Genomic DNA, 68,483 nt, shown 5'->3' with positions numbered 1-68,483 from the left:
AAACATCTATCAACACCTCCAGGCCCAGGAAATTCAACCAGGACAAACCATGAAAATAAGAAATATAAGTGCAGATTGGATTAAGTTGACTGGGCTTCAAGGAGCGGATTGAGGAGTAGAGTTCAAGGGGACTGCTGGTGCTCCTAGGACTGTACTGCCCCAGTTGATGTGGTAGCAAACCTTTTATTTAATATGGTGGTGAATATATGGATCAGACTGATGGTGAGGAATATATGGAACAGGCAGTAGTGCAGTCCAGATATAGTGAGCGACTTGGTAAATAGTGCAAATGATATATCAGCCTGAGCACTATAATAGAAGGCTGGTATCCTGCGATCCTCCAGTTCCCTGCAATCTGTTTTCGTTCATCAAAGTGCTCATTTTACTTTGCATATTTATTGAAACATTCCCTTTTCTTGTAACTTTTTTAACAGTAAAAACTTAAGGTTTTAAAATCTAAAACTTTTTTTTAAAACGAGAATTGTCTGTCCATTTCTGTGAGTTTCCACAGAATTGCTGTGCCAGCAGGAAAAGAGAACCGTCATTTTCGACAGGCTCTATCACACCGTCAGGAATCTGCCATAAAGTTTCACTCACTGTCTGATAACTATGTTCATTTTGGTTGTTAGTTTCCCAATCCTGCTCATCTGCTGATTTTGTGTCATTTATAATGTCTGCAGCAGAGAGCTTGTCACCAATTGTGAATGCTTTAGTTGTGCAAGCTTGTTAAATTCTTCCTCCATTACCTTTTAGAGTTGCAAAATGTTTATCTCTCACTTTCTTCAGGATCTCTGTACCGCACTTACAAAAGCAGCTCACAGTGAGGCGCCTCAGACCACTTCTCAAACTGCTACACTCGTATGGACTTTAGACAACAGGTGGTGTGGCAGAGCTGATGACACCCGGCTCTACCTCACCACCACCTCTCTTGACCCCTCCACTGTCTCTCATTTGTCACACTGCTTGTCTGACATTCAGTACTGGATGAGCAAAAATTTCCTCCAACTAAATATTGGGAAGAAAGAAGCCATTGTCTTTGGTCCCCGCACAAACTCCATTCCCTAGCCACTGACTCCATCTCGCTCCCTGGCCACTGTCTGAGGCTGAAAAATACCGTTCGCAACCTTGGCGTCCTGTTTGACCCCGAGATGAGCTTCTGACCACATATCCGCTCCATCACCAAGACCACTTACTTCCAACTCCGTAGCAGCGCCCGTCTCCGCCCCTGCCTCAGCTAAACCCTCATCCGTGCCTTTGTTACCTGCTGGACTCGACTATTCCAATGCTCTCCTGACCGGCCTCCCATCTTCCACCCGCCATAAACTTGAGCTCATCCAAAACTCTGCTGCTCATATCCTAACTCGCACCAAGTCCCGTTCTCCCATCACCCCTGTGCTCGCTGACCTATATTGGCTCCCGTTCCAGAAATGCCTTGATTTTAAAATTCTCATTCTTGTTTTCAAATCCCTCTATGCTCTCACCCCTCCCTATCTCTGTAACCTCCTCCAGCCCTATAAACCTCAGATCTCTGTGCTCCTCCAAATGTTGTCTCTTGCGCATCCCCGATTTTAATCGCTCAGCCGTTGGCGGCCGTGCCTTCAGTTTCACAGGCCCTAAGCTCTGGAATTTCCTTCCTAAACTTCTCTGCTTCTCTACCTCTCTCCTTTTTTAATATGCTCCTTAAAACCTAAACTTTGATCAAGCTTTTGGTCACCTGTCCTAATATCTCCTTATATGACTCGGTGTCAACTTTTGTTTGATTACGCTCCTGTGAAGCGCCTTGGGATGTTTTACTACATTAAAGGTTCTATATAAATGCAAGATGTTGCTGTTTTCTATTCCCTCTTTTTACAAAATGCAGTGCAGCTACAGTGTCCTCTGAATTAATGCGTCACGGAGTGAGTGAAGACCATGTTTAAAAGGCTGTCTGATGCCCCATGTCCAGTGTTATGACAATTGTCTTTGCTGTCAGGAAACCATTTGACTGTTTCATTCATTGAGTCTAAACAAACTGCCCATGACTAAAGCAATCTGACTGGCTACAAAAATGTAATTCAAAACTTGGCAATCTATAAATTCACATTATCATCCAGGCATTCCTATTGCTTTGATGGTCAACAGGAAAGTTCTTCAGATTATGAAAGCACCAAGGGTTTGCTGACTTACCGGTGACCATGGTATTGGACTTGTCTTGGAGTTAGACATCACTGTAGTCCTTTGTCACCAGCTATGGGAATGTCCAAATCATGCTGATTTCATGATAATGGTAGATGTTCTGTGGGTTAAATTCTTGCAGCAGATATGTCATCACATCCCTCTATCAAGCACCTGCCAGTCTCCCAACAGTTTCTCCTTATTTATCCTGAGAGTTGCCACCATTTTTTAAGGGTGTTCAAAGTGCAGAGCAAAATCTCTGACTTGCGATGTAAGTCACTATGGAGAGTCAGTGAGTAAGCACTGTGCTGCTTTGAAGCCTCATTATAATCCCACTTTGAAGTTTGCAATTACCTTTTAATACTACGAGTGCCATTCTCCATTGGAACCACAGCGGGCAGCCCTGGGGATCTGATCAGTACTGATGTGTATCAGCAAACACATGAAGGAACTGGATAGATAGTTGATAGAGAAAAGTATTGCGGGGTCTGAGCGTTGGAATACTTTGTGATATTTTCTTATCTTTGGGACTTACCTGAAGGTTTCCTGCACATTCCTAAGCTTTCCAATAACAGCCCCCATTGGTTTAATACAGTTGTAAAGGTTGTTTTGGTTGCTGGTTACTAAGCTCTGGAATTCCCTCTCTACCTCTCTCTCCTTTTAAGACGCTCCTTAAAACCTACCTCTTTGACCAAGCTATTGAGCTAGACATTGCTCCCAAAATAACCGAGGAGCTCACCAGTGCGCTCCGTTTTTAATGGCGAGTTGAAGAAGCAAGTTCCCCCATTTCCACATGCGCACTAAAACGCGGAAATTGTGAACTTGCTCCTGTTGGTTCACCAGCAGTTTGACAGCTGCGAATTAAAGGGCCATCGCGTGCTGCAATCATAGAAATCGAAAAATCGCAAACTTGTTCATCTGCTCAGCTGGAAAGTAACTAATTACACCACCAAACAGGTACGCTTGAAAATACCAGGTCTAAACTAAATTTTAAAAGCCTGGTTAGTCTTAATGACTGCCAAACAACTAAATTAAATTTTAAAAATGTGGAGTCCCATATTACTCATTTAATAGTTTTTGGTCATTTAAAAAAAAAATTTAAATTTTTTATTTTTATTTTTCCCTTCTGTCTCTTAATTTAATTCAATTGTTTCTTTGGCATTTTATATTGTAAATAAAAATTAATTTTTTTTAAATGACATCCAGAATACTGATATTGAACGAAATCTGCTTGCCGGCTTGAGCAATGCAGCCTGACTTCTCTTCCTGACAGATTTTGTGGGCGTGTCTTCTATTCTCAGACTGTTCCATGTGCGTCAACTCACAGAGTTGGGTTGAGAGTGCACAATTTTTTTAAAGTTCAAAATCAAGCAATTCAACGCCACAGAGCCAGCAGTAAGTATTTTTGTTTATTTAATTCCCAGGCGCTGCGGTGAGCGTTGCCTCGCTGCTCTGCACTATTTCTGGCCCAATAACTCCTCGTGGCTCGGTGTCAAATGTTGCTAAGGCTCCTGTGAAGCGCCTTGGGACGTTAACTTTTTCCTGTGCTGACAAGGCGCCTATGTGTAAGGGGTGTTTGTGGTTGCAAAGACCACCTGCAGGGTACCAGCTGATACGCTTTGCAATAGCCATCCTCTCTGCATTCATTCTGAGGATGAGCTGATTGCTCTCAATGTCACCGTGTTGCTAAATATGGCACAATGGTCTGTGAAATACATAATGCCTCAGCAGTGAACAGTGTGACATAGAAAGTGGCTGGAGGAACAAACAGCCAGCTGGAAGGAAAACATAAAGGCAAGAGAGAACAAAATGCTTGGGCTCTGATGGAGGAGGCCAGATTGGCCTTTTCTTGCCTTGAATTTTCTGCTCTAAACATGAAGCAAAGTTGAAGAAAAACAAGGAGGTCAAAAAGGGAAAAGAAAGTGTCAGTGAGTGGCTCGCTGGAAGAACAACTTGCATTTATATAGCCCCTGTCTTGATCTCAAGACATCCCTAATTGGCTGTAAAGTGCTTAAGTACTTTTGTAACAGTTGTAATGTAGGAGATGTGGCAGCTAATTTGTGCAGAGCAAGGTCCCACAAACAGCAATGAGATAATGACCAGGAAATGTGTTTGTGATGTTGGTAAATATTGGCCAGGACGCTGGGGAGAACCCCCATGCTCTTTTTTGAAATAGTGCCACGGGATGTTTTATGTCCACCTGAGAGGGCAACCGGGGCCTTGGTTTAACGTCTTATCCAAAAGATGGCACCTCTGACAGTGCAGCACTCCCTCAGCACTACACTGGAATGTCAACCTAGATTTTGTGCTCAAGTTTACATTTAGAGTAACACACTGCAGACTGGGAGCAACTGGATGCTGGGTTTCAGTCCTGAAAGGGTGGGGGGTGGAAGAGGACAGATTACTGGAGTTTCTCCACCAGTAACCTGTAGAAAGCTGTGTTATTTAAACTAAATTCACAGCTGTATTTTAAATAATGGGCCAGATTTTGCTTTAGCAGGGTATCTAACAATGACTGCCATTAGTTAGACTTGCCCCTGCATCCTTCAACTCAAAAAAAAGGTTCCCCACAAAGTTGCTGAAAGTGCGAGCTGATAATGTCGCAGCGAGGGAAACAGGACATCTGGGACTTGAGTGAACAGGGCAACCAACCATCTGTCTCCTTAACAATAAGAGTGAAGGATTGAGAAATTAACACTGGAAGGACTGAGAAAGGGGTGAATTCAATGTCAAATCAGGTACAGAAAGAAAAATAAAGAGAGGGAAAGACAGATTGGATTAAGAGAAAGAAAAAAAGAGACAAAGGAAAAGTAAGAAAAAGAAAGTCAAATTTTAAACTTTACATTATTAAAAAAACTCCTAAAACAATTCGCAATCTGTAGGAATGCGACAGTACACTTATAATTAAGTTTCAGTGCCAGAGAGGTTGATTGGCAGTAATTAACACATCACATCATTAAAAGGGTACTAATGCTTATAATTACTAGCTCTAAATATCTGCGTTGGGTTTAGTTCATACCTACCTCACAAATACAGCAACTTCACGACATTCAATGCAATGATGAGGCAGACAGCGAAATTCTGTTTTTGTGAAGCTAACAGAGGCGCAGCGCAACTCGGACGGCAACTTTTGGATATTGGCATCTAACCGCGCATCTGCTCCTCGCCTGAAGTTACTGCACCATCTACCCATAAATAACAGCGAGCGCTGTTAGCCTCTGTTATTTTGACTGCAAAATCTAGCCCATTTGGTTTCCCCAAGCTATTGTTTGGGAAATGCTTTTAAGAACTCTTGCCTCTCTTTCTCACCACCCTGTGTACGTATACACACACACACACACACACACACACACACAGGCAATCTGCCCCTAGTAAACCCTAATCACCATGTTTCTGTCATTCCCCCATTGCTTCTGCACCCTGGTACCCTTCTTCCACTCCCATCAAATCCTGGTACATCACGGCTGCTCCTAGGAAGATAGGAACAGGAGTTCAGCCCCTCGAGCCTGCTCCACCATTCCAATTAGATCATGGCTGATCTGTACCTCAACTCCATTTACCCACCTTAGCTCCATATCCCTTGATACCCTTACCTCTTAAGTACCTCCCACTGCACTCAAATTTTCTTCCACACCCAATACCCCCCACTCTCCATCCACAGGAGCACATCCCCCAAAGCTAGCACCCCATCCTTTCATCTCCCCCCTACATGCAATTCCTAAAACCTCTTCCCTGTCTTCATCTAATTTTATTGGGCTTTTTAAAAAAAATGATAACTATTCAAACTTAATTCAACCAACTATTAATTTACAGCCTCTGTGCACATGCACACATAATCATAGGACTCAAACCCCCAAATGTCAGCAACACTCGTGAAATTATATAATGTTAGTTTTTGGGATAGCTTACCTAATGAGAGAATAGGTCGAAGTAACTTAGATCTCTTCAAAGTCGACTTGGATAAGTGCCTTGAAGAAAAGCACATCAAACCTGCAATGACAACAGGAGGGAGGATTAGATGGACCTATGGTCTTTTTTGGCCTTGAGATTTTCTACCCTTTTACTATTCCTTTTTCTCAAGCAACTATCTCATTCTCTTTTTAAAGAATTTATGAACGCAGCTTCAACAATACATTGTGATAAAGAATTCCACACTCTAACTATTCTGTGGGCTGAGATTTTGTTTTCCAACCTCCCACTTAATTCTTTTTCTTAAATTTGTTCCCTCCTATTACCATCTCATCCACCAATGGAAACAATCTATCACTATTTAACTTATCATAACTCTTCATAACCTTGAAAACTCCCATCAGGTCACCCCTTAACCTTCTCAGCTCGAGTTTAAAATAAACACAACTTCTCAAGTCTCATCATAACTACAACTCCCTCATCCCCGGTACCATCCTGGTGAATCTATGTTGCAAATTCCTTGTTGCTTTTATATCCTTCCTACTCACTAATAAAATTGCCATTTGACTTATTCAATTACCAAGTGGGTGATTTTTAACCTCCAAGAACGGGTGTGTTTGAGGCGGGTGGGAGTTGAAAATAGTTGGCTTTGTCGGGTCACAACCGCAAAATTTTCAGACTCTGCATTCCCAGTGGGAAGCTTGTACTCTTACACACTCACATTAAACCCGGGAGTGAAGCCCGGTTGCAGTTGTGACTCAAAAAAACAACTATTTACAACTCCCACATGCCCCGAACCCACCCGTTCTTGGGGGTTAAAATCACCCCCCATGACTCAGTGACTCTGATAATATATTGTACGTGACACTGCATTAAACAGCGTAACCTTTGACTTGCCATCAGCAATGCCTTGAGAGACTTTCTAGTCTTGCACTTAAAATGTACTTCCATGATGATTTTCTGCCACTCTTTGGTTCAAATTGAAACAGCAGCAAATCAGAACTCAAAAAGCAGGGAATGTACAAATCAAAAGCTAGTGGAAAATTGCCCAGGTATGTCCTGTCCACAAAAAGCAGGACAAATCCAATCCGGCCAATTACCGCCCTATCAGTCTACTCTCAATCATCATCAAAGTGATGGAAGGTGTCGTCGACAGTGCTATCAAGCGGCACTTACTCACCAATAACCTGCTCACCGATGCTCAGTTTGGGTTCCGCCAGGACCACTCGGCTCCAGACCTCATTACAGCCTTGGTCCAAACATGGACAAAAGAACTGAATTCCAGAGGTGAGGTGAGAGTGACTGCCCTTGACTTCAAGGCAGCATTTGACTGAGTGTGGCACCAAGGAGCCCTAGTAAAATTGAAGTCAATGGGAATCAGGGGGAAAATTCTCCAGTGGCAGGAGTCATACCAAGCACAGAGGAAGATGGTAGTGGTTGTTGGAGGCCAACCATCTCAGCCCCAGGACATTGCTGCAGGAGTTCCTCAGGGCAGTGTCCTAGGCCCAACCATCTTCAGCTGCTTCATCAGTGACCTTCCCTCCATCATAAGGTCAGAAGTGAGGATGTTTTCTGATGATTGCACAGTGTTCCGTTCCATTCGCAACCCCTCAGATAATGAAGCAGTCCGTGCCCGGAAGCAATTGGCAAGACCTGGACAACATCCAGGCTTGGGCTCATAAGTGGCAAGTAACATTCGCGCAGGCAAGTGCTAGGCAATGACCATTTCCTACAAGAGAGCGTCTAACCACCTCCCCTTGACATTCAACGGCATTACCATTGCCAAATCCCCCACCATTGACATCCTGAGGATCACCATTGACCAGAAACTAAACTGGACCAGCCACATAAATACTGTGGCTACAAGAGCAGGTCAGAGGCTGGGTATTCTGTGGCGAGTGACTCACCTCTTGATTCCCCAAAACCTTTCCACCAGCTACAAGGCACAAGTCAGGAGTGAGATGGAATACTCTTCACTTGCCTGGATGAATACAGCTCCAACAACACTTAAGAAGCTCGACACCGTCCAGGCCAAAGCAGCCCGCTTGATTGGCACCCCATCCACCACCTTAAACATTCACTCCCTCCACCACCAGCGCACCGTGGCTGCAGTGTGTACCATCTACAAGATGCACTGCAGCAGCTTGCCAAGGCTTCTTTGATTGCACCTCCCAAACCTGCGACCTCTACCACCTAGAAGGCCAAGGGCAGCAGGCGCATGGGAACATGACCACCTGCATGTTCCCCTCCAAGTCACACACCATCTTGACTTGGAAGTATATCGATGTTCCTTCATCGTCGCTGGGTCAAAATGCTGGAACTCCCTACCTAATAGCACTGCAGGAGAACCTTCACCACAAGGACTGCAGCAGTTCAAGAAGGCGGCTCACCACCACTTTCTCAAGGGCAATTAGGGATGGACAATGAATGCTGGCCTTGCCAGCGACGCCCACATCCCATGAATGAATAAAAAAAAGCAGATAGGGAACTACAAATGAGGAACTACTAAAGACTTATGAAAGCAATCAATCCAGAAACCCCAGTCAGAAGAGCATGCCAATTAAAGAAAGTAGAATGTAAACTGATGATGTACACAAAACACTATTTGGAATTTTCTTCGTCTGACAGCAAGATTTTTAACATCATTAAAAACCTAAGCCTACTGTAGCAATTTGGGTGATACAGACAGAATTTTGTCAATTGATAATATTTCTATTATATCAAATGCACCACTTTTTGACATGGTTAAAGCCAGCAATCTGAGATTCATCTTAGCAATGATGATCTGAAGTATTAATTCTCATCCTTGTTTTCAAATCCCTCCATGGCCTCATCCTTCCCTATCTCTGTAAACTGCTCTAGCCCTTCAACCGTCCGAGATCTCTGCGCTCCTCCAATTCTGGCCTCTTGCTCATCACCGATTTCCTTCGCTCCACCGTTGGTGGCCATACCTTCAGACATCTAGGCCCAAGCTCTGGAATTCTTTCCCTATACACCTCCGCCTCGCTCTCTCTCCTCCTTTAAGATGCTCCTTAAAACCTACCTCTTTGACCAAGCTTTTGGTCATTTGTCCTAATAGCTCCTTATGTGACTCAGTGCCAAATTTTGTTTGATAAAGATCCTGTGAAGCGCCTTGGGATGTTTTTCTACATTAAAGGTGCTATATAAATGCAAGTTGTTATTAAGAGAAGCGATCATGGCTGACATCTTGGCAATGGTCCTGCTCACTTATGCATATCATTGTATGTTTGAAACAATGAAAACCACAGGGATTGATCAGTTGTAAGCTTGGCCTTCGAATAGTAGGTTTGTATTCAGCATGCCTGGCTTGACAAGCCATATAGGTCCCAGGACCTCCTACAAAAAGGGGACAGCATTTCATTCAAGGTAGTAACTTTAATAGAGATTAATGTATCTCCCTCTCTCTCTCTCTCATCATCCACACATAAGGGCAAGGGACAGATATGGAATTTTTTGGCCTTCAATGCAACAGATCCCAGTACTTCCCTACCACATGCTCCCAGACCATAAAACATCCCCTCATAATGTTGCCATAACTGGGACTTCTGATGAGTGCTGAACCTCAGGAATCACCCAGTAAACCAAACTCCAAATTCCACCCCAGTTTCCCCCTCTGCAGTGTTTCAATACACCAGAACTACTCTCCAATACCACCAAAACTCAAGATCCCCAACCCTGTAACTAGTACAACTGTGCAACGAATCCTTAAGTTTGCTGCTGAAATTTGAAATTCCTGTTATTGAAATTAGACTAATGGGTCAGTAGTTTCTGGGATTTGACACCTTTTTGTAAATGGTTGTGTCTTGTAGTCACCATGAAAAAAATCACAGCATCTGGAGTCAACATTGGGCCAGATATCCTCCTGCTATTACTGCAGTGCTAGTCTGCAATTCAAAGGCAAAATATGCATTTTAATTTGTGACTTGCCACAGTGATTGAAATATAATGGTAAGAAATACTTGCAGTTACATAGGTCCTTATCATTATCTTAAAGTGCTTCACACAATTTGCTTTTGGAGTGCAATGAATATTATTATGTAGACAATAATATTCACTTAAAATGATCTTCTGGCCAAGTTAAAAGCCAAGTCAAAACTCTTGTATCGAAAGCAAAGTGTGTTTGTATATAGAATCTCCCTTGAACCTGCACACACAGCCAGGATTGTGCTCCATTCAGACTGTGGGTTCATTGGGGCAGTTTATTTAAGGACTTGGATTCCCGAGCGGATTAATTAACAAGGCTGAGTCAGGAAACTCACAGCGGTTAATTAAATATCCATTTAAATGTGTTGTACCCGTGCACTTAAGATTTCACACAGGAAGGAACTCAAGAATGATTAGACTGAGGGGAAATAATCTGAATACATGAAGCCATTTCATTCAGCATTAATATCATGAATTGGCATTGGTTTCCTTAGAGACCAACATGTTAAGACACAGGGTGCATCATAATCTAAATATAGAAAAATTCCATCTCCATCACTGGAAGTGCTGGCCAGGAGATTGGTTGGAGTAGTGGGTGACGACTCATTCAGTATGACCTCCGTGGCTGAAGGGCGTTCAGCAATTGAATTGCAAAAATATCAGATGAATTTTTGTGGCATCTTATAATGTCAGTTTATGAGCACCCAAGGTTACATTGGCCATGAACACAATGCCGAGTGCCGCATTAAGATGATAGGGTTAGGATTACTTTTTCTTTGTTTTGTTCTTGTTTCGAAACTGGTACTAGGTGATACTGAAAACACTGCAGAGCTGTTTCCTGTACTATTCTGGGACCTTCCCTTGTATCTAGCTCAGACTGATCTAACCCTAACCCCTTTCTTCACTCTGAGACTTTTCAATAAGAGTTCTGGTGTTTTTAGTCCATTGCCTAGTGGGCATCAGTCAACACCACAGAAAATGGCATGAAATTCTTCATAGTTCGCTCTAGTGGTCTTGCTCAAGGGAAGCAATATGATGGGAATTGACGATTTATACACTCAGAACCACCAGTGAGTGTCACAAAACCATCAAGGAAGTGGGATAGATCACTAGGACTGTATACGATTTGGAGGATCTCATGATATTACCAAGGATTTTAAAAAATAAAATGTTTTAAATCTTCCTTCCTTTTCTGAAGATGCTGCCTCATGAAGGGTACAGCTCCATCGCCACCTTGCTATTCTAATACTTCAGCCAAGCAGCAATTCCTATCCTCATCTACACGGGGCTTTTCAAGAGAAATCAATGGACTCCGATCAGGAGCTGCAATCCTTGGCTGATTTTTTCTCTTCCTTAGCCAAGGACCACTGTGGCCAAATATACCATCCACCCCAGCCACGATCAAATCTGGGATCTGCCATTCTGACTGGATCAGTATCACATTACGTAGCTCAATTACACAATGAGCCATTTAGCCACCCAAATATTAGGGCAGATTTTCCCCTGTGGGCACCCATTGGATTCCCAATGGGCATGGCACAGCTGAGGTGAATTTACACAAAACATTGGTGAGGCCACAGTTTGAGTATGGTGTGCAGTTTGGACACCCCATTATAGAAAGGGCATTAAAGCCATAGAGACCGTACAGCATAGATACACCAGGATGATGGCAGAGATGGAAAACTATAGTTATGAGGAGAGACTTGAGATATCGGGTCTATTTCTACTGGAGCAGAATAGGCCAAGGGGAGATTTAACGGAGGTTTTTAAAATTATGAAGAGTTTTGATAGAGTGAATAGGGAACGATTATTTCCTCTGGTCAGGGAGCCAGTGATGAGGAGTCATCAATTTAAAATTGTTACTGAGAGTGAAGAGAGAAGCTCGAAGAAATTCCTTAATGGAGAAGGTTGTTGCAATATGGAATGGTTTTGCCACAGAGAGTGGTTCAGGTGGGGATCATTGCATCTTTTAAGGGAAAATTTTTGAAGCAGTGGAAGATACAGATACAAGTACAGAGTAGAGCAGTGGGATTAGTTTAGGATTGGTCTAGAATAGTGCTGGCACAGAATCAATGGGCCAGATGGCTTCCTTCTATGCTGTAAACATCTATGGTTCTAAGCAGGAGAACACAAATTTACTGCCTCAGGCCATTTACATGGCTGCCGGGGGGAGGTGGGGCGGAGAGGGTAGGAAGTGTCTAGCCATGATGCTCCAGCCATCATGAGTGTGGGACAGGCTTGATGGACCAGCTGGTCTTTTCCTGCCTGTCAATTTTGTATGTTCACGCGTGCACAGCGCGGGTGGACTCCAGGTACAGGCCTGACCACTGGCTGGGCCTTGTGCCCGAAATTTGGACAGGAAAATGGAGCATAGCTGCAGGCCTGAGAATGCTATAGCTGTGTTCCTGGCTGTTGTTACGGGGCCGTTATGGCTGCTACTGTAGAGGCCCTAAAGCCTTTAGATTGTTTTGGGAGGGAGTGGTTGTTAAAAGAAAAATTGGACACTTTCCTGCTTATTTTTTGGCCTGGCCAGGGACCCCTGCAGACCCTCCGGTCCACACAGATCCTGGGGCAACCCCTCGTACCAGGTTGCTTCAGGTATCCTTCTGCTGAACAATTGTATCTAGAGCAACATGCGGTGGGGGTGGGAAGCTGGGAACATTGATCCCACCTCATTAAAAGGGTAATACTGAGCCTGTATCTACTACAGGTGGGGACCTAGTTATGTCAGGTGGGAAAGCCCAGGAAATCCTGGAGCAGTGTGGAGCAGAGGGGAGGGGGTGGGGCAGGGACATCATGTAACATAGATCCCTCGGGCACAGTGAAGAGAACGATTTAGCCTTTCATATCTGAGGCGCCTTTGTGACTAGTTGGTTGGAACCAGATGCCCCGCCCTTCATGATCCCAAGGAGTAATTCCGACTTTGTTGGTGTGGCTGTAGCAAAGATGGCAGCTATTTGTCCAGCACCCAACTTTAATGGGCTAAAGGGAGATTAACGGAGGATAAGTAAACAGTGACCAACTCATTCCTCAGTGAAACTGGGAGTGTAACTTCAACCTAAACTGAGGGGATTGAGTCAGCCTGCCGTTTTGCATCCCATTCTCCCTCCCTCCCACCTCCCCACCGATTTTCGATCATTGAAGTTCAATGGAAAATAAAACGGGGCCGGGTGTAAAATGGGCGGCCAATCCGACCCAATCCTCTCAGTTTCCCACCGGGCAGGTTAGGTTAAAATTGTCCTCTCTGTGACCTGGTGCTGATGTACCGGGTTCAGAATCGGGCAGCAGAATTTTAGATGAGCTCAAGTTTATGGAGGGTGGAAGATGGGAGGCCGGCCAGGAGAGCATTGGAATAGTCGAGTCTAGAGGTAACAAAGGCATGGATGAGGGTTTCAGCAGCAGATGAGCCGAGGCAGGGGCAGAGACGGACGATGTTACGGAGGTGGAAGTAGGCGGTCTTGGTGATTGAGTGGATAATACGTCTTGCAACAGGCAGCAGTTTGAGAGCAGGTTTGTCAAGGATAAACAGACCAGGGAAAGACTTTCTAAGATCTTCGTTGGTTAAGCAGCTAATTCACTTCACCATCTTTGGGTCCTCATTACTATTCCTGCTGAGACCTTGCAATTCTTGCCACCCCTGAACACTTGTGACACCACATTCAGCATCCACCCAAACCTCACATTTCACACAGTTCTTTAACTTCTTAGCACAGGAACAAAAGCATCTCCCACTGAATGTGGAGCAACTTATTCATTAGAGATTTCTTGTTAGGTGTTCGACCATTGGAAAGAGCCTGCATCTGTTGTGATCTGTAATGACTGGGGCAGCTTTGTGCATTGTGGAATCCCAGCAGCAGTCACAGCGAGTTCCCTATCTCCGCCTGGCTGTCAAGGCAGGCTGCCTAGCTAGAGAGGAGTTGGGAGGTTGTCTCATGGCTCAGTGTAGTGGGGTCCTGAGCCATATGCACCAGGTAGGTAACAGGTTGAATCCACATTGCCTGTAGGGAGAGCTCATAAAGAAAAGAAAGACTTGCATTTATATAGGGTCTTTGACAACTTCAGGATGTCTCTGATGGCCAATTAAGTACTTTTTGAAGTGTAGTCACTGTTATAATGTAGGAAACGTGGCAGCCAATCTGCACACAGCCAGGTCCCACAAATTGCAGTGTGATAATGATCAGATAATCTGTTTTAGTGATGTTGGTTGAGGGATAAATATCGGCCAGGACACCAGAGAGAGCTCCCCTGCTTTTCTTCAAAATAGTGCAATAGGATCTTTTACATCAACCTGAGAAGTCAGACAGGGCCACTGTTAAATGTCTCATCTGAAAGACGGCACACCTCCGACAGTGCAGCACTCCACTGGAGTGTCAGCCTAGATTTTATGCTCAAGTCTCTGGAGTGGGACTTGAACCCACCACTGTCTGATTCAGAGACAAGAGCGCTACCCACTGTGCCAGAGCTGACACCTTAGCTCAACCGGGTCAGCAAGGGAGTACTGCAATTGGCCTCAGCACTGTCAGCTAGCGAGGGAATCCCAGGCCAGGGCTGCTGCTCTTGATCATTATCCAGTAACGACCTGAAAGTGTAAATGTGTGGATGGCTAGTATGGACAGATATGAGACTATACTGCGATGCCCCCCACAGTCAAGTAGCTTTTAATGACATTCTCTGTAGAAGCTCACACATTAAGAATGGCCACTTTGGCCATACATCAAAGAGAGACGATGGCTCCTGTGGAACCGTAGCCCAGTGTGAGTCAACTCCTTAAAGTAAGGAGGGAAACAAGGGGAAGGAGGCAGAATAAATGACCAGAAGCAGATCTGATCTGTGGCACAGTGACATCCCGAACTATGCCATTTCACCTCTTGTCTTTACAAACTAGATCTATAACCCAACACTGCTGCTCCTTATAAAATCCAGCAACTCTGGATAAAATTATAACAAATCACATCAGTGAGACAGTGAGTAAAAATCCTGCTGAGAATATCTTTCTCATTTCCTCCTAGTTTCAATCACCTTTTTTTAAATGACATTTAAAAAATTTGGTCAGTCCTTACAAGGCAAGAAATTAATTGTACTCGTGGTGATAGGAATTTCAAGGCACGGTTAACTGCTGCTTGTGTAATCAGTTGGAGTCGCTTGGTTTGCCAAGGCAACGACACCTAGCTGGGGACAGATTGGTTGATAGTGGACAAACATCTTCAGAACCCTGCCTTCCAGCCTTCTGCATTTCAGTTGCACCTGCGTGAGTTTCACAGGTTCGCAGAAGGAGCTGTGATAGTAAAGGGAACAGAGCCGGGAGTAGCAGTCCTGGTCCCATCTCTGGTTCCCGAGTGCAGTGCTCCACACCCTTCACCTCCTTCACACCCAGTCAACAGGAAATGGGATCAGCCTCCTCCTCTGCCCATGTACCAAAAGTTATCTACCTGCAGAAAGACAACAATCCACACAAGGTACTGTCTCTTTTTCCGTAGTATTCTGTCATTTTCTCCCCCTTCTGAAAGTGGTGATTGGTGTTGAGATGTGATTCGTATTGAGATATTGTGGCCTGATGCATATTGAGGCCTGATGCATATTGAGGCACAAATTATACTGAGGCACATATTTGTTAGACATGTTGGAGCATTAAGAGTTAATAATCAAATTGAACTGTATAACTATAAGTGGTCATGGAGCAACAGGCTTTCTAGGGATAACAGGAGAACAGTGGGGTACCTATGTGCGTGGGGGGATGAGTTCTGTTCCGCTCCAGATGTCTGATTATCAACTACAAGGAATGCCTGTGCAAGGAGATACTGACTGAAACAGCATCGACCATGAGTGATTAATGTATAACTTCAGTGATTACTGTAATAAATACAGGCAGAGGGATCAATTAATCATTGTAGAGAATGGATGTCTGTTACAATTTAGTTAAATAAGTTGTCTTTGGGAAGGTCCGAGAACAGGAAAATCATCAAGTCTTATCTGTGAAGTGTACTTCTGTAGTGAACAACTAAAATATAAGGAGGGGTTTCCAGGGTTAGTTGGAGAGCTGATGCGAGAGAAACCCGGAGTTACCCTTTGTACTGTATGGCCTGGTCACCTATGCTGTACAAATAAAATCTGTTCCATATACTCAACTGTGTCGTGAACATCTTTCTCGGAGTGTGTTGCTGTGAACCATAGAAGGAGGGAGGTTGACTAATGGTTGACTCGACAATATTGAGGCGTGATTCATGTTGAGACCTGATTCGTATTGAGACCCAATTCATATACGGACCCGATTCATATGTGACCAGATTCATATTGAAACCGATTCATATTGAGACGTGATTCATATTGAGACGTGATTCAGATTGAGACCCGATTCGTATTGAGGCGTGATTCAGATTGAGACCAGATTCATATTGAGGCGTGATTCATACTGAGACCAGATTCACATTGAGACCCGATTCATATTGAGGCCAGATTGATAGTGAGACCCGATTCATATTGAGACCAGATTCATATTGAGACGTGATTCAGATTGACACCCGATTCATAATGAGGTGTGATTCATATTGAGACCCGATCTCATATTTACACCCAATTCATATTGAGGCGTGATTCATATTGAGACCAGATTTATATGGAGACAAGTTTTCATATTAAGGTGCGATCCATATTGAGACCAGATTCATACTGAGGCGTGATTCATATTGTAACGTGATTCATATTGAGACCTAATTCATATTGAGGTGTGATTCATATTGAGACGTGATTCATATTGAGTCCAGATTCCTACTGAGACTCGATTCATATTGAAGCGTGATTCATATTGAGACCCAGTTCATACTGAGGCCAGATTCATATTGAGACCAGATTTCATTTTGAGGCGCGATTCATATTATGACTAGATTCATATTGAGGCGTGATTCAAATTGAGACCCAATTCACATTGAGACCAGATTCATCTTGAGACCGGATTCATATTGAGACCCAATTTCATATTGAGACTAGTTTTCATATTAAGGCGTGATTCATATTGAGTCCAGATTCACATTGAGGCCTGGTTCATATTGAGACCAGTTTCATATTGAGACCAGTTTCATATTGAGGTATGATTCATATTGAGACCTGATTTATATTGAAGCGTGATTCATATTGAGGCATGATTCATATTGAGACCTGATTCATATTGAGGTATGATTCATATTGAGACCTGATTCATATTGAGGTATGATTCATATTGAGGCGAAATTCATATTGTGACCACATTCAAATTGAGGTAAGATTCATATTGAGACATGATTTATATTGAGGCGTGATTCATATTGAGGCCAGATTCATATTGTGACCAGATTCATATTGAGGCATGATTTGTATTGGGACATGATTCATATTGAGGGGTAATTCATTGGGACATGATTCATATTGAGGGGTAATTCATTGGGACATGATTCATATTGAGACCAGGATTCATATTGAGGCATGATTCATATTGAGACCAAATTCATATTGAGACCTGATTCATATTGAGACCAGTTTTCATATTAGAATCATAGAAGTTTACAACATGGAAGGGTTGTGAATCTTTGGAATTCTTTACCCCAAAAAGCTGTGGAGGCTGAGTCATTGAATACATTCAAGGCTGAGTTAGACAAATTTTTGATCAGGAAGGGAGTCAAAGGATATGGGGAAAAGGCGGGAATGTGAAGTTGAGGTAAAAATCAGATCAGGCATGATCTCATTAAATGGCGGAGCAGGCTCGAAGGGCCAAATAGCCTACTCCTGCTCCTATCTCTTAAGGTCTTATGGTCTCTTACCCAATTTAGTCTCTTACTTTCCACCAAAATGTACCTCGCTATTATCTATATTGAAATTAATTTGCCATTTACAAGTTTGTTAAAGTCTCCTTGTATTTTGTTGCGGTCTTCCACAGTATTAACTTCTCAATTTGGTGTCATCTGCAAATTTTGATATTGTACTTCTGATTCACGTGTCCTGATTCCTGATATTGAGACCTGAATTCTGATTCAGGTCTCAATATGAATCATACCTCAATATGAATCATGCCTCAATATGAATCACGCTTCAATATAAATCAGGTCTCAATATGAATCATACCTCAATATGAAACTGGTCTCAATATGAATCAGGCCTCAGTATGAATCATACCTCAATATGAAACTGGTCTCAATATGAATCAGGCCTCAATATGAATCAGGCCTCAATGTGAATCGCGCCTTAATATGAAAACTAGTCTCAACATGGCCCTTCGGCCCAACATGTCCATGTCGCCAGTTTATACCACTAAGCTAGTCCCAATTGCCTGCACTTGGCCCATATCCCTCTATACCCATCTTACCTATTGAGGTGTGATTCATATTGAGACACTATTGATTTTGAGGCCAGATTCATATTGAGACCCGATTTCATATTGAGGCCAGATTCATATTGAGGCCAGATTCATATTGAGACCCAATTCATATTTAGACCCGATTCATATTGAGGCGTGATTTATATTGAGACCCAATTCCTATTGCGACCCGATTCAAATTGAGACCCGATTCATATTGAGACCTGATTCACATTGAGACCTGATTCATATTGAAGTGTGATTCCATGGACACAGGTTGTCCTCTGGTTGCCTGCCCAAGAGAACATTCTTCACACCCAACCCTAGACAGTGGGCGTTTGCAGGCTCTCTAACTTTGGAGGGCAACACAACTGAAGTTAATTAAGTAAGCACAGCTGAGAAATCAAAGCTGGGACCTTCTGATCCTAATGACGCAGGACTACAGGTGCTGATTTTACCTGCTGTGCTACTAGAAGGAACTCAACATAACATTGTTCTGGTGTCAATTCACTCAAAATCTTGAGAGCAGCATCGTTAACAATCTGCATGTGGCCCAGTGGTGAATCAAAGACAACTTTAAGATATTTAAGATAGAAAGTTGGGAGATAATTGATAAACTAGTCAAACTTAGAGAGGATAAAACTATTGGTCCAGATGGGTTGCATCCACGCATACTAAAAGAAGCAAGGTAAGAGATAGCAGAGGCACTGGTACATTTATATATATATATATAAATTCAATAGAAAAGGGAATCGTGCTAAAGGACTGGAGGACAGTTACTTTTATTCCTATATTTAAAAGGTGAGGTAGAACAAGTCCAGGGAACTATAGACCAGTTAGCTTAACGTTGGTGATAGGAAAGATAAAGGAATCTTTACACAAAGATGTAATAGAAAAACATCTCGAAGTCGAAAATATAATAGAGTAGTCAGCACAGATTTCAAAAGGGAAGGTCATGCTTGACCAATATTGAATTCTTTGAAAAAGTAACAGAAAAAGTAGACAAGGGTAATGTAGTAGATTTAATATATTTGGATTTTCAAAAGGCCTTCAATAAGATACCGTATAGTAGACTCATGACTAAGGTCAGAGCATGTGGAGTCAGGGGACAAGTAGCAGAATGGATAGCAAACTGGCTATAAAACAGAAAAATGAGATTAGGGGTTAACGGTAGTTACGCAGACTGGCGAAATGTAGGAGGTGATGTTCCACAGGGATAGGTGCTGGGACCACTGCTGTTCACTATTTGCATAAATAGAAAAGAGAAGACTGAGGGGTGACCTGATAGAGGTCTTTAAGATTATGAAAGGGTTTGATAGGGTAGATGTAGAAAAGATGTTTCCACTTGCAGGGAAAACCAGAACCAGGGGCCATAAATATAAGATGGTTACTAATAAATCCAATAGGGAATTCAGGAGAAACTTCTTTATCCAGAGAGTGGTTAGAATGTGGAACTTGCTTCCATGAGGAGTAGTTGAGGTGAATAGCATAGATAGATGCATTTAAGGGGAAGCTAGATAAGTACATGAGGGAGAAAGGAATAGAAGGATATGTTGATTGGGTTGGATGAATTAGGGAGGGAGGAGGCTCGTGTGGAGCATAAACACTGGCCGAATGGCCTGTTTCTGTGCTGTAAAGTCTCTGTAATTCTATGTAATAAATGATTTGGACTCGTGAATCGGAAGTCCAATATCAAAATTTGCAGATGACACCAAATTGAGCAGTTAATACTGTGGAAGACTGCAACAAAATACAAGGAGACTTTAACAAACTTGTAAATGGCAAATGAATTTCAATATAGATAATAGCGAGGTACATTTTGGTGGAAAGTAAGAGACCAAATTGGGTAAAAGACCATAAGACCATAAGAGATAGGAGCAGGAGTAGGCTATTTGGCCCTTCGAGCCTGCTCCGCCATTTAATGAGATCATGCCTGATCTGATTTTTACCTCAACTCCACATTCCCGCCTTTTCCCCATATCCTTTGACTCCCTTCCTGATCAAAAATTTGTCTAACTCAGCCTTGAATGTATTCAATGACTCAGCCTCCACAGCTTTTTGGGGTAAAGAATTCCAAAGATTCACGACCCTCTCGGAGAAGAAATTCCTCCTCATTTCCATTTTAAACAGGCAATCCCTTATTCTGAGACTATGCCCCCTAGTTTTAGATTCCCCCATGAGGGGTAACATCCTCTCAGCATCTACCCTATCGAGTCCCCTCAGAATCTTACATGTTTCAATAAAATCTCCTCTCATTCGTCTAAACTCCAATGAGTATGGACCCAACCTGTTCAATCTTTCCTCATAAGACAACCCTTCCATTCCCGGGATCAACCTAGTGAACCTTCTCTGAACTGCCTCCAATTTCCTCCCTTAAATAAGGGCACCAGAACTGTACGCAGTACTCCAGGTGTGGTCTCACCAGCACCCTGTACAATTGTAGCATGACTTCCCTGCTTTTATACTCCATCCCCTTAGAAATAAAGGCCAATATTCCATTTGCCTCTGGATTACTTGCTGCACCTGTATGTTGACTTTTTGTGATTCATGTACGAGGCCACCCAGATCCCTCTGTACCGCAGCATTTTGTAGTATTTCTCCATTCAAATAATATTTTGCTTTTTTATTTTTCCTTCCAAAGTGGATGACTTCAAATTTTCCCACATTATATTCCATCTGCCAAATTTTTGCCCATTTGTTTAACCTGTCAATCTCGCTTTGCAGACGCTTTGTGTCCTCATCGCAACTTGCTTTTCCAACTAGGTAGAGAAGCAAAAGTGCAAAAGAGATTTACAAGGATGATACCAGTACTGAGAAATTATAAGTATCAGGAAAGACTGATCAGGCTGGGGCTCTTGCTGAGAGGTGTCCTGATAGAGGTCTTTAAAATTATTAAGGGGTTCGATAGGGTAGATGTAGAGAAGATGTTTCCACTTGTGGAGAAGTCCAAAACCAGGGATCATAAACATAAGATAGTCACCAATAAATCCAACAAGGAATTCAAGAGAAACTCAGAGAGTGGAACTTGCTACCATATGGAGTAGTTGAGGCGAATTGCTTTAATGCATTTAAGGGGAAGCTAGATAAGTACATGAGGGAGAAAGGAATAGAAGGATATGTTGATAGGGTGAGATGAAGTAGGGAGGGAGGAGGCGCGTGTGCAGCATAAACACCAGCATAGACCAGTTGGGCCGAACGGCCTGGTTCTAATCTGTAAAAACTATGTGAGGAGTTAAAAGCTTTACCACACCAGGGAACACGCTAATATACAAATTAAAGCTCTGAGATGGGCCCAGGCATGTTAAAATTAATGGCCATCTTTTTGTGGTGTGAGGGAGGGGGCTTGTCAGCATTCAGTCTCTCTCTCTCACATTAGCTCAGTAATACCGTGTGTATTTAAGTTGCCAGTCTGTCAGCTGTAGGGAGCAGCATTGCACCATGATGGGTTTATTGTAACTGAGACTATGGGCATGATTTTATCTCGGAGCCGGGTATCCCGCGCGTTCTTGGATATTCGCGTGGGGAACCCAGAAGCAAGTTGAGCGCATCACAATCTGTGATCGCAACTCGATTGAGTATTTGTGCTTCTGGGTTTCCCACTTTCTAGGCAGCCAGATTGACAGGCTGGCTGGCTGTCGGAAGGGAAAGGAGCCGCAGATCAGAGAGTGGGGCAGGGAGAGAGAGAGAGAGATCGTGGGCCCTGGAATTGGAGTTGGGGGGATGTGGATGACATCAGGGGGCCCAGCCAGCATCGGGATTGGTGGGGGGTCCAGCATCAGGATTGGGAGGTCCAACATTGTTGGGGGGGTGGGGTCCAGCATGGGAGGATGGGTACAGCATCGGGGGGAGGGGGGGTTTGGCCAATCACGGTCATTTTGTTGGGCCTGAAAGAAGCACTCCTCCAGCTCCGGACACTCACCTCATGGATCTGGCCCCTCCCGCCTGCTTTCACCTGACGTGAATCGGAAGTGATGGGAAACTTCATTTTACTTTTGTAATACACAAAATATTAAGTACCTCAACTAGTTCAATGAGGTACATTGCCCCTTTAAGTATCAGCCCGCTGGCTTTAAGTGGGGTGGGACTTCCTGGTGCCTGTTGTGCAAGCACATCTAAACCTGCCTGGGTCAAACCCTGAAGTGGACGCATTGGAGCCGGGATGTGGTCCCGCACCAAAATGCTGTTATTTTAACCTCCCGCCAGCCCCCAACCCACCCGTTCTTGGGGGTTAAAATCACCCCCTGTGTCCTGGGCAGCAGACCCATAACTTACAATAGATAAAATGAAGTGCAACAGTTTTATATCCTGAAGTCTTGCTATGCTGATGGGTCTGCTTAAGAATCACAATGGGTAAGGAGCAGCTTGAAGATAATGGTTTGTTATCATGCTCCCTCGATGGTTAAATGTACTTCGTCTTCACCGCATAGGTGGTAATCTGACGGAGCAGATCGTTCGCCCGCCTACCTGTTATAAAACCGGTCCGTTGTTCGTTCCAAATTACCACCTCTGCGGTGAAGATGAAAATTTAACCTGCTGTCCAGTATGGTACTGAGTAATATCAACCACAGAAGTCCCAGGTGCGATACCTAGTCTGCGTTGAGTTAGCTGATCTCAATCAAGGCAGTAGTGGAGGTTCCTACAATTGGCCTCAGTGTCCCTGGACTAGGGAGGGATGAGAAATCATCCAGGGCTCCAGTTCCTGACTGCTATCCAGTGACTCCTATTGCGAAGTGTGTGTGTGTGTGTGTGTAAACATCAGCTGAGGAAAGGATCAAAAGGATCAATGATACAATGCCACAGACGAATAGTCAGTTGACACACACTGTGTAGGCTCCCAAGATCACAAGATACCTATAGATGGAGAAGGCCCTTTGTCCCATCTTAATACATCAATTCAGAACAACCTACATCTAGTTTTTTCTTAGATGATTCCATGGTTTTCACCTCTACCATTCTGCCCGGTGTCCACTCCAAGTGTTAATCATTCTCAGCGTGAAGAAGTTTGAACCCATGTTCCCTTGTCCTACTCCCACAGTTTAATTTAAAGTAATATTCCATTTTTTGTACCTTTACTACCTTATACACTTCTACGAGATGATCTCTCAGACGCCTCCTTTCCAGGTTGAAAAGCCCAGGCCTCTCCAGTCTTTTCTCATAACTCAGATTCCTGATACTACGGATCAGCCTCGTGGTTCTTCTCAGTACTGCCTCTAGTGCTTCAATATCTCCCTTGTTTCTCACTAACCAGACCTGGATGCAGTACTCAAGGTGCTGAATGACCAGAGCATTGTACAGTTTGATCGCGACTTCCTCTGGCTTATATTCTACTATTTTGGCTTATGTAGTTCAACATTAAATTGACCTTTTTGATTGCAGCTCTGTACTTGCACATGTTGAGCATCACGTCACTCAGAGCACTGTGCACAATTCTGGACTCAATATTTGCAAAAAGGATATAGAGGCACTGGAGAAGGTGCAAAAATGATTTACAATGATGATGATACCAGAACAGAGAGGTTATAACTATCAGGAAAGACTGAACAGGCTGAGGCTCTTTTCTCTAGAAAAGAGAAGACAGAGGGGCGACCTGATAGAGGTCTTTAAAATTATGAAGGATTTGACAGGGTAGACGTAGAGAAGATGTTTCCACTTGTAGGGAGTCCAAAACTAGGGACCATAAATATAAGATAGTCACTAATAAATCCAATAGGGAATTCAGGAGAAACTTCTTTACCCAGAGAGTGGTTAGAATGTGGAACTCGCTACCACAAGGAATAGTTGAGATGACTATGGTAGATGCATTTAGGGGGCAGCTGGATAAGTACATGAGGGAGAAAGGAACAGAAGGATATGCTGATAGGGTGAGATGAAGTAGGGAGGGAGGAGGCTCGTGTGGAGCATAAACACCGGCATAGACCAGTTGGGCCGGATGGCCTGTTTCTGCGGTGTAAAATTCTATGTATTTTTATGTAATTAAGATTCCCAGGTCACTTTCAACTTCATTCTTAGTTATTTCAACACCATTCATGAGGTCACTGAGGATGGGGAAGGAGAAGCATGAACAGGACTGTGAAATGCAGAGGGTGGGGGAAGAATGCCCTTTAATCACTGTGTCTAACATCTAAACAAATTTAAAACAACCAGATTTAGCAAAAGAGACCAATACACAATCACAATAGCTTGCAATGTCTCTGCAAAAAATGAGGGAAAGTCGCTGCAATATTTGCTGGAATCTTCTGCTGGAAAATGATAAAACTTCAGCTTAACTCGTTGTTGGGGGGGGGGGAGTAATATAATTACCATAGCAACAGGAAGGAAAAGGTGGCCCTCTTGCTCTCACTTCCACTAAACCTGAAAGATCTCCCTCTGTGTTTCTTTTTTCTGCTCCCTACTGGCCGGTTTAGAGCAGAATAAGTGAAGGACCTGAAGCAAAATCATTTGTGTGTCGTGATTTCGGGTCTGACGTTTTTTCCTTCTTTCTCCTGAAGCTGCTGACTCTTACTGGGGCACAGTTCCACTGATACCTCATTCAAATAGCCTTTCTTCGCATGTGACTGGCCAGGCTGTATTACCATGAGGGCCATAAAAGCCAAGGCCAACATCCACACATGGGAACTTTCCTATCTGGTTCACTGGATGACAATGGGTAGGAGGGACCATGGCTGATCTTTCTCTTCCCTATCCCAGGGGTTGCTGAAGCCAATTGTAGCACCTGATCTACCATTGAAGCTGAAATAATCTAGCTCAGCACAGAGCTGTGGTTGGTCTGTATAGTGCATGTCCACAGATCCCTAAAGGTAGCAGGACAGGTAGATAAGGTGGTTATGAAGGCATATGGAATACTTTCCTTTATTAGCCGAGGCATAGAATATAAGAGCAGGGAGGTTATGCTAGAAATGTATAAAACACTAGTTAGGGCACAGCTTGAGTACTGTATACAGTTCTGGTCACCACATTACAGGAAAGAGGTGACTGCACTAGAGAAGGTACAGAGGAGATTTACAAGGATGTTGCCAGGACTGGAGAATTTTAGCAATGAGGAAAGATTGGATAGGCTGGGGTTGTTCTCTTTGGAACAGAGGAGGCTGAAGGGTGATTTAATTGGGGTGTACAAAATTATGAGGGGCCGAGATAGAATGGATAGGGAGGACCTATTTCCCTTAGCAGAGAGGTCAATAACCAGGGGGCATAGATTTAAAGTGATTGGTAGAAGGATTAGAGGGGAGCTGAGGAAAACTCTTTTCACATAGAGGGTGGTGGGCGTCTGGAACTCACTGCCTGAAAGGGTGGTAGAGGCAGAAACCCTCAACTCATTTAAAAAGTACCTGGATATGCACCTGAAGTGCCGTAACCTACAAGGCTACGGACCAAGTACTAGAAAGTGGGATTAGGCTGGGTGGCTTATTTTCAGCCGGCGCGGACACGATGGGCTGAATGGCCTCCTTCTGTGCTGTAAATTTTCTATGATTCTATGATTCTATGAGTTCAGTAGCACACTGGGCCAAGAATTTACCAGCAGAGACAGTGAAAGGCATTGCCCACATTCGTTACACTTATAAATTCATCTCAGCAGGAGCCGGTTGGGACCCGGTGGAGTCCAGCCCACATTTAATTGCGCTGAGTTTCCAACGGGGGCCTTTCAGAACGTTGCCAAGGGACAGAAAAAACTTTTCATGCCCCATTCCCTGTCATTTATTCTGTGGCCCTAACCAAAGTGTAACACTCTCTCTTGTTTGCAGGTGATGTTCAGCAGACACTGCAGACCCAGTGACATTAAAGAGCTGCTGTGCACAACTGTTGGGCTCACCAGGTCAGTCAGAGAAATCAACTATTACATCCAGTCTGGTGAGAGGCACTGGGGTTGGAACTGCTGTGCTATATCAGTGATGATATTTATTAACTCGTTTGAATAAAATTGCTTTATGATGGAGGCATCACCTGAATTATTTTAAACTGGTTGATGCCATCACTTAAATAGGAAACAGAGGAACAGGTTAATGTGCTCAGCTGTGGCTCAGTTGGTAGCATTCTTGCCCCTGAGTCAGGAGGACGTGGGTTCAGAGTCCCACTCCAGAGACTTGAATACAAAATCTAGCTGACACTCCAGTGTAGTACTGAGGGAGTGCTGCATTGTTTGAAGTGCTGCCTTTGGATGCAATGTCTCGTCTGCCCTCTCAGGTGGACGTAAAAGATCTTGCAGTGCTATTTTGAAGAAGAGCAGGGGAGTTATCCCCGGTGTCCTGGCCAATATTTATCCCTCAACCAACATCACTAAAAACAGATTGTCTGGTCATTATCACATTGCTGTTTGTGGGAGCTTACTGTGCACAAATTGGCAGCCACGTTTCCCACATTGCAACAGTGACTACACTTCAAAAAATACTTCATTGGCTGTAAAGCGCTTTGGGACGTCCTGAGGTTGTGAAAAGCGCTATAAAAATGCAAGACTTTCTTTTATTACCAAAATTACACAGCTCTTTTTTATTCATTCATGGGATGCAAGGCCAGCATTTATTGCCCATCCCTCATTGCCCTTGAGAAGGGGGTGGTGAGCCGCCTTCTTGAACCACTGCAGTCGTGTGGTGAAGGTTCTCCCACAGTGCTGTTAGGAAGGGAATTCCAGGATTTTGACCCAGCGACGATGAAGGAACGGCGATATATTTCCAAGTCAGGATGGTGTGTGACTTGGAGGGGAATGTGCAGGTGGTGTTGTTCCCATGCGCTTGCTACCCTTGTCCTTCTAGGTGGTAGAGGTCGTGGGTTTGGGAGGTGTTGTCGAAGAAGTCCTTGGTGAGTTGCTGCAGTGCATCTTATAGATGGTACACACAGCAACCACGGTGCGCTGGTGGTGGAGAGAGTGAATGTTTAAGGTGGTGGATGGGGTGCCAATCAAGCAGGCTGCTTTGTCCTGGATGGTGTTGAGCTTCTTGAGTGTTGTTGGAGCTGTACTCATCCAGGCAAGTGGAGAGTATTTCATCACACTCCTGACTTGTGCCTTGTAGATGGTGGAAATGTTTTGGGGAATCAGGAGGTGAGTCACTTGCCGCAGAATATGCAGCCTCTGACCTGCTCTTGTATTCATGTGGCTGGTCCAGTTTAGTTTCTGATCAATGGTGGCCCCCAAGATATTGATGGTGGGAGATTCGGTGAGGGGAGGTGGTTAGACTCTCTCTTGTTGGAGATGGTGATTGCCTGGCACTTGTCTGGTGCGAATGTTACTTGCCATTTATCAGCCCAAGCCTGGATGTTGTCCAGGTCTTGACAATTTCATGTGGGCACGGACAGCTTCATTATCTGAGGGGTTGCGAATGGAACTGAACACTGTGCAATCATCAGCGAACATCCCACTTATGACCTTATGCTGGAGGGAAGGTCATTGATGAATCAGCTGAAGATGGTTGGGCCTAGGACACTGCCCTGCGGAACTCCTGCAGTGATATCCTGGGGCTGAGATGATTGGCCTCCAACAACCACTACCATCTTCCTTTGTGCTAGGTATGTCTCCAGCCACTGAAGAGTTTTCCCCCTGATTCCCATTGACTTCAATTTTACAAGAGCTCCTTGACGCCACATTCGGTCAAATGCTGCCTTGATGTCAAGGGCAGTCACTCTCACCTCACCTCTGGAATTCAGCTCTTTTGTGCATGTTTGGACCAAGGCTGTAATGAGGTCTGGAGCCGAGTGGTCCTGGCGGAACCCAAACTGAGCATCGGTGAGCAGGTTATTGGTTAGTAAGTGTTGCTTGATGGCAGTGTCGACGACACCTTCCATCACTTTGCTGATGATTGAGAGTAGACTGATGGGGCGGTAATTGGCCGGATTGGATTTGTCCTGCTTTTTGTGGACAGGACATACCTGGGCAATTTTCCACATTGTCGGGTAGATGCCAGTGTTGTAGCTGTACTGGAACAGCTTGGCTAGAGGCGCAGCTGGTTCCGGAGCACAAGTCTTCAGTACTACAGATGGGATGTTGTCGGGGCCCATAGCCTTTGCTGTATCACGTGGAGTGAATCGAATTAGCTGAAAACTGGCTTTTGTGATGGTGGGGATCTCGAGAGGAGGCCAAGATGGATCATCCACTCGACACTTCTGGCTGAAGATGGTTGCAAATGCTTCAGCCTTGTCTTCTGCACTCACGCCCTGAGCTCCGCCATCATTGAGGATGGTGGATGTTCACGGAGCCTCCTCCTCCTGTTAGTTGTTTAATTGTCCACCACTTTTCACAATTGCATATGGCAGGACTACAGAGCTTTGCTCTGATCCGTTGGTTGTGGGATTACTTAGCTCTGGCTATGGCATGCTGCTTCCGCTGTTTAGCATGCATGTAGTCCTGTGTTGTAGCTTCACCAGGTTGGCACCTCATTTTTAGGTACGCCTGGTGCTGCTCCTGGCATGCTCTTCTACACTCCTCATTGAACCAGGGTTGATCCCCTGGCTTGTTAGTAATGGTAGAGTGAGGAATATGCTGGACAATGAGGTTATAGATTGTAGTGGAATACAATTCTGCTGCTGCTGATGGCCCACAGTGCCTCATGGATGCCCCATCTTGAGCTGCTAGATCTGTTCTGAATCTATCCCATTTAACACGGTGGTAGTGCCACACAACACGATGGATGGTGTCCTCAATTTGAAGAAGGGACTTCGTCGCCACAAGGTCTGTGCAGTGGTCACTCCTACCAATACTGTCATCGACAGATGCATCTGCAACAGGTAGATTGGTGAGGACCAGGGTCAAGTCGGTTTTTCCCTCGTGTTGGTTCTCTCATCACCTGCTGCAGGCCCAGTTTGGCAGCTAAGTCCTTCAGGACTCGGCCAGTAATGGCGCTACTGAGTCAATCTTGGTGATGGACATTGAAGTCCCCCACCCAAAGTACATTTTGTGCCCTAACTACCCTCAGTGCTTCTCAACATGGAGGAGGACTGATTCATCAGCAGGAGGTTTCCTTGCCCATGTTTGGACCTGACGCCATGAGACTTCATGGGGTCCAGAGTCAATATTGAGGACTCCCTGGGCCACTCCCTCCTGACTGTATACCACCTCTGGTGGGTCAGGGCATACCCAGGGATGGTGATGGAGGAGTCTGGGACAGTTGGCTGAAAGGTCTGATTTATGAGAGTATGGCTATGTCAGGCTCTTGCTTGACCAGTCCGTGAGACAGCTCTCCCACTTTTAGCATAAGTCCCCAGATGTTAGTGAGGAGGACTTTGCAGGGTCGACTTGGTTTGCCTTTGTCATATCCGATGTCTAGTGGTCCGTCCGGTTTTATTCTTATTATGTCTTTTGGTAGCAGGATTGTACAATTGAGTGGCTTGCTAGGCCATTTAAGAATCAACCACATTGCTGTGGGTCTGGAGTCACGTATAGGCCAGACTGGGAGGTTTCCTTCACCTAAAGGGGATTAGTGAACCAAATGGGTTTTTATGACAATTCAGTAGTTTCATGTTACCAATACTAGCTTTTTATTCCAGATTTTATTTAATTAACTGAATTTAAATACCCCAGCTGCCATGGTAGGATTTGAACTCATAACTTCAGATTATTAGTTCAAGCGTCTGGATTACTAATCCAGTAACATAACCACTATGCTGCCGTACCCTTATATTAATGCAACTTTATCATGTTCTCTATCTGTGAGACAAGCAACAATTTAAACATGTGCTAATTGATTCACTGCAGCCACAGACCCCAGTTCTTGAAACAACTGGGGTAATTCTGAAGAAAGAAAGAAAGAACTTGCATTTATATGGCGCCTTTCACTACCTCAGAATGTTCTAAAGCTCTTTACAGTTAATGAAGTACTTTTGAAGTGTAGTCACTGTTATAATGTAGGAAACATGAAGCTTTACACGGTCACAGCCGTGTGTATTGGGGAATCTTGGTTATGAAGCCTATGATTTTCTGCCCAAGCCCGGAAAATCAAGGGCAGTGTGCCGGCAATTTTTCGATGTACAAAGAGACAGGCGAGGATTCCTGCTGGCAGTGCGAACTTGGAAAATCAGTCTAACAAGTTAACCGAACACGTCTATGATCTGTTGATGGAGGTCCTGCCTCTTTTCTCTATTCTGTCTTGCTGTTTAGGAACACCTTGATTATGCTCATGGATCAAGACAATGCTATCATATCCATAGACCCAACTATGCCGACTAACTCGCCAAGGTATGATTGTTTGAGCTTTTACGTAAAGGTTTTCCCCCAAAGTGATGCTAGAGTGGCGTAAACTTTACACAGTCACAACCAATGGAGGACAATCAATATTGTGACAAGGCAGTGTTATAACTAAGCTACACGAATGACAGGTTCTCCAGCCCATTACCTCAGTTTTCAGCTTAAGCCAATCTGAAAATGCTCTAATATTGAGCGGACTCAATGTACGTCCAAAAATGTGATGCACGTTCTTCACCGAAGGGGAAATGAGGACCTGGCCTTGTGCATCGCGTGTTCCTTGACCCATGTAACCTCTCTGTAATGGAATGGTTTCAAATACATTAAGAAGCATGGAAGTCACAAAAGTAACAGTGAACGTGTTCTTAAAGAAAATAAAGCATTTTATCAAGACAGTGCTATAAGTACATCAGCACTTCCAATTGTATTCTTTGAGGAACTCACAGTTACGTTCTGGATCAGTGCACGAATCAAAGTGAGATGGTCTCAGGTCATCTCCAGACACTGCATCAAATTATTGAGCTGGATGCCGCTCTGTAGAAGTAACCATCTTTGCAGTGTCTGGGGATTTTCCTGCTTAAATCTCTTGAATAGACGTGTTACTAGAATAGAGAATAAGACGCCATAGTAACAATAACAACCATTAATGTTGTAAATCAATCTATGGCATTTCACACAGGGAGCCAGGACAGGTAAGCAAAAGCTTGGTTGAAGAGATGGGTTTTGAGATGGCTTTTTAGGGTGAGGCAGCAGCACAGAGTAGGACCAAGATGGCTGGTTTTCCTGATTGCAGCCAGCAAACCAATCTTGCAGTGGGGGTCTCAAACAAGGCGTTAGGCCACTTATTTGTGTATGCAAAGGGCCTAACCCCCGTTTCAGGTGTGGACACTGTTCGCCAATTTTTTGGCCTTTATCAAAATGGCAGACGGCGCACTTCTGGCTCGTAATGAGCATGTGCTTCCTGCTCTCCATATTGGAGGCTTAGGAGGGTGTTTAGCGGCCGAATTGCTAGGCCCATATCTTCAAAAGGACATTGAGGGGAGGTTCAAGAAAGAGTCAGAAGTATGATTTCAACATTATGAGAGATTGGAGATAGAAAGAAAGAAAAAAGAAGGAACTTGCATTCATATAGCGCATTTTACGACAGGACATTCCAAAGCACTTTTGAAGTGTCATTGCTGTTGTAATTTAGGGAAACGAAAATAGTAAGAGATTGATGGTAAATAGGAAAAAATTGTTTGCACTAGTTGGCAAATCAGTAAGAAGGGGGCATAGACTCGGGATTAACACTAGAATGGGTAAGTCAGAAGAATTTCTTCAACCAAGGGTTAATAGAACATTTTTGGTATGTTCTTCTCATGGGTTGAAGATTATGGAGATAAGTGTAGACCAAGACCATCGGATACTCTTTGGAACCTGATGTTTCTGTAATGTTAGGAACGATGGAAATTGTATCTATGGAAAGTAATTGACCTGTTCGATTCAGAAATGTGTCCGGATAGATTGATATTCTGGATTTTCACTCAGTTACCTTTGGACAAATGGGAGTCATTTTGCAGACCTGTTCCTCCAGAGATTTTCCCACTTGACTGCATTTTGGGGTTGGATTCACAAAGTTACTGAGTGAGCACAGCAAGTTGTTATAAATTATTGCCTTTTCCGATTATTTTCACAGCTGTTCAAGAGTATCAGGCCCTGCTTGTTGCAGTCTGAGCTTCAAGCACTGAATCACTGGAGCACTGTTTTGAAAAAAGGTGAAAATCCACAGAGTGAATAGGGTTTGTTTGTGGCATGAAATGCTGCTTGAGAATGCTAATTTTGCATAAAAAGTCCTGGAGGCAATGAAAATGTTTGTTTCTAAGCAGTTGTGAGTGATAACGAGTCACTTGCTGCAACAAATCACTTGCCTTAAGCATCAGCAACCACTCTGATTATGGATCAGTGTGGCCATATTTGATATGGGAAAACACCATGCATAAAAATAAACTATTTTCATATTTCCATTATGAATTCCTATGTCTACATTTATAATGAAAACTGCCTTTGTCAACTTGTCACACTGTAATTACATCCTCCCTCCAGTGGAAGCACTGCAGTACCACCACTGGCAGAAATGTATAATTACAGGGTAACAAGTTTACAAAGGCAATTTCCATTATAAATATGGACATAGGAATTTATAATGATTATATAAAAATAAGGACAGAATTTATGACTTTAAAATAGGGACTGAAGTCCGTCTGTACTAGTCAAATTCTCCCCTGTTCTCCGACTGTGCTTCACATAAAGACAACATTTCGTGTTGACTCCCTCATGAGATCGACTCATTTTGTATATAATTGATTCAAGGCCGTGTTCTAGATTGGACGCTCAGACAAGGTTACTCAGTCTCAGCTGGCCTTTATTCACTTAAAAAATGAATTTCTTTTAAGCACTTCAGTCAGCTAAGTGCTACTCAACAGGTGTCTCAAAAACTTTTCTCTCCTTTTCTTTCCAGTTCTCCTTACAGAGTGGTCCCTCTCAGTGCTGGACAGCTTACAGGTACCACACTCCTTACACACCAACACCTGCATCTATTGAAGTATCTAATGGATAGCTGGTGGGAATTGGTGGCGCATGGTCTATATGGTGATGCCTTGTTATACTTCTCTCTGGGGCACCTGTACATTTTGGTGATACTATTATGATGTAATGATACCTCCCACCCTTGAGATACAAACCTCCTATTATCTCCTTCCAAAATGCATTAACTCCACTGATGGTATTTAGAGCAGCTTGTTGCAGGTGAGCACAACATTGGAAAGCATGTGGGCAGGAGGTCAGGGTTCAATAGATGATGAAGATTGAAGAATATTCTGGATCTTAGAGAACCAGGAATATCTATAATATACTGCAAGTCTTGTACAGAGTGTGCACTTCCTCTAACTCTTGACCCATCACCCATTTTTTAATAACACCATATTGTTCTAAAAGTGTATCCTCCAATTCAGAGTGAGCGATGCCACAAAAGATCTGTTAATTTGTCACTAAATTACAAAGCGCAGGTAAAGGAGCTATTTGGCCCACAGACCATTCACTCAGGAGATTAAACACTTGGAGCAGAGTCTATGATAGGGTAGGGTGTCTATCGCCAATGGAAAGGGCAGGCTAGAATGAGCAAGTGGCCTTTGCTCATTCTTTGCATACTTCCTATGAGGAAAGGTTGACTAGAATGGGCCTATACTCCCTGGAGTTTAGAAGAATGAGAGATGATTTCATTGAAACATATAAGATTCTAAGAGGGGTTGACAGGGTAGATGCTGAGAGGATGTTTCCCCTCGCTGGAGAGTCTAGAACTAGGGGACATAATCTCAGGATAAGGGGTCAGACATTTAGGACTGAGATGAGGAGGAATTTCTTCACCTAGAGGTTTGTGAATGTTTGGAATTCTCTACACCAGAGGACTGTGGATGCTCAATCGTTGAGTATATTCAAGACTGAGATTGATAGATTTTTGGATACTAAGGGATATGGAGATTGGGCAGGAGTTGAGGTCGAAGATCAGTCATGATCTTATTGAATGGCAGAGCAGGCTTGAGGGGCCGAATGGCCTACTCCTATTTCTATTTCTTATGTTCTTATTATGTTCCATTTTTGTGCTTGGTGTGCCTTGAGGAAATCAGTACTTTGTCCTATGGGGGTGATTTTCTAAGCAGGAGCTGGCAGCAGGGAGCCTCATTCATCAGCAGTGCAAAGGGGGAAATTACTGGTGCAGCCGCCTGTGATTTTCAGCCTTTTGCTTTGAACGAATGGATAATCGTGGGTGATGCGCAGGTAATTTTCCAACATGGACGCCTGGAGTTTCCTTCGCATTTGCACCCAGATACATGCAATGAACGCCAACCAATTACGTGGCCGCGTAATTCTGGGCGTAAGTGAGTTACGCGCGGAATTACAATACGTCCAAGTCTCCTCGATCTTTTACGTCCGTCCATCAAACCCTCCATCCAAACGAATCTCCATGCACAAAACAGGCCATGCCTCCAACTCTCAAATGCAAGTATCCTTCAATTGCATGTGCACGGAGGGGTTTCTCAATATTGCATCCAGATTTTTAGGCGCAGCAGGAGACAAAATCATCTTTCCGGTCTTTTAGTTGCAATTTTTTAAGTCTTTTAAAAAAAAATTATCCTCACTGAAACCTGCTCTCTATTATCTGTTTCTTTGAATGCATTTTTGTGGCATCAGTACAAGTCACATTAAAAATTGAAAAGGATCCCTGATTGCAGGTTCTTAAATATGCTGTGCCTAATGTGCATGAATGATGGTTAAATGAGTTGAAACTTAAATTTTGAAACTCAAAGAAGAACTATACTGGTGTGGGTTCAGCGTTTCCTTGCATCTCGATTGTTTACGCTAATTTATGCCCATTTCCCCCCATTTTAAGTTAGGGCATATTCTAATGAGATTGGGAGGATACTTGGGTGTAACTTGACATCGGCAAAATGGGTGCAGCTTCCGGGTTGCGCCCAAGGAGGCAACTCCAGGCCGTACTGTCATCGGGCGAGGTTCCCCGCCACCAGAACCCTCTCGGTGCCAGCTTCTGAAAGATCGCACCGTTGTCTGTAACTGAGTCACTTCATTGTGAAGCAAACTGAGGAATCGCAGGAAAGTAGATGTAATTAGAGATGCGAAAGAGTCTCACGGATTTTAACTTATGTCATCAATCACATTCTTTCTACCTCTAGAAGAAGAAGACTTGTTGCAGAATGTTCTGACCCAAGTTGCTGACCAGTTTTCGAGGTAATCTGTCATTAGCTCTTTATTTGAATTTTCAAATTCATTTTCTCCCCTCTTGTGCTGAGGATGATTGTTTATTCTGGGATTTGGATCCATTGGAACTCGTTGCCCCACTGTACCTCACCCCACCTTATCCGATGTCCACATAGATCCACTTTCAGCAGGGGTCAGTGGATAACAATCAGAAATGCAGACGGTGTATGATTTTCCCCTCTCCTTCCTAGTTCAGGGAACACTGAGATCGAGTACAATGCTCACATTGCTACATTGTCTTTATCCCTCTCTTTAAGTCTGCCAGACTATTGAGCAGTCCGCAGCTAAGAGGGAGGGCAGCCAAGGCACTACAAGAGCACAAGGAGTAACAGTCTTGAATTTCCTTTCCCCTATGTGAGGGAACGCCACCCCATTCCCATTCAGTGTCTGCCTTTATCAGACCCAAGTTAGGGTCTTAAACAAGCAGAGGAACCTGCATCCTACCACTCCATTGCATGGCACGTTGGAGCACTAATGTTCCCTGCCCAGGACAAGTTCAATACAAAAGTGATCAGATATGCTGATTTATTGTAGCTGTTAATTGTTTGACTCTCTTGCAGAATTTTCGAAGTCAGTGATCTTAAAACTGAGATCTCAAGCAGGCTGGCAGCATTGGAGAAGAGGGTTGAATGTAAGTTGGCACTTTGAACCTTCCACTTACTACTTCTGTTTGCCTATTATAAGATGGTATTGGTGCTAATCATGGAGAATGTCACGGCAAAGGATTGGACAGGCCTACTCTCAAGGCCAAAGATTCACACAATACTTACAGCAGGAACATTAGTGATCAAGCATGAATGGTCAATATTCCCCCTGCCAGCCTGGGGGATTGAGGCTAATTATAGTGCCTCTGGCTAAGATCAGGACCACATCTGTTTTATCAGAAAGCTTCCTGCATTTAATGTGTGGGTAAGAACTGCCACCATTAAGGAATGAAATATAGACTACTGAAATATGGAGATAGCCCATTTATTGAAAAAAAAATGGCTTTGGGCAAAACAGCTCCATTCAAGATTGGGCATCCGAGACCCTGTACCAGGACATGTCGCACATGAAAAGTGGCTCAATTTGAAAAAGGGGCCACCCAGCAGTAAACAGTGATACTTTTGACCAGGATTCACTTGAAGCACCCATTTGAAATGGGTGTTGAACATCTGAAGCATTGGTCAGGTGCTCCAAGTGCTTTGGTAGGACTTTCCCCTCAAATAAAATTGGTGAGTTTAATGAGCCTCGCGTGCAGTCTGTATTCAGTCTGCATCCATCTTCGTGTGTTTAAAGTGCTTGCGGCCTAAAGTGTTATACGCTGTGTGCAGCGGGAGTGCGTAGGATCAGTGCCCAATAATATGGGTGCAGCAGCGTTATAGACATCGAAGATCACATTATCAGTCCCTATGGATTCAGGAATAATAATTGTCTTTCAGTTACCCTAATGGTTCAGTGGGAAAATACACAGTCCAGCACATTACTGAGTCTTGCAGACTAGGAAGATCCCACTTTGATCCCCCAGTCTGTGCTGAGTTAACTGATCTAAGCTAGGGTAATAGTAACAGTGTAGCAGTTGCCCTCAGTGCCACCTGGACTAGGGAGAGAACACCTGATCACCAACTAGTGACCACTGCTGGAAACTGCATGTATCTGGGCATTGAGAAGGGAAGAGGATTGGGGTTGAGTTGCAAGGCCCTCATGGTCATATAGTCTTCTGACACTCTCTGTCCAAGCCCACATAAAGAATGATCGCTTGGATGAGGTATTTGAGGGCAGCCAGCACCTGTGGAATCATACGTCCTCAGAAGTGAAGAGGGGAGGAAAGAGAAGAAACTTTTGTGGAAATAAAATCAACCTTTACCATTCCTGAAAGATTGAGCAAGTTTAAAATGGGCCTGTGGTCTAATTATTATTGCATGGACTAGGCTTGTATTCCTTTGAGTATAAAAGATTAAGGGGTGATCTAATTGAGGTTTTTAAGATGATTGAATGATTTGATAGGGTAGATAGAGAGAAACTATTTCCTCTGGTTGGGGAGTCCAGAACAAGGGGGCACAATCTTAAAATTAGAGCTAGGCCGTTCAGGGGTGATGTCAGGAAGCACTTCTTCACACAAAGGGGAGTGGAAATCTGGAACTCTCTCCCCAACAGCTGTTGAAGCTGGGGGTCAATTGAAAATTTCAAAACTGAGATTGATAGCTTTTTGTCAGATAAGGGTATTAAGGGATATGGAACCAAGGTGGGCAAATGGAGTTGAGATACAGATCAGCCATGATCTAATTGAATGGCGGAACAGGCTCGAGGGGCTAATGGCCTAATCCTGTTCCCATGTTTCTATGATAATTTGCTAATTGTTATTTTCCTTTTGTTTCCAGTGGAAGGTTTAAAGGCGGTTGAAATAGAGAAGTGTAAGAATGACCTGAAGATACTTAAAGATGAATTGTCTTTGGGAAACAGGTGAGAGACCTCAGTATTCAATGGGTATTGTTACTCATGCAGCAAGATGAGTAATTATGGTAAAACAGTCAACGCCAGTGGCCCTACCGAATGTGACAATGGGCTGCAAATTAAATCACTACGGTAGAACTCTGCCATTCTTCTTCGAATAGTGCCATGGGATCTTTAACATCCACCTGAGAGGTTATACAGGGCCTCGGTTTAACATCTGATCCAAAAGATGGCACCTCCAACAATGCAGCACTCCATCAGTACTACACTGGAGTGTCAGCCTGGATTATCTGCTCAAGTCTCTGGAGTAGGACTTGAACACACAACCTTCTGACTCGGAGGTGAGAGTGCTTCCACTGAGCCACAGCTGACCTGGATAGGAAAACACCTGAAATGTCCTCATTTTAATGTTTTTTTATTTCTGTCAGGTCAAACACACCTTGCAAACACACCATCGTGGAGGAACCTAAAAAGCTGACACCACAACGTGATGTTCCAAAATACCCCAAGGTAACTGACCAAATAAAGTTAATCCAGTGGGACCTAGCCGTGTGCTAGAGGATAGAAGAGCACACACAGTTAAATATAATCAACAATACTGAATGACAACTATAATTGCTAACCTTGGCAGGTCAGAAGGAGCAGGGGGTACATGGGTACATGGGTACATAGGAACATGAGATCAGGAGTAGGCCATTCAGCCCCTTGAGCCTGCTGCACCATTCAATGGGATCATGGCTGATCTGTATCCTATTATCCCTTAGAGCCCTGGAAACATTCTGGTGAATCTGTGCTGCAATTCTTCCAAGGCTAATATATCCTTTATAAGGTGCAGTGCCCAGAACGATACACAGAACTCCAGGTGTGGTCTAACCAGGGCTTTGTATAAGCTTCCTTGTCCTTTGTATAAACTTCCCTGTCCTGACTCCACTCAGTCACCTTCCCTCTCCCATGACTCTATTTGGTCTTCTTTCCCCATCACTACCCTTCCTGGTACCAGCACAGATTCACCAGAATGTTACCAGGACTCTATGGGTTAATAGGATACAGATCAGCCATGATCCCATTGAATGGTGGAAGAGGCTCGAGGGGCTGAATGGCCTACTTCTGTTCCTATGTTGCTATGAGAGACTGAAGAGGTCGAATTGTTTTTCAATGGAATGTGGGGGAGTGCAAATCAGGATGCTGTGTAGAGATGTGAAAATCATGCTTTTTTTTTGGTCAGCTAGTTGTCTGACCGACATGAAACCTATCATTATGCTCAAACTACTCAGAAATCCCCCTAAGTGAAGATTTTACGAACCTGATATAGAGTCCATATTCCCTCCCAGTTGGGATACACCCACCCCCCCACTTATCAAAGCCTTGAGAACTTAGGCACAGGGGCAGGAACCGAGGCCAGTCCATAAATCTAACACCTACTGTAATCTCCTGTTACCCCACCCACATCAACCAAATGTTTTTATGAAATAACCTATTCTATAGAAGACTATTGAAACCGGTTCAGGTTCAAGTTATCTCTCAGTCAGTGTCTTCATCCGTTGAAACGTGGCCGATCCAATGGGTAGGCTCCATTGGGCGCAGAATTACTTCTCAGCATTCTCCGTGCACCATTCCCGGGCCTAAAGGGAAGGCAGACAGGCCTTTGAGACAGCTAGTTATGAGGGTTTCAAGAGTGTATGCAACATGCCTCCCTGATACCCCATTGCTCACTTGTGGAAAAGCATCTGACCTGTACTTGTCACCTTCCTTGATGGTAAAGTTGAAGTAAAAAATTTACCACGTGAGTAATTGTGCTACGTCTGTGTTGCGTCTTTTATAGGAGACATGGTAATAAGGAGACATGGTAATAAAGGTATAGAGGCTGCGGGTTGTGGGGTTCGGATTTTTTACTTTCTGCCTTTTTGCGCTCATTATACAATTGTTTTGTATCTGTTCCTTCTGGTTACGTATTTAAGCAAAGCATATTGGTTACCCATATAGTTGCTAATTAGGGTATAACGATCTCACTACATTCTTAAAGCAACCATAGCAACATACTGGACATTACAGCAACTACTGGCAAAAATCTATGTTTTAAGCACTGCGGTTCCTGCCCATTGCTTGGACATTTACCTATTCAAATTAACAGGGTACAGACAGAAAGGGCCGAAAATTAAAATGAAGTGGTATAGTGCTGTTTTACAGTCCATATCACCAGCAATAAATATATTACCACTCACTGTCTCCTGTTCATGGATTCAATGTTCCTTATTTTTAGTTTAATTTGTACATGTAGCCTGCTAAAAATTAATTATTGACCAAAATAATGAACAAACAAATTCGAATTTATGCACACATGGTGCACAAAGCTCAATTAAAGAGCAGGATTCTCGCAGCACACAATTTACATGTGGTTTAGATTGAGTGGGCGTTTATTTACAGATCTGAAGAATTCTTATTGAGATTGTTGGTGTTTTAGAGCCAAACTGAACATCAAACATCGATATAGTGCCGTTCTGAATTTAAAAGCAGCTTTTAATTGAAACCTGTGTCCATGTTTACCACATTGCCCAGTGTGATTAATGGGGTCACCAGCTCCAGGAATATGCATTAGAGGCCCAACACTTCCGTGTTACCTCACAACACAAGAGGTTTTACATAGAATTACACAGAATGTACAGCACAGAAACAGGCCGATCGGCCCAATTGGTCTGTGCTGGTGTTTATACTGCACACAAGCTTCCTCCCACCCTATTTCATCTATCCCTATCAGCATATCCTTTCTCCCTCATGTACTTATCTAGCTTCCCCTTAAATGCATCTATGTTATTCGCCTCAATTACTCAATGTGTTAGGTAGCAAGTTCCACACTCTAACCACTCTCTGGGTAAAGACGTTTCTCCTGAATTCCTTATTGGATTTATTAGTGACTATCTTAAATTTATGACCCTTAGTTTTAGACTCCCCCACAAATGGAAACATCTTCTCTGCGTCTACATTATCGAACCCCTTCATAATTTTAAAGACCTCTATTAGGTCACCCCCTCAGCCTTCTCTTTTCTAGAGAAAAGCATCCCAGTCTATTCAGTCTTTCCTGATAGTTATAACCTTTTAGGAACAGAGAAAGGCCATTAGGCTCGAACAAGACAGTCCCGTTTTGACAGCTCTCAAACCCACCTGTACACCTTCTCACCAAATGTTTCTGTCATTCTTTCTCCAGAAACTTCTTAATGTCTCTTGAACCTATTACTGTCCACTTTAGTGGCCTTCCTTGGCAAATTATTCAACAAATGTATGACCCTTTGGGTGAAATAGTTTCACCTCAATTACCTCTAACTTTAACTTGTGTCCCTTGGCATTTGAATCCTTGTCATTATGCTTCAATTTGAAGCTTCAAGATTCTGAAAGGGGTTGACGGTCGAAGTCTCATCATTTCCAGGACAAGCTCATCTTCTTTAACCGTTCCTGATAAGCTGGAATGACCTTTACTGCTCACCTTTGTATCCTCTCAAAAGCAATAATATCCTTCCTATCAGTTGGCCGGAATTGAATGCAGTACACCAGATGGGGATCTGACTAACACCTTATACAGCAATAACACAACTTGTCTTGATTTATACTTTTTGCCTCTTGTGCAGTCCACTGTTCTTAACTCAAAGCCATTTATTTTGAATTATTTGATAATTCAAATTTGTTTTGCATTAATTCCCACTTTGCTATGTGTTATTTATAATGTTTAATTCAAATTATTGGATAATTCCATTTTTTAAGTGCAAAAAATGACTGAATTATCAGGAATAGATTGTAGTGCAACCTAACACCTTACTTGTCTTTTATTATTGCAGCTCAGGACCTGGCCGACAGTTTCATAGATTTCTCCCCTCTCTAGTTCAGCGTTGTTGAAGCCAATTTAATTACCCCAACTGCTTTCCCATTTGAGAGAAACTAACCTGAACAAACTAGGGATCAAACCTGGGACCTTCCTGGGTCTGTATGGCTCTCTGGATAAACTCACTGAATAATGTGGGGAACTAAAGTCTGAAATGTAAAATGTAATGTTAATTTTCTGTCACCTGTATGTGTCACTGATGATGTGGAGGTATTAGTTATTCAGGTTACAAAGGATTGCAATGAATTTTTATCAACAGCAAACAAATTTGAGAAATCTAGCGCTGCCCCACTGCTGGTCTTGGATTTAGCAAAAAGTGACAACCCTAATGTGTTTGTGTGTGAGAGAATGTGTTTGCTTGTGTGTGTGTGTTCATAAATTTGTGATCATGCATACGAGGGTTTGTGTGTATTATATATGTGTATATATGGTCATTTTGAAGTTTTGAATTAAAATAGATAGAAATTGCAATTAATTCTGGTTTGATGTTCTGGAAGAATGGATTGGTATAGTGGAAGGATGGTTCGATGTTCAGATAGGATTTCAAGTTTATATCTTGGAAGAACAGGTTGGTGTTCTGGAGGAAGGGGCTAGTATTTTGGAAGAATGTGCTAATGTTCCGGAAAAATAATCTGGTCTTCTGGAACTACGTGCTAATATTCTAGATAGTCTGGTGTTCTGGAAGGATAGATTAATGTTCTAGATGGATTGTTTAGTGTTCCAGAGGATAGTTTTTTTTCCCTCAAAGGATGGTCTAGTGTTCCAGAAGGATGAGTTTATGTTCTTGCAGAATGTTTGGTTGGTGTTCTGCAAGGAGTTGGGTTGATATTCTGCAAATATGAGATCAGAAAGGCCAAGGGGCCTTCTACATCCAAATCTATAATGTGCTCTTGTCAAAAGTATGGATGAGAATGAAAGAATGTTAAAGGGAGGATTGACCTAATTGCAATGTACGAGATAGCTACCTGAATTTTTCTTTTCTAAATCTTGCAATTCTTTCAATGCTCTGTAGGTACACACATCTGATTATCAGCGTTCAGCAGCTGAACTGACTGAGAAACAAATATGCAACAGCACCCACCTTTGAGTTCATTAGACTTAACCCTTTGTGTGCTGGTCTATGGGTGAACTACTAGTGTTAAGGGGTAGGATCCTTCAAACTAAATGAACACAGTGACATTGAAAGGGTTTAAACCAGAAGTTCAGCGTTTTCCTTCATTTACAAAACTTTCTGCACCTTTTCCACCCTGGTTTCTCCCTATCCCGCCTGACTCATGCTTGGGTCTGGTATGCTTGGGTGCCAGCCATCTTGCTCAAATGGCCACTCTGCCTCCGTGAGCCTAGACAATGAGCTTCAGCAGGTTATTTGACTGTGGAGGGTATCACAATTCTATCCATTTACATCCAGCAGGGATCACTTAATACTGAAAGACGGCACTCTCTCAGTACTGCACTGGAGTGTCAGCCTGGATTATGTGCTCAAGTATCTGGAGTGAGATGTGTGAATAAATGTAAAAAACAGCTCTTAAATCTTATACTGTCACTTGTGAACTGCCTTTACTCAGATGTCGGGGAGATGGCTCTTGTAGCCTTCCTGCAGCTGGCGGTGAGATTAATGTAAAGCTATTAGGTTTTGTTGGATCAATGACCAGGAAAGTACCTTTCTCACTGGGTCTCAGTGGCTCCCACTGGTCTAATTCTGGACACTTGCAAGGATTTACAAAATGCCCCCTGCTGATGTCATGATGTGATGTGCTGGAGAAAACCTGGGTCGTTTTGTACATCATGACATCATCTATTGATGACATAATAGCTCAATGATGTTGCACGTGTGCAGTGGCCAATTTGTCATGATCGCACTGTGTACGCACAATCCCCCGTGGAACACACTATCATCCGTGGAACGCACAATCCCCCGTGGAACACACTATCACCCGTGGAACACACAATCCCCCGTGGAACACACTATCATCCGTGGAACGCACAATCCCCCGTGGAACGCACAATCCCCCGTGGAACACACTATCACCCGTGGAACACACTATCACCCGTGGAACACACTGTCACCCATGGAACGCACAATCCCCCGTGGAACACACTATCACCCGTGGAAAGCACAATTTCCCATGGAACACACTATCACCCGTGGAATGCACAATCCCCCGTGGAACACACTATCACCCGTGGAATGCACAATCCCCCGTGGAACACACTATCACCCGTGGAATGCACAATCCCCCGTGGAACACACTATCATCTGTGGAACGCAAAATTTCCCATGGAACACACTATCACCCGTGGAATGCACAATCCCCCGTGGAACACACTATCATTCGTGGAATGCAGAATTCCCCGTGGAACACACTATCACCCGTGGAACACACAATTTCCCGTGGAACACACTATCACCCGTGGAACACACAATTTCCCGTGGAACACACAATCACCCGTGGAACACACAATCCCCCGTGGAACACACTATCATCCATGGAACGCACAATCCCCTGTGGAACACACTATCACCCATGGAATGCACAATCCCCCGTGGAACACACTATCACCCGTGGAACACACTATCACCCGTGGAACACACTATCACCCGTGGAACACACAATCCCCCGTGGAACGCACTGCCACCAGGGATACCAGTAATGCAACTATAGTGTAAATTCAGGGGAGCAGTTCTGTCTCTGTCTCTGTCTCAGTCTTTCTCCCACATACACACACCACATTCTATCTCACTGTCTCTTTACCTCTGTCTGAGTCTCGGTGAATGAGACAGTGATAAGCAAGCATTGCATTCCAGACTAAACTGGGAGAGCCCAAAAAGGCAGACTCCATTCCAAAAAGCCAATGCCAATTCTCCAGACTTTCACGGTACATGCAAAAGTGGTAAATCCATTTCCCTCTCCCTGATTGCACCTATTTCAAAGATCAGGAGTTGCACAGTAAAAGCTGAAACACAACACTGATGTGCCACCTTGTGGAAGCTCGGCTGTACATCACATATGGTAGTCATGACAGTACATCACATAACAAGAAAAGGAACTTTTACATGAAGGGGTCGATTTTACAAATTAGCAACAGTCGCGAGTGTGCTGACGCCTGCGCCTAATTCTCGATATGGGCTCCCATCGTGCGAGCAAAGCTGTGCTCCAGATTTGCTAATTCATCGTATCTACCCCTGTATTTTTGTCTGATTGCGCCCTGTGAAGTGCCTTGGAGCCTTCCTGTGCCAGTACTATTGTCCGTCCTTTCGTACAACAATAACAACTTGCATTTATAGAGTGCCTTTAACGTAGTAAAGCGTCCGGAGATGCTTCACAGGAGCGTTATCAGACAAAATCTGACACCTAGCCACATAAGGACAGGTGACCAAAAACGTGGTCAAAGAGGTAGGTTTTAAGGAACATCTTAAAGGAGGCAAGAGAGGTGGAGAGGCAGAGAGGTTTAGGGAGGGAAGCTTGGCTTAGGACCTAGGCAGCTGAAGGCACGGACGCCAATGGTGGAGCGAAGGGAGTGGGGGATGAGCAAGAGGCCAGAATCAGGTCTGCTTTTCTTGATGCGGGTGGTGATTTCCTATAAGCTGTACCTCCGTCAGTGGGCGAACAGCAACAAAAAACATCCTATTTCTCAATTGTATATTCCCCTCACCATCATGAGCGGATGTACAATAAAACATCTGCAGGCAGTGTCGCGTGCCTGGGCCCTTTCAGGAGAAAGCGATTGCTGACCAAGTTTTACTATTATTGCTTTTCTAAATGAGACACCTGTTCTCTGTTTTGACAGTACACACTATCCCAGGAGACCATTGAGGCACTGAAGAAACCAACATTTGACGTCTGGCACTGGGAGTACAATGAGGTACCGTGAAGCTGTCTTTCCCGGGGCACTGCCGGTCACCAATATAGAGGCCGCCGATCAATGAGTTAAAATGAAAATGTTCAATAACCGTCACTTTATTACAGAGACTCTGTCATCCCAAAGGAGAGGCGAGAAGGAGCTTACCAGCAGCTCAGAACAAGCACATTCAGGAGAATTTCATTCTTTTGTTTGATGCCCCCGTTTGTATTGAGAAACCGTAACTGTGTCAGCTCCTGTTGTGCCAAATTGCTTCTTTTACAAAGGTAGATTCAGCAATAGTGAAATAATCGCACATCACAAGATAGTTATAGATGATGAGGGCCATTTGGCCCATCTTTTTTTTTATTCGTTCATGGGATGTGGGTGTCGCTAGCAAGGCCAGCATTTATTGCCCATCCCTAATTGCCCTTGAGAAGGTGGTGGTGAGCCGCCTTCTTGAACCGCTGCAGTCCGTGTGGTGAAGGTTCTCCCACAGTGCTGTTAGGGAGGGAGTTCCAGGATTTTGACCCAGCGACGATGAAGGAACGGCGATATATTTCCAAGTCGGGATGGTGTGTGACTTGGAGGGGAACGTGCAGGTGGTGGTGTTCCCATGTGCCTGCTGCTCTTGTCCTTACTACATCCATCCAGAACAGCCCTACATTGCCCCCCATTGCTGAATCTAACTGTTTCTTAAATGATTCCAGGGTTTTCACCTCTACCACTTTGTCCAGAGTCTGTTCCAACTGTTGATCACTCTCAGTGTGAAGAACCTCCTGATATCAGTCCTAAAGTCACCTTTCACTAGTTTGAACCTGAGTCCCCTTATCCTTCTCCCACTGTTAGCTTAAAGTAGTAATGTGGATTAAACTTTTCCATACTATTTACAACCTTATAATCCTCTATGAGACCTCTCAGATGCCTCCTTTTCAGGCTGAAAAGCCTAAGTCTCTCCAGTCTTTCCTCATAACTCAGACATGTGCAAATCTTACATGGGCAGTTAGTATAAGTTGCCTTTGTGACTTTGCTGGTTCTGGTCATGATATTGGGGAAAGGTCTGTATGGACCAATTGCGACAAAAGCACAATCCCGTGAAGCTGGGCTGAGAGATTGGTGGCGGACACGACGTGAATGCTGGTGGTGGAAGCCGTTTCCCTCGCAGCTTCGGCACTGCACTGCCAGAGGCACCCTGGGGAAATCCGAGGGGGCTTTCAGTGCCCCCCCACAGTATTAACGCAATAGAAGACCACCTCCAACAGCGCCCTTACTGTCAGAAGGGAACTTGTAACGGAAAAGGGGGTCCTTCATAGCGTGACTGGCCCAACACAAGTACTTTTGGAGACACCGTACGAGCACTTAATGTGTTTGCGTGTCATTCCTCTGTCTGGTAGGAACCTTTGATATACACAGTGATGGTGCATCTTATCGGGCACACACCAAGTTCAAGTGTGGTTTAACTGTGTTTTATAATCACTGACAGATGCTCAGCTGTCTGGAATACATCTACCATGATCTGGGACTGGTGCAGGAGTTTAACATGAACCCCATCATACTGAAACGCTGGCTGGTAAGTTTGCTGCTCTTGAGGCAATGGATGTACTTCACGACATTACTGTTTGGAACTAATTGTGGCCAAGAGACCCACGAAAGCAGATGAAAGTCCCACCACCCCAATAATTAATAATCGCACACAAGCACTGTCTGACGCAGTTGTTATTCTGATTCGATGGAATGATGCAAGCAGGAAATGCAGTTAAACTGCCCACCTTCACTGACAGGAAGGAGGGGCTGGAAGAAATCCATGCATGTGCACAGGCCTTGAACTCCATTCAGTTTCTGCTGGCCTGAGAAGAGCTGATGGAATGGTTGGTAGAAATTGAAAGCGTGCCCAATGGGAAACTGGGCTACACACTGGCCTTTCACCTCTGTGAGCTGGGTTCAATTCCAACCCATTCCTAATGCTCGGTTGTCAGGGTTTCTGTTGGTTGTAAGGATACTGCATCTAATGAGATTGGGAAGACTTAAACCAGTCCCTGGTGTGCAAGAGTTGGTGGCACCAATTGGCAATTGTATTTATTGATACCAAGGTCCAGGAAATGGAGAAATATCATACTGGAGTATGATATTTGGAGTAGTAGAGGGTGCTCTTCTCACACTGGGACTAAGGCACATTGGTCGAGCAGAGGGAGCTTAACTCTGCACCTAACCGTTCTGTACCTGACCTAGGAAATCACTCTCAGGAGATTCTGCAATATTTTGCTGTTAAACTGAAAGCCAAGCAGTGTTATGAGGGATGAAGCAGTTTGCCCCAGTTTGTGTAGAAACACTGAGTGGTTTGTTCGAGAAGCTCCCTAATACATTTTTTATAATCTCATAACTTTCCATAGAGGGTCAGTGTGATTGTGAGCCTGCAGGTCAAGTGGCTCTAGTATTCATTGCCCCAGAGGGCCCCCATACACGGACACAGCACTGAGTGCCACTTACCACTGTTGTAAATGTGTTTGAATTTAATTTTTTTTAATCCACACCGTTCCTTGGATTGTATTTTCTCTTTCTCATCCTCAATGCAGAATATTTCAAACAAGAATATTTATAGAATCTTACAGCACAGAAGGAGGCCATTCGGCCCATCGTGTCTGTGCTGGCTCTTTGAAAGAGCTATCCAATTAGTCCCACTCCCCTGCTCTTTTCCCATAGCCCTGCAAGTTTTTTCTTTTCAAGTATTTATCCAATTCCCTTTTGAAAGTTACTATTGAATCTGCTTCCACCACCCTTTCAGGTAATGTATTCCAGATCATAACAACTCACAGTATTAAGAAATTTCTCCTCATCTCCTCTCTGGTTCTTTTTCCAATTATCTTCAATTTGGATGCATGTGGGCCTGTCAAGGCTTGCTGCATGTATCCTAGCAATCCCAACTTATAAATGACAGTCCTCCTTGGGGAAAAGATGGGGATTTTTCACATTCTGAGTTTTTGTCACCAGCAGATATCCCAAATTAAGAAGAAATATCAAACCTCAGGGGGTCAGAACTGACTGGTTTTATTTCCAGCTTTTCTTCTTCAAGAATCAGCTTGGTCCAGTTGGTAGTGCTCTCATCTCTGAGTCACAAGGTTGTGGGTTCAAGGTGGGCACTCTAGGACTTGAGCACGCCATCTAGACTGATGTTCGGTGCAACACTGAGGAAGTTCTGCATTATCAGAAGTGTTGTCTATTGCATGAGTCATTAAACTGTGTTTCTCCGTGTCTGGAACGTCCCCGAGCTCCCTGTTGTATTTATCAGAAATCCCTGCCCATTGTTAGCCAGTCAGAATGTCTTTTCCAATAAGGAGACATTGGGTTGCCTCAGTCTCATCAAGCAAAAACCAAACAAAAGTGCCCCCTTTTGAGAGGGGCAGAACTAATAAGGAACTAAACTATAAGAAACCAATGAAACTTATAAACTTTAATAATAATGTTGTTGCTATTGTCCACTCTAGTCCCTGCGGTCCCCACCGGTCGCAGAAGGTCTCAAGCGTATCGGTGGACACCGCATGCTCTTTCTCCAGGGCCACTCGGGCGCGGACAAGAATGCGGAAGAGAAGCAGGCAGCCAGAGTGACCACTCCCACGGGCCACATCCAACCAGGCCCTGGGGCAGACCCATGAGGAGGTCCTCTGAGTTGCCTGCCCTCCTCCACACCCGATGTCCAAAGATCAGGAGGCATGGGGCTGAAGTGGAGCCAGGAGTTGAGGAGCAGCCCCTTCAAATAGCCCCTTCAAGAGGAGCTGCAAGCTAGTCAGTATGTGCTTACTGGCAGAGCCCGATTAAGAATTTGCCTCAATACCACTCTGGGCAATGCATTTACTGTCTAACCCATGAAGGATGCTGACTGCTGTCCTCTTAAAGCTCAAGCCACACTGAAAGACTTCATCTCTGTATTGACCATCTCGTGACAGTCCTGAAATATATTAATCATTCAGGTTGTCAACTGCTTTTATAGAATAGTTGAAGTCAATCACAAATCTTGTCATTATAGACAGGTTTCACTGTGCAATGTTTGATGAACTAAACTGAGAAAGTATTCCAGCCAGATGCTCCTGACAGATCAGTAAGTCAGCTTGTGTCTGTTTTCCACCTACCTTTTCCTCTCCAGTGTGAGGTTCTTTGTCTCTTCATCTCTTTTAGGTCACTTTTTTTTTCACCTGACACACTCTTTGTAGTGTATGCCTGTTTGTATGTGGCCGTGTGTCCCTTTCTCTTTGTTTGTCTGTCTTGGGTCTGCAGTTGATGTCCCTGTCTGTCTGCCCGGCCTTTACTCTTTGCCTGTCTTTCTCCTTCTCTGCCTCTCTCACATGCAATGAGAAAATATTGGATAGGCTGGGATTGTTTTCTTTGGAACAAAGGAGGCTGAAGGGAGATTTAATTGAGGTATATAAAATTATGAGGGGCCTAGATAGAGTGGATAGGGAGGACATATTTTCCTTAACAGAGGGGTCAGTGACCAGGGGGCATAGATTTAAAGAAATTGGTAGAAGGATTAGAGGGGAGCTGAGGAGAAACTTTTTCACCCAGAGGGTGGTGGGAGTCTGGATCTCACTGCCTGAAATGGTGGCAGAGGCAGAAACCCTCAACTCATTTAAAAAATACTTGGATTTGAACTTAAAGTGCCGTAACCTACAAGTGCTGGAAAGTGGGATGAAGCTGGATCGCTCTTTTTAGCCGGCACGCACATGATGGGCTGAATGGCCTACTTCTATGCTGTAATTTTCTATGATTCTACGCTCTTTGCTTACAGTCTAGACTCAGACGTGAAAAATGGCCACTTCGGTGAGGTGCAGAGGGTGACCAATGCCTGTGGAGCAGTCCCTCCAGCAAGGGATCAAGGCTCAGAGAACAGGAAAAATCTTGGCAAAATACCACTTGTTCCCGTTTTGCAATAATTGAGTTTCTTTTTTTATTGTGTATCCAGCTCAGCATCCAGGAGAATTACCGGAACAATCCTTTCCACAACTTCCGACACTGTTTCTGTGTGACACAGATGATGTATGGCATGATCCATCTGTGCAACCTGCAGGTGAGTGGCGATTGGCGTCCAGCTCTCCCTCTATCATGTGCACCTCCACTGATTGAATTTCCTCTTTCACGGTCACAAGCTCAGGAGTAAGCTGAGGTGCCTAAATAACTCAGGTGCATATAGCCCCCTTTTGTATCTATTTGCAATTGTAATGGGGAGTTTAACACCTAACACAGGGTACAGCCCGCTCTCTTCCCATTACCAAATGGAATAGTGGACATGGCTGAGTAAGACAAAAACAGATTATTAGATTATAGTCACCAATAAATCCAATAAGGAATTCAGGAGAAATTTCTTTACCCAGTGAGTGGTAAGAATGTGGAACTCACTACCACAAGGAGTAATTGAGGCGAATATTATAGATGCATTTAAGGGGACACTAGATAAACACATGAGGAACAAAGGACTGGAAGGATATGCTGATAGGGTTAGATGAAGTAAGATGGGAGGAGGCTCATGTGGAGCATTTACACCAGCATAGACCAGTTGGGCCGAATGGCCTGTTTCTGTACTGTACATTCTATATAATCCTATGGTTTTTTTTATTCGTTCATGGGATGTGGGCGTCGCTGGCATGGCCAGCATTTATTGCCCATCCCTAATTGCCCTTGAGAAGGTGGTGGTGAGCCGCCTTCTTGAACCGCTGCAGTCCGTGTGGTGAAGGTTCTCCTACAGTGCTGTTAGGATTTTGACCCAGCGACGATGAAGGAACGGCGATATATTTCCAAGTCGGGATGGTGTGTGACTTGGAGGGGAACATGCAGGTGGTGTTGTTCCCATGTGCCTGCTGCTCTTGTCCTAGGTGGTAGAGGTCGCGGGTTTGGGAGGTGCTGTTGAAGAAGCCTTGGCGAGTTGCTGCAGTGCATCCTGTGGATGGTACACACTGCAGCCACTGTGCGCCGGTGGTGAAGGGGGTGAATGCTTAGGGTGGTGGATGGGGTGCCAATCAAGCGGGCTGCTTTGTCCTGGACGGTGTCGAGCTTCTTGAGTGTTGATGGAGTTGCACTAATCAGGCAAGTGGAGAGTATTCCATCACACTCCTGACTTGTGCCTTGTAGATGGTGGAAAGGCTTTGGGGAGTCAGGAGGTGAGTCACTCGCCGCAGAATACCCAGCCTCTGACCTGCTCTTGTAGCCACAGTATTTATATAGCTGGTCCAGTTAAGGGTGTAATTCTATTAGGACACTGCTACAGATCAGCTTGGTGAGCTGCACTCTTCATAGAATGGAGAGCAGGGCCTGAACAAATAAAACTAACTGCAGTCAGACAAATACCAACATTCACACACGTTCAGCAACTAGAACCAAACCAGCTCTGCATTGCTGGGTCAACAACCTCTGCACGCTATCTAACAACACACATTCTTTTCTTAGTTAGTGAGAAACAAGGAAGCAACATTTAGAAAATTAGAGGAGACAGAGAAAGTATGGGGGTTATGTCTCCATTTATACCTCAGACTGTAGAATGTTAATGGTCCCAAGTGGTAATGTGGGTGCCCGTAGTGGGCATTTCCAGTGTTGCTCAGAAGTGGAATGGACACAACCAGAGAACTAGCCAGTCACAGCTCTGCTTCTGGGGCCAATACATTAATATAAGCAAGGTGGTACCTGAAGGCTCAGAGTCACACCTCATGAGGGGATCGTCCAAGGGCAACACTGGTGACAAACCTCAACAGGCAGCTGTGTATAAACTGACGTGTCCCTTTCAAACCACAAAGTCTAATTGCTATGTCTTCCCGAGGTCAATTGGAGGTCAGGACAAACTAGCAGGAAATGACATTACTTTTTACTCATTTACTTTTAAAATGTGACAGAAATAAATCCCGCAGGCTGCCATTTTGTTCTAGCTGTGGGCGGCCCTTAGCCTGCCCGACTAGGCCTCCTGTGTTGACATACATGGACCTTCCTTAATACCAAAGAGGTCTGAGTCGGAATACAGCTTTTGAGCAGCTGTGCGTGTACGTACATGTGCACAGTGGTATGCATGTCTAATGGTACGCATGCTCCAATTGTACGTGTGCCCCAATGGTACGGGTGCCCCAATGGCACACATGTTCCATTGCATCAGTGTTGCTGCCAGTGCGTTGAGTGCACCTGGAATATAAATAGCTTAATCAGTTGTGGTACGTGTTCTGCTATCTAATTAAATCCAGAGAGAGGGAATCTTCAGGTACCTGTGTCTGGGCTGGAATTGAACCCAGCCTCCAGAGGTGAAAGAATAAGCTTCTAATTTTCTGTACCAACCAGTAATTGCGTTACCCTTTTTCTCATTGCATGTGAACAGGGAAGACTTAGTCTGACAGATTTGGTGATCTTAATAACTGGAGCTATTTGCCACGACCTGGATCACCCTGGATACAACAATGCGTGAGTATGATTGTAAAGTAATAATCTGTAACTACTGGCTAGCCACATAGACAGGAATTTAATATCTAGCATTTACTTGTTAACATGAGGAAAACTGTCCAACTTGAGTAATGTGTTATGCCGGGAGCTGTACGGACTGAACAGGATGTTACACAGTGGTAGCTATATGAATGAACAGTGCATTACATATGGAGCTATGTGCACTGAACAGTGCGTTACATGGGAGCTGTGTGTACTGAACAGTGCGTTACATGGGAGCTGTGTGTACTGAACAGTGCATTACATATGGAGCTGTGTGTACTGAACAGTGCGTTACATGGGGAGCTGTGTGTACTGAACAGTGCATTACATGGGGAGCTGTGTGTATTGAACAGTGCATTACATGGGGAGCTGTGTGTATTGAACAGTGCATTACATGGGGAGCTGTGTGTATTGAACAGTGCATTACATGGGGAGCTGTGTGTACTGAACAGTGCATTACGTGGGGAGCTGTGTGTACTGAACAGTGCATTACATGGGGAGCTGTGTGTACTGAACAGTGCATTACATGGGGAGCTGTGTGTACTGAACAGTGCGTTACATATGGAGCTGTGTGTACTGAACAGTGCGTTACATGTGGAGCTGTGTGTACTGAACAGTGCATTACATGTGGAGCTGTGTGTACTGAACAGTGCATTACATGTGGAGCTGTGTGTACTGAACAGTGCATTACATGTGGAGCTGTGTGCACTGAACAGTGCGTTACATGTGGAGCTGTGTGCACTGAACAGTGCATTACATGTGGAGCTGTGTGTACTGAAAAGTGCATTACATGTGGAGCTGTGTGTACTGAACAGTGCGTTACATGTGGAGCTGTGTGTACTGAACAGTGCATTACATGTGGAGCTGTGTGTACTGAACAGTGCGTTACATGTGGAGCTGTGTGTACTGAACAGTGCGTTACATGGGGAGCTATATGAATTGAGCAGTTTATTACACAGAGGTGTTGTATGGATTGAACAGCGTGTTACAGGGGAATCGGTATTGAAATTTTCTCCTGATGGTGAATATGTGTGGGATATCAAATCAAAACTATTTACAGATGCATTTAAAAAATGTAGCTCAGGAACTGAGGACAGTTTAGCTTGTGTTTGAGACATTACTTACAAACAGACGGTGAAGTTTTAAGTGAAGTATCCACTTTCCAAATGTTGCTCAGGTATCAGATCAATGCCCGCACTGAGCTCGCTGTCCGATACAATGACATTTCCCCTCTGGAGAATCATCACTGCGCCGTCGCCTTCCAGATTCTTTCCCAACCGGAATGCAACATCTTTGCCAATGTGGATCCAGAGGTCTTTAAACAGATCAGACAGGTCAGAGGTCATAGCATTTAGTGATGTACTGGAAATATGTAAGGAATCTTACAACACCAGGTTATAGTCCAACAGTTTTATTTGAAAATCACAAGCTTTCGGAGCTTACCTCCTTCCTCACCTGACGAAGGAGGTAAGCTCCGAAAGCTTGTGATTTTCAAATAAAACTGTTGGACTATAACCTGGTGTTGTAAGATTCCTTACATTTGTCCACCCCAGTCCATCACCGGCATCTCCACATCATGGGTACTGGAAATACACAGCAGGCTTATCAACATCTGAAGACAATAGATGGGCTCACTTTTTGTAGGCCCTTCTGCCCAATCTCACATTTCTAGTTTTTTCTTTACGTAATCTTATCCAGTTCAATTCGAGGTGTTTCCACTGATCTGGAATTCACTTCATGCTTTTTCCATTAATTTGTTACTGAAATTCATTATTGCCTTTTAAACTTAGTTTGTTTCCTGCATTGTTCTCGATACCTGTGTTGTTTATGACACTATGTAATATAACATGCTCTAGATCAGTGGGATATGGTGCGACATACCATAGATACCTGTTCTAGATCAAACCAGAGTTTGGTTTGATTTATCTTGCCTTTATTTACTTTTTTTAACCGTGCCAATTTCCTGTACTATGGGCCTTGGTCCTTTAACATAGTTACTCATTTTTCTAAAAAATTGGGATAGTGTGTTGGATAATGTACTGTGCTAAATATTATGTTGTATAAAGCTTTGTGTGATACTGTGCAGTGTAATGTCCTGATTTAGATATGGTGCTAGGCAGTGTCCTGTTCTAGATAAGTGTGATGCTAAACAATGTAATATTCAGTTCTAGATCAATGTGATACTGCACAATGTGGCATCCTATTCTAGATCAGTGTGATTCTGCACAATGTGATATCCCGTTCTAGATCAGTAAATGGCAGTACACTTTGGTGTCCTATTCCAGATCAACGTGATACTATGCAATAAGAAAGAAAGAACTTGCAATGACTTTGATGACCTCAGGATGTCTCAAAGCACTTTACAGCCAATCAATTATTTTTGAAGTGTAATCATTATTATTTTGCAAACAAATGTGGCAGCTAATTTCTCCACAAAAAGCAATGGGACGAATGACCAGTTAATGTATTTTTTATGGTGTTGGTTGAGGGATGAATACTGCCCAGGATACTGAGAGGGCTCCCTGCTCTTCTCTGAAAAAGTGCCATGGGATCTTTTGCATCCAGCTGAACAACCAGACAGGGCCTTGGTTTAACATTCCATCCCAAAGACAGCATCACAACACTGCAGCACTCCCTCAGTGCTGCATTAGGTTATGTACTCAAGTCCAGAAGTGGGGGTTGAACCCACAACCTTCTGCCTCAGGGGCAAGAGCACTACTACTGAACCAAGCAGACAGAGAAAAGCTCAGCTTGGTCTTAGGTATGGTTTGTTTTGCACAGTTCCACTGAGGCCAGGGCAAACCAAACCAAGCTAGAAACCTAGACCAGTTGTTCGAGCCAGACCATTTAGGAATGAAATCAAGAAGCACTTTCTCACACAATGGGTACTAGAAATCTGGAACTCGCTCCTCCAGAAGGATGTGGACGCTGGGTCAACTGAAGTTTTCAAGATTGAGATCGATAGATTTTTGTTAGGTAAGGGTATCGAGGGATATGGAGCAAAGGCAGGTAAATGGAGTTGAGGTACAGATCAACCATGATCTGACTGAATGCCAGTACAGGCTCAAAGGGCTGAATGGCCTAGTCCTGTTTTTATGTTCCTATGTTCCTGCTCACCCTTTCCCCATGAACAGCCTACTGCAAAGGATGCTCTTAATTATCACATGATCGCAGTTGGGCAAGGCCAGGTTCTTGGTTTCTAACTCTCTCTACCCATTCTTCAACCTTTCCTAAAGGGAATTATTACACTAATCCTAGCGACAGACATGGCTCGACATGGAGAGATACTGGACTCTTTCAAACCAAAGGTTGCCACCTTTGACTTCTTGAATGAAGAACACAAAATGAGTGTAAGTAAAACAAACATAATCTTCAAAGTAATGGATGGCCTTTTTAGCTTGTAAATTAAGAGATGTTGGTTCCAAAGGCCTGCAGGCCCCCCAGCATAATCCCTGTGTCAGTCGTCTGGGAGTACAGCGGAAAGGGTGGAAAACTGACGGGACTAGAATACGCCGGCCACGGGTTTCTGTTGGGGTCTATTTGGAGTGGAACCTCCTTCCGCCCCATGATGTCGGAGGTGGTAGTGTTGGGGCCAGTGGAGGGGTTGGGCGAGGGAATTTCCACACCAGGAATTTCCTCATCCCCAGCCTCTCTAACGCTCAACATTTGAGCAGCAGAAGTAGGCCCCACCTGGACCCCAATAAAAACAATGGCTCAATTATTGATAATTGGCCCTTTATAAAGGGGATCAATTGGACATATTGAATAAAAAGTTCAACTGATCCTCTGGTGCCAGCTGGGGCAAATAGCACCCTCTGCCTTGTGCAAGTGCCCAAGGTGCACCCATAGTGGTCTGGGTACCCACCACTAGTATTCTAATGAGATGACCTCCCCTGATAATCTAGCAGGGTCAGGGGCGAAGGTCACCAGTGCTTATTCTGCCGCACTTCTGCTGGCAGCATGAGCCCACGGCTTTTGGAGCTATTTTATTGTCGGTAGTAATAATGTGTTTCCACGTGATAAGCACAAGAACGTAAGGAAGCATGGAATGAGGATATCTATCTAACCTTGTTTTTTACTCTATTTGACCTTGACGTGTTGGGTTGGGTACAGTCCGTGATTGTACATGGTCCATGGAGGGAAGGGGCTTGATGGGCTGAATGGCCATTTTGCTCCATGTTTTCTTATGTTCTTTGAATAAAAAGAGGCTGACCGTGGGCTCATCTGATAGGTAGTGAGCTGCTGAGCTATATAGGACAGGAAGTTGGCCAAGTTCGATTCTGGTTAACTGATCTAATTTAGGGCATGGCGTGGTTGGTACAATTCACTTCAACTCCCCCTGAGTTTGTTTGGGGAAAGCCACCGAGGGTCCCCAGTCCTGATCTCTATCCAGCAAGCTGTGTTGGTAGTGTGCAAATATAGACATCGATTGAGGATAAGATTGGGCTTAGCTGTAATGCCCCATGGTGGAATAGCGTACAGACACTCTCTGTCTGGGTTCACACATAAAGAATGGCCACTTTGGTGATATGTTGGGGAATGACTAGCACTAACCCTAGCAAGAAGTGATTGCCTAAGGAAAGCTTGGAGAGCTGAAAATTGGGGGAAAAGATTGATGAAGGTTAATGGTTTCAGATTCTGACAAAGCAGAAATGTATGAACTTACTCAGAGAAAGAATTTTTCCCCTCTTTTTCCTAGCTGAAAATGCTTCTTATCAAGTGCTGTGATATTTCCAATGAAGTGCGGCCTACAGAGGTGGCAGATCCTTGGGTTGACTGCTTGCTTGAAGAGTACTTTACACAGGTGAAAGACGCATAGTAAATTAAATGATCTCATGGTACAAACTGTAGAATGCAGGATTTGTTGTTTTCTTTTATTGAGAAATCTTCAATGGGATGACAATAAAATAGAGGCATGCTTGGCTAACAAATTAGTTGGGTCAAAATCCTGGAATTCCCAACCTATCATGATTATGGGAGCACCATCACAAGGTCTGCAGTGGTTCAAGGAGAAAGCCCTCCACTCAGGGCAACTAGCGATAGGCAAGGATGAGAAAAGGCCATTCATCCCATTGAGCCTCATCCCTCTAGTACCTAGCTCTCCCATTATAGCATCCAGCTTCCTTTGAATTCCCATAATGTTTCTGTCTTTTCTACCACACCTGGCAGATTGTTCCAAAGACTTATCATGCTTTAAGTAAAAAAGTTCTTCCAAATGTCTGCTCAAAATTGTTTCAAATGCGTGTCCTCCAGTCTTACTGGTTGACTGAATCATCTCAGTGCTGCCTTGGTGACAAGCTCGAGGTGCTCTACTATGTGTTAAATCAGGAACCTGTCAATATCTTTTTCAAATACTTCAGTCAAGTCTGTATTCAGTGCACTAGGTGACAGTCTATTCCATAAATTGGTGTGAAATGGCTACTCCGTAAATTACATTAGCTACCTTCCTTAGGATGTAGTTGTGCCTTCTCATTCTGTTATCCTGGTTGAGCTCAAAGAGCTCTTCCACATCCATCCTACAGACCCTCTTCTTGATTTTACATAGAATTGCATAGAATTTACAGCACAGAAACAGGCCATTCGACCCAACTAGTCTATGCCAGTGTTTATGCTCCACACAAGCATCCTCCCACCTTACTTCATCTCACCCTATCTGCATATCCTTTTAAAAACTTGAATTATTATTCCTCTCCCTCCACCACCATTTATTTTGGTAAGAAGAGATCCAACTGCTTGTTGTAATGCCATTGTTTGATACCATTCTTGTTGTCACTGATTGAGCTCTTTTCGTCACTTCTTTCTCCTAACTATGACCAAAACTGGTTGGATTGATTTGTGGGGTTGGGTTGAGATTTGAGTTGGGTTTCATGGTGGAGCTGGCATTTGGGCTTTGGTTCGAGTTCAGATTTGGCTCTGAAACCTGAATGTAGTCAGTGTGAGAGCTTGAATTTTGTTTATATTAGGATCTGTATTTGGGTTTAGGTTGAGTTTTGGGCTAAGATTCAAGTTGGGGCATAGGTCCAGATTGAGGTTGAAGTATGAGTTCAGATTGATTTGGGTCACAGATTACGTTGGGCTGAGAGTTTAGTTGGTTTTAGGGTTGATGTTTGCAGTCGGCTTCAGGTTTAGAATTAACTGAATCAAGGTTCATCCTTAGAACGTCTTCATGTTTATAAGCAGAGTATAAAAATAGGAACTATTCTTTTTAAACACACATCTTTAATATAGTTTACCTGTGTTCAATTGCAGAGTGACAGAGAGAAATCTGAAGGCCTTCCAGTTGCCCCATTCATGGATCGCGATAAGGTCACCAAGCCCACAGCCCAGATTGGATTCATCAAGTTTGTCCTCATACCAACATTTGAAACACTGATGAAGGTAGGTTAAGAATTAATGCGTAATTCCCCTCTTGATCTAAGAGTGGTTATCTCAGAGATCCCTTCCTTGATTAATGATTTTTGTCTTCACCACTTCCATCAAGGTGAAGGTGAAGAGTGCTAGTGCTGGGAGATGGATGACTTTTTATTTTGGGCACTCAGTAGTGAGTACGTCCAGGCGAGGTCAAGCTACACCAGTTTGACATTTGTCTATTTCTCACACCAGCCATCCTGTGACTTCTCTCTGAGTAAGATTGCCAATTTAGAAGGATTAGTTTTAGTTGTGGGCCCATTCGTCTGGACTGGATTTGAACTCAGGCCCCAAAGGTGGAAGACCAATGTCTAACCTATTGTATCACTCAGTCCACTGGGAACTGCACTCTTGTTCTAAGAGTGATCAGCACAAAGATTGCCCCAGGGCAGAATTTCCATGGGGGTCCATCGCCCGTTGGGTTGGGTAAAATCCGTGATGGGGCAGCTTGGCCGTTTTTGATAATTTATGCCCTGTCTCGGGGGAGTTCCGCAGATCTTTTGCCCAAGTTACAGCGGGAGATCAGGACAACCCTTACGGAACTTCCAGACTTTGAATTCGTTTATGTTATTGTTGAAATGAACAAAGTAGCTCATGTCAGAAGTACGTCCAGTGCCAGAAGAAAATCTGTAACTCCCCTTCCCCTCAAGCTAAGCAATAAATCAAATCTGGGGGAATTTGGGTTGCCTTTTATTCCACTCTTCCACTTTCTTTTACCTATACACTTGGAATTTAGGAGCATAGGAGCAGGAGTAGGCCATTCAAGCTCTCGAGCCTACTCCATCATTCAATTAAGATCATGGCTGATCTGTACTTCAACTCTATTTACCTTCTATGCTCCATATCTCTTGATACCCTTACCCCACAAAATTTTGCGATCTCAGCCTTGAAAGCTCCAATTGTCTCAGCATCCACAGCCTTATGGGGGCGAGAGTTCCAGGTTTCTTCTACTCTTTGTGTGAAAAAGTGCTTCCTGATTTCACTGCTGAATGGCCTAGCTCTGATTTTAAGATTATATGTTTCCTCATTCTTTATTCCCGCACCAGAGGATAGTTTCTCCGTATCCACCCTATCGAATCCTTTTATCATTTTAAACACCTCAATCGGATCACCACTCAATCTCCTATACTCAAGGGAATACAAGCCACTCTTCCACTTTCTTTTACTTATACACTTGGAATTTATAATTTAACTCTCTAAGCCCCAGTATCATTCTGGTGAAATTCCCACAGGAGTTCTCCCGATCTCTCACCGTAACTTCGGCAGAAGACTGGAGGAAACCTTGAAGAAATGGTCGTGTCGCCAGGGTGTCTGCCAACTTTCTGCTGAAGTTATGGCAGGAAATCAGGAGAACCCCCCACCCTGGTAATTCTAGCCCATGATTTGCGCTAATTTTGGGAGGAAGGCTTGTCTCCTTTTAAGTGTCCCAAGCATTGCACCCAATTCTGTAGACCAGAAGACAAGTAACCCACCTGTTTCCAGTCCTCCCAGTGCCCCTTTGGAAGACCTCTGGCAATGATCATCTGGGCCACTCTTGGACACTTGGTAGTCACTCATCCACCCACATATATATTCATGTAAAAAAACACCTTGCCTCTATCAGCACTCTCCACCTGCCCCCCAATCATAAGAATGTGAAATGAGCATTCTCAGATAACATTTTGCCAGAGGCTGGAATAGAACGTCTATCCATCCAGGTCAGGTCCTCACACAATGGTGCTGACTGAAGATGGTATAGAATTGAATAGAGTCAATACTCCTAAGTTGTTTGTGTACCTCTGACATGCATTTCCCCCCCCCCCCACTGCCTCCTCTTTTTTTTATTCATTCATGAGATGTGGGCGTCGCTGGCGAGGCCGGCATTTATTGCCCATCCCTAATTGCCCTTAAGAAGGTGGTGGTGAGCCGCCTTCTTGAACTGCTGCTGTCCATGTGGTGAAGGTTCTCCCACAGTGCTGTTAGGTAGGGAGTTCCAGGATTTTGACCCAGCGAAGATGAAGGAATGGCGATATATTTCCAAGTCGGGATGGTGTGTGACTTGAAGGGGAACATGCAGGTGGTGTTGTTCCCATATATGTTTTATATATAAGGCAGACTGGTGAAGATCATCCTTAGAAATAAAATGGGGCTGAGGATATTTACCATTCATCAATTTTCCATACCAATTGTGACTTAAATTGCATTCACTGAAATCAGTGGCAGCTGCCTCAGCCTCCATGGAAATAATGTAACAATCTATCAATTATTTCCAAAGTGCATGTCAGTTAAGTAGCACCATAAGTATCAACGTTGGCTCAATAGTGCCACCTTTGTCAGAAGGTTGTGGGTTCAAGCCCCACTCCAAAGACTTGAGCACGTAATCTAGGCTGACACTTCAATGCAGTACTGAGGGAATGCTGCACTGTTGGAGGTGCTGTCTTTCAGATGGAATGTTAAACCAAGGCCCTCTTGGGTGTACATAAAAGATCCTTTGGCATGATTTAAAGAAAAGCAAGGAAATTCTCCTGGTGTTCTGGCCAACATTTATCTCTCAACCAACATGACTAAAACAGATTATTTGGTCAATTGTCTCATTTCTGTTTGTGGGACTTTGCTGTCCATAAATTGGCTACTCTGTTAGACATTACAAAGTACTTCATTGGCCATAAAGCGATTTTCGATGTCCTGAGGTCATGAAAGGCACTATATAAATGCAAGTTTTTTTCTTTCTTGGGGGAATGGAGGGAAAGTGGCACAATAAGGGGTGCTCTTTTAAATTAGGTCTAAGGGATATTTTGGGGGCAGTGTAAAGGAAGTTTTACCCTGCATCTCATATGTGCTATACCTGACTATACACTGTGAGGGGAATGCAAGAATACTTTCAAACAGACTATTCCCTGAAAGTTATTCCCTTAAATGCTTGCTCTGCATCACATGAAGTTTGTGCGTGACCAGGTTTGATTATTACAGGACCACCATGCCACTCTTATTCTGTAAATTGCTTTGCACTGATTGTTGCAAATTTGCTGTTAGTTATTCCCGCAGATTGAAGAAGCTATGGTACAGCCTTTGCGAGATTCCAGGGATCGCTATGAAGAGCTGAAACAGATTGATGATACCATGAATGAGGTAAATGTATCCAGTCAGTGATCTGTAGTTAATGCAATATACTGCAATCTGAACTCCTCAAATGACTTGTTGCTTTGTCCCAACCATCTTACGTAAATAATAATGGCTACAATTTTGCTTCGGAACTGGAAAATAATCCCTTTATAAATTGTGTTTGTGCCACTGATCAATTAAAATACCTTTTCCATAAAAGAAAGACTTGCATTTATATAGTGCATTTCATGACCTTGGGACATCCCAAAGCACTTAACAGCACTTGAAGTATAGCCATCATCTGAAGACAATCTCAATGAATGGAATGCTGCCAAGAGCATACACTACCAACCAAAGAGTACTTTGTTTCTATGACAACCATCCATCAACACTTTCTTAAATTATGCATAATTTATATCCCAACGTTCTCTAGTATCTCTCTTCTATGTCACTGTCTGTTCCCTAGTTTATAACCTCTATAACACACTATACTCTATTGTGTATCCTTCATATATTAATGGTGAATTCCTTTATCGTTCAGTATCCTCTCATTGTAAACTCTTTTCTCCTTCCCTCATTTTTGTGGTCTCACTAGGCCATGGGCCAGCTTTGGCAGACCTTTTCCCAGACTTCTGCCAATGACACAATTAACTGACTGCTGGGAACTCCCACTGATATCTTGCTATCCATTTTTCTTTCTCCTATTCTCCCATCCTTCACGTATGGGGAAGCCGATTTTCTCCACTTGGCACATTCCCCTAACAATGGGGCCAGGATCGCAAATTCAGAGGGATGGCTGATCAAACTCACTTCGCTCCATTTGTTGCATTCTGTGTTGGCCTCACTCGCTCTTTCTCTCTATCGCTCTCTCTTTCTGAAGGGTTGAGGTTTTACTATAACCTTGTTTAATAAAATAAAGGATATCATTAAATATAGTGGGGTAGAAATTGGATCTCTTATAAAATAGTTGCAATTTCCAACTTTAAAAAAAATTTTGCCAGTTGTGCCAACTAGCCAACCCGAGCAGATGTGAAGCATCTTCCTTCAACCCCCCCATCCCTTTAAGCAGGCACCTAAGATGTGCCCATACTGGTGGGGGCGCCTAGCAGAAATATTACAATTAGCTGACCCCACCCGGTGCCTGAATTCAGGGGTCAGGAGCGGAAGTCAATGGCAGATCCGGATTCCCACATTTACAGTGGCGGAGGGAGTCCAAGGGATTTTGGCCCCAAGTACATTATTGTGTGAAAGGCTTTTCAGCCAACTGTGGTTATGCTTTAAATTGAAAGGTATAATAAAAATGTTTGATCTTTTTATTTTAAGCTCCATTGTGATCAACAAGCATTTCAGCATCATATTGCCCACAATAATGTTTGATTTTTTTTTAACTTTACAAATTGCAGAAGAAAACAGAAACTATCCCCCTCGGATGGAAGAAGAAATAATTTTCTTAGTAAGTAGATTTTGAAGCACTCGCACTCTTTCAACAGTCCTAGAGTTCTCATAGAAAGCAACCAGAAAACAAATAAGGATGAGAAGATATTAAAGGAGTTTAAATGTGTTTATATTGAGGCATTTGAAATAAAGTTTTGCAATAGAATTATTATACAGCCAATGGGATATTATGGGAACACAGCAAGATGGACAAGAGATGGAGTTAAGAATGGTCGACATTGATTGACCTGTTAAGTTGGTTGGAGAATGGCAGTACTGATAAGGGATGATGTAACAGCTGCTGGCAGTGTGGAGATAATATCAGAAGAGGAAGTAGCTCCAGCAATATAGGTGGGAATTACTAATGACAACAGCGACAAGACAATAACTGGCAATTGCTGGCGACCATCAGCTGAAGCTGAACATATAGTAAGAGCTGAAAGTGATGCTGCAGGAAATTATATCTGGACCAGGGATGTGAAAGGACAATGTGCAGCAGATTGCACCACTCAGTTTGCCTGATGGTTGCCTTACTTGTTAATTAATGTGTTAATATTTTGTTTTGGAAAAAAAAGTCTGATGCTGCAGTTTACTATACATTAACTTTGTGTTTTTGCATGTATCAGCCAACTTGAATCCATTATGATGAACGCTGTATTTTCTGAGAATATAGAAACATAGAATAGAATCTAACAGCAGAGAAGTAGGCCATTCGGCCCATCGTGCTTGCATCCGCTCTTTGAAAAAGCTATCCAATTAGTCCCACTCCCCTGCTCTTTTCTCATAGCCCTGCAAGTTTTTCCTTTTCAAGTATATATCCAATTCCCTTTTGAAAGTTACTACATATATATACACGGTTCATAAGTTTTACCAAAACAAGGACATTCCCTCCCTAATGATGCAGTTACTAAATGCATTGCCAGTATGGCACTGAGCCATGCAACCAGGGAAGTCCTAGGTACAATGCCCAATTACTTAACCTCAGTTGGCCTCAATGCCCCTGCATGAGGGAGAGAAATAAATTAGCCTGGATTCTTGATCACTATCCAATGCCTCCTGCTGGTAATACTGGGTTTGTACAGGTGTAGGATCAGGCTTAGCTGTGATGCCCCCACAGTTGAGTAGCCTGCTGCACTTGCTGTCTAGGATCACGCGTGAAAATTGACCCTTGAGTAAACTTCCAGGGGCTGGTCAGCACCCACTGAACCATACCTGAGCAAATGTCAGGACCATCAGCAAAGGAAGACAAGGGCGGTGGGGGGAAAGAAAAATAATCAAAGGAGGAGTAACCGGGCCTTATTTTTGTTTCTTTTATCAAAAAAAATAAGAATTTTATTTATAAACTATTTTCATTACAGGATTACAAACTACGGTTACTGCCCTGGGTCTAACAGCATTTCACTTGAAGATAATGGCGGCTGATGATGATGGTGATGATGTTACATCTATCAAGTTGAGTGAATTCACGTCAATCTGTCCTTACCTCCGTCAACAGGCATTCAAAGATAAACAGCAGAATCACCAATGAACCCAAGTTATTCCAATGATCATCACCATTTATATTTTCAACGTTTGCAACGTAAACACTTTTGCACTGTATGTTTTAGAGCCCATTCAGATCTTGCCCATTCCTTTTATCACTGACCTTTCAGATTTAGTTGTTTAATAATTTTCTTTTCTAAAATTTTGTAACATCGGGTAGGAACAAAAAAAAAAGTCAGTCTCAGAGCTTATGAAATTCATACATTTTAATTCAATGACATTGGAAAAGTTGCATTTGTCACTGGAGTGTAGACGCTCAATGTTGTGGGAACTCAAAGCTTCTCCAGGGTGTTGGAGTCAAGTATTCATGGGAACACTGGGATTTAGAGCATTAAGGAGACCCTGCCTGATGTAGAGTAGGACCTCCCCCCACCCGCCCCCCACCTTGTTCTTCGCCCCCCAACTCAACAAGCACCAACATCATTATCCAAACTCCTGGTACATCCTTGTTGTACCAGACACATCCAATGGTGGTAAACCCGTGCCATGTCCCCAAAGTCTACTTTCTCATTCTTGAGACAGGCAAAACACATGGATAACCTCAAACGCAGTAAATAGGACATTTTCTGCATCAACTGTACTGAAAAATACACTCTTATAAAAGCAATTATTTCACAACACTTAAAAATCACAAACAGTAACACACTCCCTAAACCAGTACTTTATTCGCTGATATTTCTCACAATTTGAAGATTTATCAACCGATCAAAATAGGTGTAATTAATATTGGTATATTTGGATTTGTGTTATTTTAAAATGTGATTGGCACTTGTTTACAGGAACTTTACATTATGGAAGGTATCATTCAATAAAATTGGTGACGTTGTAAGTTAAGGAAATGTCTTCTCTGGACACTGCTTTCATTATACTCCACACTGCAAACGGTCTGAAATTACTTTACAAATAGTAATCATCGAATATGATTTACAATCACTTGTATTTTTTAACTGGAAGCTCAGTTAATTATACAAATTAAGTACTAACTTGTACTTTCAAAATATTGTGACTACTTGGTGGACAAATGTGTGATTGATCCATAAAAGCCAGGGGGGTCCCAGGCTTGATTCCCAGTCTGCTGGTATCAGATAGCACAGTAATTTGGGCAGTACGACTGGCCTTAGTGCCCCAGGCCTGGCAAAGAGGGTGGGGAGAAGAATCAGCTAGGAGTCTCGTTCTCGATCGCTAGCTATCGGCCTCCTGCTGAAAGGTGCATGTGTGTGGATGTCAGGTGAGAATAGGTTCAGGCTTGGCTGCAATGCCTCTCGCCCCCCACACCCTACCGTGATCACGATACTCACTGTCCAGGTTCACAAAACGTTTGTGTCTGCATCTTCAGGAGAGATGGGGAAAATGGGAGAAAATTGCATATGAATGACTTGGTGTGTGTTGGGGGGGGGTGGGGGAAAACATCCTTGATCTTATCTGATAATGTGTCATAGAAAAACCAGTGTGAAAATGTGTGCGCAGTATAGAATTGCAGCATTGCCTCAAAACTGCGTGACCGTTCCCGGCACGGAGTCTTGCTTGATAATGCAGATTGGAAATCGGTTTTAACAAAACACAACATTGGGAGCACCACAAATCAGGCACTCTGACCTTCGTGCTCGATTTTCTGATCTAAACTATCGTCGAGTAAGATTCTGCACCGTGAGTGGAGTCTTGTAATCTCGGGGCTTTTGTTTTCATCAAGTGTGTTCTTTTACAGGTAAAAAAAACAATATTTCAATGTAGAGCATAGCCTTAGGAATCCTTTCTTCATAAGGAAGGAACAAGGGCGACAATCTCGGTGCTTCCACTATAATACACAATAGCATCTGAGAAGGCACAATGCTGGGATTGTTCACAGTTACCAAGGAGACATGAACGTTGTATCCTAGCAATGGCCAAACCAGGATTTCAGACTTAAACCATACTGCGGGCAACCACAGAACAACTACCCAAGGGGACAAAGATCCAGACTCCAGAAACTCCCAGCCTTGTTTGCTAATTTTAGCTGTGTGTAAAGACTGGTGCAATATGGAAGAGGGTCATGGACTGTTTGCCCATTTCAATTGTTGCCCTGAGGATTCTTGCTATCCAGAATTGGGTTTAGAGAAATGAGCAAATAGTTTTTTGAAAAGCATTCTTTTGCTTGTTAAGGCTTTGCTAAAAGCTCGTCATAATCAATTTCTGCACCAGGGAAAGTGGGGGGGGGGGAGGGCGGGTGTGGAGAAAGAGAGGGTGAAATTATATTGATCTCCAGGTCACTGGTGTTTGTGAGCTTAAAGAATCGAAAGATTTTAAAACATCACCACGGTGTTGGCAAAATTGGATGCTCTCAAAATGGAAACAGTCCGTTTCCCCCAAAATATCTATTCACATGATTCAGGCACCCCGTCACTCTGTAATTTGTAAATGCATTTACAACACTTCAGTGGAGCACTGACCATCAAAATGAGGGCTAGGACAGAACTGTTGGGTTTACTGGATTGTATCTCTCAGTAAAACATAAGGGAACGCAGTTGGTTCCATGCCTCATGCGATGGAGTCTAAACTACCGGTGACAGGCTCTGATTAACTCTACACGCCCTCTATTTTCAATAGAGCACTTTCACAGGAGCTATGAATGCTGGGAAAGCTCCACTTCCATGTATTGCAGAGAATTACACAGAAATTATAACACAGAAACAGGCTGTTTAGCTCAACCAGTCCGTGTTGGTGTTTATCGTCCATAGGAGCAGTAGTCCTAATCCCATGTGCTCCCCCTGTTCCCATATTCCTTTATTCCCCTTTCCTTCAACCACGTATCTAACCTATTCTTAAATGTTGACATTGGGCTCTATTTTCGCACCCGTGATTGGGTGAGTTCATGGCAGGGGGGAGAAAATCCGGGATTCCCGGGGCGGGTCCGGAGCCCGGCTCCAACCTGCCCCATTTCCGGGTTCCTCAGTGACGCGCTCACATGCGCGCGCAGCCCCCACATGTGGGACTCCCGCTGGCAATTAAAGCCGGCGGGGTTCCACTTAAAGTACTTGAACAGGTACTTCAGGTCATTTACAGACCTGATATTTTAGGAGGGATCGGATTTTGCAATTAACTGAGACTGTTTCCCGTACTGGGGGAAAACACTCCCAGTTGAAATG

At 43.7% G+C, this 68,483-nt stretch overlaps 1 protein-coding gene across 1 annotated transcript; it reads left to right on the top strand.

The window, feature by feature from the left end:
- Positions 1-15,392: 15,392 nt before the first annotated feature.
- LOC137301327 (high affinity cGMP-specific 3',5'-cyclic phosphodiesterase 9A-like) lies at positions 15,393-63,830 on the top strand. Its single transcript, XM_067970776.1, has 18 exons — positions 15,393-15,464; positions 26,071-26,141; positions 30,411-30,488; positions 32,992-33,035; positions 35,222-35,276; positions 35,867-35,937; positions 37,667-37,748; positions 38,168-38,249; positions 45,400-45,474; positions 46,934-47,020; positions 50,405-50,509; positions 52,793-52,875; positions 54,074-54,230; positions 56,133-56,246; positions 57,596-57,700; positions 59,146-59,274; positions 62,317-62,418; positions 63,789-63,830. The coding sequence occupies exons 1-18, from the start codon at positions 15,393-15,395 to the stop codon at positions 63,828-63,830; spliced, it is 1,554 nt and encodes a 517-aa protein (XP_067826877.1).
- Positions 63,831-68,483: the final 4,653 nt, after the last annotated feature.

This window comes from Heptranchias perlo, chromosome 33 (genome assembly GCF_035084215.1).
Source record: "Heptranchias perlo isolate sHepPer1 chromosome 33, sHepPer1.hap1, whole genome shotgun sequence".
NCBI classification, from domain to species: Eukaryota; Metazoa; Chordata; class Chondrichthyes; order Hexanchiformes; family Hexanchidae; genus Heptranchias; species Heptranchias perlo.
Note: the sequence above shows the minus strand (reverse complement) of the source record. Positions and strands in the feature narration are given on the sequence as shown.

What these genes read in the sequence shown, in the direction of transcription:
- LOC137301327 (XM_067970776.1), top strand. Translation starts at nt 15,393, where the DNA reads ATGGGATCAGCCTCCTCCTCTGCCCATGTACCAAAAGTTATCTACCTG. An exon ending in CACCCTGGATACAACAATGC is followed by an intron (nt 52,876 to 54,073) that starts GTGAGTATGATT and finishes AATGTTGCTCAG; the next exon opens with GTATCAGATCAATGCCCGCA. An exon ending in TTGAAGAGTACTTTACACAG is followed by an intron (nt 57,701 to 59,145) that starts GTGAAAGACGCA and finishes GTTCAATTGCAG; the next exon opens with AGTGACAGAGAGAAATCTGA.